This window comes from Benincasa hispida, chromosome 3, assembly GCF_027475165.1.
Source record: "Benincasa hispida cultivar pf3 chromosome 3, pf3_genome.v1.1, whole genome shotgun sequence".
Taxonomy (NCBI): domain Eukaryota; kingdom Viridiplantae; phylum Streptophyta; class Magnoliopsida; order Cucurbitales; family Cucurbitaceae; genus Benincasa; species Benincasa hispida.
In genome coordinates this window covers 22,924,047-22,995,840 of record NC_143480.1, presented here as the reverse complement: position 1 = coordinate 22,995,840, position 71,794 = coordinate 22,924,047, and the positions used below count along the sequence as shown (strand labels likewise).

Genomic DNA, 71,794 nt, shown 5'->3' with positions numbered 1-71,794 from the left:
TGGATTCCATTTTCAAGTGACAGCTGAGCCTCTCTCGCGCACGCTGCCTTTGCTTTCCACATCCTCTTTCTGTCGTATCTCAGCCTTTTTCCAGTTGCCACTGCCATATCAGAGCAGAATTACAGGTGGATGCACACCCATTGTTTACGACTAAACTACCTCCCCCGCCTCGTCCGACGGACCTCTTTCAACCATCTTTTCAATTTCAATCTCGTATGTATCTCATATCTACTGGTTTCTTGTTCTTGTATATTCCTGTAGGTTCGTGAGCTAGGCTTTAGGAGGAGTTTCGAATCTCTCTTTGAAAGTACTATTCTGTGTTTCCTGATTCATCTTTCTGCTTTTTGTTGATTTTTGGCATGTTGCTTCCTTCTTCAGTTCCGAGATGGTCACGTTGCAATCGGCGCGACCGCTGATTCGTATGTATGAATACCGATCTTTGGGGAGGTTGAAGCCGGCAAACGTTGCAGTGAACATTGCGATTGGACTGGAGCGGAGTTGTGGAGGTTGGGGGTTCTGTTGCGATGCTGCTGCTACTAGTTTCTTACAACCATTTAAAGCGGCGACGAGCAATTGCTCTGCGATTCACGGTACTTATTATTGTTATTATTATTATTATTTTACAAATCGCATTGGATTTTGTTTATGAAGACTGTTGCATCGAAGAATGTCAGTTTTTCTTTCCGGATAAATTTTTTGAACTTATCTTTAAAGAAATTGGTGTTGTTTGAACTTCTGGAAATTATGAAGGTAATCAATATCATGTAGATCTGGTCTATTTGATTTTTTTTGTAACTACCAACTGGACTGTGGACCAATCTTAGGTTTAAAGCTAAATGCATTTGGCACCTTTTATTCTCAATAAGCTTTAAAAATTTGTAGGCGTATGTGTCAAAGTTTTGCTGCTTCACCTAGCATTTTCACCCAATTTCTCCTTCTGTCCTTACAAAATATCCGATTAATTCACCATCTGGATCATTAGTGGCAATAGTTTGGTAATTATTCGTATTCAATAGATGCAGTACTTGTGCCTTAGAAGAAAGGTAAATCACAAATCACGAGTTTGGCCATGGTTCCGTACGCATTGAAAATTGCTCTAGCTTATCGTTTTTTCCCCCCTCTTGTTTTTGTGCACACTTCTAAGGCTGATGCATGCCAAATTAGCTTTATTGGTATATTGCTTCGAATATAGTTCTTAGATTGAATTTGTAAGATCATGGCCCATGACTCACCAGCCTTGCAGTTTACATAATTTTGAAACTACTTGAGTATCTCTAGTTTCGTCCAACCATCTAATGATTAGGTAAAAGTTGTCTCCTTTTCATCTATCAATGAAAATTTTGTTTCTCCTTAAAAAAAAATTAGGTAAAGGTTGCCATGAGACCTCAACTGGTGGGAAGTCAACAAATATCGTATGGCATGATTGTCCTATTGGGAAGCCTCAAAGAGAAAAGTTGACTCAGCAGAAAGGTTGTGTAATATGGATAACTGGTCTGAGTGGTTCAGGTTAGTTCTCGTTTTCCCAACAGGTGACTGGTGTTATTTTCTGTTGCATTTTTAGGACCATCATCACCATCACCATTATAATGGATATTATTTTTTCTACGATATTTTCACCTTTATCTTGCTCTGAAATTTTTATCCCAGATGACTGTCACTTAATAGTTTCAGTAGTGATTGAACTCTTTTCTTTCCATCCTCATTTGGTTTTCTTTGTTAGCCAGAAGTCTGTAAGACTTACTTCACTGACCAGATTTGCAGGACAGATCACCCGTTTCTTTATGATTGCACATCTGCAATTTGGATTGATATTATCCTTTTGATGTACGGAGTCTACAAGTTATTTACAATTACATGACTTAGCTGTTCCTTTCACAGATAATAGTTCCATTGAGCATGTACTTGGTTAAGAATCTAAATTATTGATCCAATGGACTAGACACAGTTGACTTTCTTGTTGTTTCAACTCTAAACCAATTTGGCATAGAGAGGTAGAGTAGTTTCCCAAGCAAAAAAAGGAAAGAAGTATGTTGTGAAAGAAGGAAATAAAAAATTGGAGCTGCTTGTCAGCAATGAGGCATGTTTATTGTTCATATTTCGTAAGGTATGAGTAAATTTATTGTTCCTAACTAACTTTCATGCTCATCATCCATCAAATTATCTTCTATCATATAAACTTTTCGTGAAAAAGAGGTTTTGGGGTCATAAAACTGGTTTTTCACATTGTACGGTGGTCTGGTACAATTAGAGGATTGTTGTTTAAAATGCTTGTGTAGGATGATCCTTTCACTGTAGTTACTCTCTCTCTCTCTCTCTCTCTCTCTCTCACCTAGGGCTCTAATTATAGGAAAAAGCACTTTGGCATGTGCATTAAGTCAAGGCTTACATTCAAGAAGAAAACTGACCTACATCCTTGATGGTGACAATATTAGGCATGGTCTAAACAGTGATCTTAGTTTTGAACCCGAAGATCGTACAGAAAACATACGGAGAATTGGTGGGTGTCCTTGTCCATCTGATGAAAATTTTTCATTGACGTTTTTTATGTCACCCAAATTTCGTGGATATTAAACCAGATGGTCTACAGGTGAGGTAGCAAGCCTCTTTGCAGATGCTGGGATTATTTGTATTGCTAGTTTAATATCTCCTTTTCGGAAGGATAGAGATGCCTGTCGTGCCTTACTGGCAGAAGGTGATTTTATTGAGGTATGTTATTGTAATTATTGTTGTGCATGTAATCAGAGCATAGTTTCATTTCTTCTCACGGAGTTTGCAACTAGGACAGGGCATTAGAGTTCTGGACGTGGATGGAGGGCAATATCTTCATTGTTGGCATTATGCTTCTGTCATTCTTTTACAGGTTTTCCTTGATGTACCACTAAATGTATGTGAAGCCCGGGATCCAAAGGGTCTGTATAAACTGTCTAGAGCAGGGAAGATACAAGGTACTATTTTGGTTTTTTCCCAATATTTGGCTTCACATGATTCAACCTTTATTGATTTGGTATTTCGAAAAATTTTCTCCATTTTGAATGAAATCTTTCTGCCAATCTTGTCTGTAATTATGTGGTTGACATTGATAAGCAATCATCGCTCATCAAGATTCAACACTACTTGACAGGAATTCTTGTTGCCAATTTTCATGGACCCAATTGAAGAGATTGTAGCTTTAGTTGTATTATAAATTTAAATTTCTGTAATAGATAGAGTTATCGTGCTTCTATTTTTCCACTGATACCTATTTTCAGTTCTTGCGTTGATATTTGCATTCTGTTTTCAGGATTCACAGGGATAGATGATCCATATGAAGAACCATTAAATTCCGAGGTGTGTACTTAAGTTAGAACGACACACATTTTTCCTTTTTGTTTTCATACGGTCAAAGGATTACATATATTCCAACGCTAACACTTAGTTTGAAGGTTTCAATTTATTGCCTCTACCGTTGAAATGAATGACTTTTGTGTTCTTCAAACATCAAACTTAAACTGGTGAAGTGATTTATCATTGATCCAAAGTAACGTAAGCTTTGTCAAATGTTCCTTGTCAATATGGATAACAAATCTATCACACTGTCTTCCTGTTCAAACCCGTAAAGCTCAACTGTTCCTGTGATTTTAATTAATTGTTTCATTCACTGTTTCTTTCTAAGTTTGTTTTTTCAATTTATTTGGTCAGTGAATTATTTGATTTTTCCCTTGCTTTTGTTATTGTCTTAAGACTTGATCTTAAAAAGTTCGAATAACACTTCTCTTTTTGGCAGATTGTATTGCAATACAAAGAAGGGATCTGCTCGTCCCCTAAAGACATGGCGGAAAGAGTGATTTCATATCTAGAAGAGAGAGGATACCTGCAAGCCTAACATGAGGAAATGTGGGACTTCCTTGTTATCAATTTGAAACATACAGAAACTCGGTTTAGTCTAATGCAAGAGGAGATGGAATTACTCCCCTTATTTCTCACTGCTAGGAAACATCTCGTTTCCTTCAGTCTCTGCTTCCCAATTCTTGGGTCATTTAGCATTCTTCGTACAAATAAGGTTAGAAGCATGAGAAAGAGGATATGCGTGTGCTTATTATTTTGTAAGTACTTTGTAACTTTTAATTTTTTTTTGTCAAGTTCACACTAATCTTATTTAAATTCATCTCAAGTTTATTATGTATTTCGGTCCAATTTGATGATACTGATTTATTTTTCAGTAATTTATTTTACAAATTTTGCCTATAATAATTTTATGAAGGGTCCGCTTAGATTAATTTTCTAAGGTGTGAAAGGTCAATTGGATGCTGCGCTACAGCTTCTCCTAAATTAATGGATGATGGTATCCAAATCGGACTAAAGCTTTCCCTTGAAGCATGTATTGAAGCTTATCTTGTTCTTAAAGTTTCTACATCAATGGCCTCGTTGATGTAGAAACTTTTAAGAACAAGATAAGCCATACAGAACTTGGCTGCCCCGTGGCAAGACAAGGAGATCCTCTCTCTCCCTTCTTGTTTATTTTAGTTGCTAATTGTCTAAGTCGTCTTATTGACCATAGCTCGGCATTGAGTCATATTGGTGCTCATCCTATTGGTCATTCAGATTTTACTCCAACTCATTTATAGTTTGTCGATGACACTTTATTGTTCTCTACTGCTGAGAGATCTGCTATACAGAACTTGTTTGACATTGTCCATATTTTTTAATGTGCTTCAGGCCTTAAAATCAATCTTGCTAAGAGTGAGTTTCTTGGGATACATGTCTCTTACTCTGATTTTAACTGGTTATTGTGTTCCTTTTGGTTGCAAACAAGGTTATTGGCCAGGTTCTTATTTAGGGCTTCCTTTGGGTGGTAACTCTAAATCTATTTTGTTTTGGCAGCCCGTGATTGAGAGGTTTCAGGATAAACTCTATAATTGGAAGTATTCATATATTTCAAAGGGGGTGTCACACTCTCATTCAAGCTACACTTTCTAGCCTCCTAACTTATTATTTATCTTTGTTTAAGGCTCCTTCCTCTGTTATTAATTGCCTGGATAAATTGGTCCGAGATTTCTTTTAGGAGGACTCTTGTGGTAATGGTGGTGTGCATAATGTGAATTGGATGGTTTCTCAGCGTCCCCAATTATTGGGTGGCCTTGGCATAGGCAATTTTAAACTTTGAAATTCTGCTCTTCTTGCGGAATGGACTTGGCATCTTTTATCTGAGCATGATGCTTTATGGAGGAACCTAATTGTTGCTAAGTATTATTCCTCTTATTGTGTTTGGCCCTATCTTATCTTTAGTGTTTCTTCTAAGGCACTTTGGAGGTACATCTGTCATTTTACTGAGTTGACTGCTAATGGGGTTAGTCGTCATAGTGGTGATGGTTCATCTACATCCTTCTGGAACGACTCTTGACTTAGTTGTGGAGTCCTTGTCACCACTTATCCACGACTTTTTGGTCTTGTGCAACATCCTGAGGTTACAATTGCTAATGCTTGGAACTCTTCCATGTCTGCTTTGAATTTGAACCTACATCGTAATCTTACTGAGTTGGAGATTGTTGAATGGGCGTCATTATCCCTTCATCTGACATCTGTCTGATTGCGTTCCTCCCCTGATACTTGGTTGTGGCCGCTTGATCTTTCTTTGGGCTTTACTATTAAGTCTCTTATGACTGATCTAGTGGGCGATCTGGTTTCGGGTTTGACTAATCTTTACTCGGTGATTTGGAATGATAGATATCCTAAGAAGATTAAAATCTTTCTTTGGGAACTTAGCTGGGGTGCCATTAATACTGTTGATCGTTTGCAGCGCCGTATGCCTTATATGTCTCTTCCTCCATCTTGGTGTCATATGTCACAAACAAGTTGAATTGTCAGTTCATTTATTTTTTCACTGTTCTTTTGCTACAGGCATTTGGAACCTTCTATTGCCTCTTTTTGGTTGGTCTTTCACTTGTCCTAATGACATTTTCAATGTTTTGGCCGTAGTGTTAGTGGGTCATCCTTTTGGTGGAACTAAGAAGGGTATTTGCTTGGTCTTTATCCGTGCTTTCCTTTGGTGCTTATGGAGTGGAAGGAACAGGCGACTTTTTCGTGATACACGTTTTTCTACTGCTTGTTTTTTTTTGTTAGTTTTGTCTACTGCTTTTTTTTTTTTTTTTTTTTTGTTGTAAATTAAAGCACCTTTTCACTCATTTCAACTTATCTTTTTTAGTTAGTAATTGGCAATCCCTATTGTAGTTTCATTCATCAGGGTTTTCTCCTTATATGTATCAATAAACAGTTTCTTTTACCAAAAAGAAATTGTGCATGTATGTTCCTAGAGAGAAGAATATTGAAATTTAAGGTGCATTGAATAAGAAATTACCTAACGCAAATGTTAGAGGTGTTTAGTCTAAAGTAATTCAAGGATTCTAACTCTGATCATTTCTAGAAATTCTTCTTTGGGTTGATGAATTTTTCCTATGGTGCCTTCAAAGTAAATGTTAGATGTTGTATGTTTATGTGAAGGACAAATCATTGGAGGAGGTTGTCACAATTGGCTAGTAGTTCTACAATGTTGGAGGCATGGGAGAGAAACTCTAGTAGTATTTTGAATCTAATAGTTATTAAAGGAACATATATATATATATATATATATATATATATTTTAGAATCTCTATTTAATGTAACTGGGGATAATTTCATTATGGTTGTCCCATTCAATAATTTTGGAATAGGCATTGGATAAAGAAAGTATGATGAATTTGTTCTATAGTAGCTTCATGAAGTCTCATAATGTTCCATATGTTTCTTTAACTTTGGAAGGAATAAGGATGTGATGAAACTTGGGCAATTGTCTTTTGAGGAATGATATCATGAATAGATGACTCTAAGCTTGTTAGTGGGATCTTAATTGTTAAAGTCTCGTTTGGTAACCATTTGGTCTATAGTTTTTAGTTTTTGAAAATTAGGTCTATAAATACTTGTTTTGAATCTAAATTTCTTGATTTATTATCTATCTTTTACCAAAGTTTTTAAAAACCAAGCCAAATTTTGAAAACTAAAAAAATAATTTTTAAAAATTGTGTGTATTTTTTGAATTTGGTTAAGAATTCTACGGTTGTACTTAAGATTATTGCAAACATTCTTGCAAACCATTATAGGAGAATGGGAGGAAATAGGTTTGATTTTCTAAAAACCAGAAACAAAAAATGAAGGGCTTCGTTTGATAATTTTTTTTTTTTTAAGTTAAGCATATTATCTGTATCTTTCTTAAATACAATGGTTGAATCCTTAACAAAATTTCAAAAATAAAAACAAGTTTTTAGAAACCACTTTTTTAATTTTCAAATTTTGGCTTGTTTCTTAGACCAGTTGTAAAAATTAGATATCAAAGGAAGAAATTTGAATATGAAAGTTGTATTTATAGGCTTAATTTAAAAAAAAAAATTAAAATAAATCAAATGATTACCAAATGGGACCAAAATGTTCACTAAACCAGAGCTAAATTGGTATGTTATCATCCATTTTTTAGTTACTATAAATTTTGTATTTAATAGATTCCTAAAATTTTAAATTTTGTATCAAGCATGTCAATAACCTATTTGACATATATATATATATATATGTATATGTATATGTATATATATGTATATGTATATGTATATGTATATCCACTAACCTATAAAATTGAAACTTTAGAGTTTTATTAGACCTAAAATTTAGGAAAAATATCGTTTTAGTCCTTAAATTTTAAGAATTGATTTAAAAGATCCTCTTTAAATTTAAAATTAAAAAATTTATAAATGCTTACATGTCATGAAAAAAAAATATTTTTCTTAATATTTCTCTTGCTTTCTCCCTCATCCCTCTTATTCTCTCTTCTCTTTTCATCATCTCTCTCCTCCATCCCCATTAATAGGCACACATCATCTTTGTAATATCTAATTTATTTTGTAATTAAGTTTTTTTTTATTGGCTACTTGGATAAATTATATGAGATTTATATTTTTGGCTAAGCTAAAATATAATTTAATTATTTGGAATTAATTAAGTTTTATTTTGGCTTGCATTTGGAGATTTGATTATCTATGGAGATAATTAAATGTGTTTATTGGAGTTTTTAAAAGAAAAATATATATATAAGTATATATATTTTGGAAAATGATTAGAGAATTTGTTTTTTAAAGGAAAAAGGAAAAAGTTTAGTCTTTTATATATACTTGTAGAAAGGCTAAAAAAAAGAAAAGGAAAAAGAAAAAGAAATAAGTTTTCTCTCTCCTCAAGTGCACACGCCTTTCCTTTTTTTTTTTTTTTTTTTTTGTTCTTCTTCTTCCGTTCCTTTCCAAACCCTAGCCGTCGCTGCCGCTAACTGCCACTTTGCCAGCAATAGGGCCGCTGTTCGTCCGCCGCTGTCTAAACCGTCGGGTTGACTGCGAGCCGCCACGCCCAGCCATCTAGCTCCACTTCTGCCGCTGCACCCAACCACAAGTCAACGCATTCGATCGCCACTGCCTATTTGAGTTGGGTAAAAGTTGGTTTGTTTTGGGCAAGGGTTGGTTTTCAAGATTTTGGAGTGTCACTTTGTGTTGGAAACAATTTTGGTTATTACCCATTGTGTCAACTTTCAGGATCAGGATTTTGGAAGATTTTGGGGTGTTGCTATCAAAGAAGAGACCATTCTTTTCGACAGAAAATTTTTGGAGTTGGGTAAGTTTTGTGTAAGTTGGTTGATTATCCTTTGGACTTGGACCCCGAGGATTTATTTAATTTTTGACTCATTTCCTAGGCCATAGTTGCTAAACTAAACTTGTGGTTAATATCTTAGGGTTGATTTGAGTTTTATCCAAGGGCTATTAAGAAAATATTTGTGCAGACTTTTGAGACCAAGTTGAGGTAAGTGGTACTATACTGGTGCCTTCGTGCCAGGCGGCCTAGATTAGACCTATAAAGTTATTTAGTGGACTCTTGAGCATGATTTTTATCATTATGTTTTGCTTGTTGCATAATAGTTATAAGTATTATGAGCATGTTCGAATTTTCTAATCAATACTGATATTATGTATGTAATGCATGAATAGACCAGTAGAACGGTTTACTGTCTCGCATTGATGCATGTTTTATTTCAGATGACCTATAGGTCTAGTTTCACGTTTGACGATGTGCCTACAGGCTGCAAGACATGCGTGAGTCGACAGGTTCACGTTCATGTTATTTTTCCATATTTGACGGTGTGCCTACGAGCCACTAGACATACGTGAGCCGGCAAGTTCACGTTCATGTTATTTTTTCATGTTTGACGGTGTGTCTACGGGCCGCTAGACATGCATGAGCCGACAGGTTTACGTTCATGTTACATTTTTTCATGTTTCATATTTGACAAGGTGTCTACGGGCAGCTAGACATGCGTGAGCCGACAGGTTTACGTTCATGTTATTTCCATGTTTGATGGTGTGCCTATGGGTCGCTAGACATGCGTGAGTCAACGGGTTCACGTTCATGTTATTTTCATGTTTGACGGTGTGCTTACGGGCCGCTAAACATGTGTTTCAAGGCAAGATAGTACGTCTTTTGGTTTTCCTTTCATCATAAAAAAAAAAAAAAAAAACCAATGTAGCTGTATAAGCCATGGGCTATCTTTCTTTGCTCGTGGATGCATAGTCTGATCCCGGTAATGGGATCACTTACTAAGTATTTTATACTCAACCTTTATCTTTATATTTTTTTCAAGTAAGGGCAAGGACACTCGGGCGACTGACAAGAGGTAAGTTGTGCTATTCAGTCCTCGGCTCGGGGGGACTCCACCAAGAGGTTCTCGCGACAGTGCCAAAGGAACCAGATTTCGATTTCGCATTTGACCCTTTATATTTTCTCATGTTTTGTTTTTATTACATTTATGGTTTTATTATAATTTTTTTATATATATAATTTATTTCATGTTAAAAAGATTGCCCGGGTTGAACAATTTAAGATCTTGAGATAATGGCAGAACATTTTCTTATATACCTAAAGCAGTTCAAAATCATGATTATTCTAGTTTATTTTTACTTTATTTACCTCAATGTGAATATTTATACATGCATGCAGTAACGATCCCCTTTTTAGTAGTCCTAGGAGATGGGGTTGTTACAGTTGGTATCAGAGCCCGTGTTTTGGGGTTCTGTAGATTGACTTACTAGGTAAGTCCAGGTTGTTCCTTTTGGCCTATAACGGATTCTTCGTCGTCGCCAGGTATGTCCTTTATGAAAAGTATTTAGGATAATATGCACTCAAGTTAATAGCATTTATGATTGCATTTGATTTTTTTTTTTTTTTTTTTTTTTTTTTTTTTTTTTTTGCTAGTAAGAAAAGTAGCTAAGGAGTGGTTGCGAACAACTGTCATGAAAATGGTTCGTGTTAGGAGAAGAGGAAGTCATAGGGTTACGGAAGGTGGCACGTTCCCAAAGAGCAAAATCCGTCAGTTTAGGATCAATATCCTATTGCCGCTTAGGGACCCCTCAGGGTCAGGGTGGCAGCGAACCCAGACACGAAGTAGAGCCTAGCATACGGCCACGCCACCACAAACGCAGGCCACCCCAGTCGCTCCATTAGAGGTTACCGATTGGGCAACCAGTATTGGGGAAGTAGTTACATCAGTTGTGTTGAGTAAGGTGAAGGACATGCTGGATGAACGACTGGCCCAGTTTGCCCAATCCCATCAGACACCACCACCACAGGATTAGATGCCGCAAGTCCAGACTTAGAACATGATCCAAAACCAAAGCATGTCAGGCCTTTCGGTGGAGGCCAAGCATTTGCGAGATTTCAGGAAGTACAACCCCAGCACCTTCAATGGGTCACTAAAAGACCCTACCAATGCAGAATTATGGATATCCAAGATTGAAACGATCTTTCGTTATATGAAATGCCCATAAGATCAGAAGGTGCAGTGTGCCGTTTTCATGCTTACCGACAAAGCACGGATCTGGTGACAGTTGATAGAAAGGATGTTGGGTGTAGGAGGGGATCCAGTGACATGGGAGCAGTACAAGGAGCGTTTTTACGTGAAGTACTTCTCTGCCAACCTGAGGTACAATAAGCAGAAAAAGTTCTTGGAGCTGAGGCAGAGACACGGGTCAATGAAGAAGTATGACCAGGAGTTTGACACCTTGTCCCATTTCGCCTCGGAGTTGGTCGCCACGGAAGCTATAAGGGCAGAAAGGTTCGTTCAAGGCCTAAAAGACAGTATACGAGGTATCGTGCGAGCATTCAAACCAACCACTCATGCTGAGGCATTTCGCTTGGCAGCCGAGGTGGACCTACAATATTCACGAGCGTTTGGGGCGGGACCTTCCTCAGGTCAAAAGAAGAAGGTAGATCAGAAGGCTTTCGAGCCTCACCCCCATCAGAAGGTTCAAAGCTCAGACAGATCGACTCGACATTTTAAGCAGCAGGCTGCCGAGGCGGGTATGGTGGAAAGAATGCGACCGGTGTGTAGCTCGTGTGGAAGACGTCACTAAGGTCGATGTTTGGCAGGCATCGGGGTTTGTTTTCATTGCAAGTAGGAGGGAAACTCGATAGATAGATGTCCTGCTAGAAGCACGTTCGATTATGGGAACCAGTTTGTAGGCCATGAACAGAGGAGTTCGGGTAGGCTTCAACATCAGCAAGGTCGTGTTTACTCTACCACCCGGTAGGAGGCTGAGAAAGCAGGCACTGTTGTGACAGGTACGCTCCTAATCTTGGGACATTTTGCACTGGTATTGTTTGATTCTGGTTCATCCCATTCGTTTATATCGTCGTTATTTGTTAAGCATGCCATGTTAGAACTAAATCCTTTGCACTATGTGTTGTCGGTTTCCACTCAGTCTGGAGAAATTATGTTAGCAAAGGATAAGATAAAAACATGTCAGATTGAAGTAGCGAGTCATACCTTGGATGTGACTTTAATAGTCTTGGACATGCGGGATTTTGATGTGATTTTGGGCATGGATTGGCTAGCTGCTAATCATGCCAGTATAGACTACTATCGCAAGAGGTGATCTTTAACCCTCCTACGAGAGTCAGCTTTAAATTTAAAAAGGGGGGGACCGTGGTCCTGCCCAAAGTGATTTTCTGCCATGAAAGCCCAGAGGTTGCTTAACCAGGGTACTTGGAGTATCTTGGCTAGTGTCATTGACACTAGAGAGCCTGAGGTCTCCTTGACTTCAGAGTCAGTGGTACGTGACTACCCGGATGCTTTCCAGAAGAACTCCCAGGTCTGCCGCCGCATCGAGAGATAGACTTTACTATCGAGTTGGAGCCAGGCACAACTCCTACAAAAGCTCTGCACATAATGGCCCCAGCAGAATTGAAGGAACTTAAGGTTCAGTTGCAAGAGTTGTTGGATAAGGGTTTCATACGCCCTAGTGTGTCCCCTTGGGGTGCGCCGGTTTTGTTTGTGAAAAAGAAAGATGGGTCATTACGCTCTGCATTGACTATAGGGAACTAAACAAGGTGACTATAAAAAATAAGTATCTACTTCCCAGGATTGACAACTTGTTTGACCAGTTGTAGGGAGCTACAGTGTTTTCTAAGATTGATCTTCGGTCGGGGTATCATCAGTTCGAGGTATGGGCATTATGAGTTCATCGTGATGTCATTTGGGTTGACGAATGCTCTTGCAGTATTCATGGACCTGATGAATAGAGTGTTTAAGGAATTTCTTGACACCTTTGTGATAGTCTTCATAGATGACATTTTGGTTTATTTCAAGACAGAGGCGGAACACGAAGAACATTTACGTAAGGTTCTAGAGACCTTGAGAGCGCAAAAGTTATATGTTAAGCTTTCCAAGTACGAGTTCTGGTTAAAGCAGGTGTCCTTTCTAGGGCATGTGGTTCCAAGAAAGGTGTATCTGTTGACCCTGTAAAGATCGAGGCAGTCACGAGTTGGTCTCGTCCTACCACAGTCGAAGAGGTACGCAATTTCTTGGGGTTGGTAGGCTATTATCGTCGTTATGTGAAGGACTTTTCCTGTATAGCCACCCCTCTGACCCAGTTGACCAGAAAAGGAGCTTCCTTCATTTAGAGTAAGGCTTGTGAGGATAGTTTCCAAGATCTCAAGCAAAGGTTGGTTATTGCCCCAGTTCTTATCGTACCGAATGGAACGGGTGGTTTCGTTATTTACAGTGATGCCTTCAAGAGAGGGTTGGGGTGCGTGTCGATGCAACAAGGTAAGGTAGTTGCTTATGCCTCTCGCCAGCTAAAGAACCATGAATTGAACTATCCCACACATGATTTGGAGTTGGCAACTGTTGTCTTTACTTTAAAAATCTGGAGGCACTACTTGTATGGCGAGAAGATATAAATTTTCACCGACCACAAGAGTTTAAAATACTTCTTCACTCAAAAAGAGTTAAACATGAGGCAGCGTAGGTGGTTGGAGCTAGTGGAGGATTATGATTGTGAGATTCTGTACCACCTAGGAAAGGTAAATGTTGTGGCAGATGCTCTAAGTAGGAAGGTAGCCCATTCAACAACCCTTATCACCAGGCAGACCTGTTTATGTAAGGACCTTGAGCGGGTTGAGATAGCGTTGGTGGTAGGGGAGGTCTCTGCGCAGTTAGCACAATTGTCTATACAACCAAGTTTAAGGCAGAGGATCATTGTTGCTCAACGCAGTGATCCTTACTTAGTTGAAGTAGCGCAACAGGTGAAGACAAGACAGGGTGGTGAGTTCTCCTTGTCCGCAGACAATGGTCTTACTATTCGAAGATGTTTATGTGTACCAGCAGACAGTGACCTCAAGAACGATCTGTTATGGGAAGCTCATAACTCCCTATTTTCAATACATCCTGGCAGTACCAAAATGTACCAGGACCTAAAACGTTGTTACTGGTGGAATAACATGAAAGTTGAGATAGCAGAGTTTGTCAGTAAATGCTTGGTGTGTCAGCAGGTAAAGGCTCCAAGACAAAAGCCAGCAGGTTTGTTGCAACCTTTGAGCATACCGGAATGGAAAAGGAAGAATGTCTCGATGGATTTCATTGTAGGTTTGCCGCGAACCGCAAAGGGTTTTACAGTAATTTGGGTTATAGTGGATAGACTCACTAAGCTGGCACATTTCATCCCAGGGAAGCCTACATATTCAGTGAATAGGTGGGCTCAGTTGTATATGAAAAAGTGGTAAGATTGCACAGGGTACCAGCATCCCCGTGTCTGATAGAGACCCTTGATTTACCTCCAACTTTTGGTAGAGCCTTCAGGCAACATTGGGTACACGTTTGGATTTTAGTACGGCTTTTTACCCACAAACTGACAGTCAAACTGAGCGTTTAAACCAGACACTGGAGGATATGTTGCGTGCTTGTGTGCTAGAATTTGCCTATAATAATAGTTACCAGATAACCATTGGCATGTCACCGTTTGAGGCCCTTTATGGGAAGAGTTGTAGGTCACCCGTATGTTGGGATGAGGTTGGTAAGTGAAAATTACTAGGACCTAAGTTAGTACAAACCACGAACGAGGCAATACAGAAGATTAGGGCTCGAAAGTTGACGGCTCAAAGTAGGCAGAAGAGTTACGCTGATGTTAGGCGTAAGGATCTGGAGTTTGAGGTAGGTGGAAAGGTGTTTCTGAAAGTGGCACCTATGAAGGGGGTGTTGAGGTTTGGCATGAGGGGTAAGTTGAACTCTCGGTTCATCGGGCCATTTGAGATCTTAAAGTGAGTTGGCCCTGTAGCCTACCAGCTGGCCTTGCCCCTATCTCTTTCTGCAGTTCACAATGTTTTTCATATTTCCATGTTGAGGAAGTACTTAGCAAACTCATCTCATGTTGTAGATTATGAGCCTTTGCATTTAAATGAGAACCTAAGCTACGAAGAGGAGCCCATTCGAAACTAGGCCAGGGAAGTGAAAGTTTTGCGCAACAAGGAGATAGCTTTGGTGAAGGTTCTTTCGCAGAATCATCAGTTCGAGGAAGCAACGTGGGAACGTGAGGACGTCATGAGAGCGCTTTATCCCAAGCTTTTTCAGGATTAAAAATTTCGAGGACGAAAGTTTCTTAAGGGGGTTAGAATGTAACATCCTGATTTATTTTGTAATTAAGTTTTTTTTATGTTGGCTACTTAGATAAATTATATGAGATTTATGTTTTTGGCTAAGCTAAAATATAATTTAATTATTTAGAATTAATTGAGTTTTATTTTGGCTTGCATTTGGAGATTTGATTATCTATGGAGATAATTAAATGTGTTTATTAGATTTTTCAAAAGAAATATATATATAAGTATATATATTTTGGAAAATGATTAGGGAATTTGTTTTTTTAAAGGAAAAAGGAAAAAGTTTAGTTTTTTATATATACTTGTGGAAAGGTTAAAGAAAAGAAAAGGAAAAAGAAAAAGAAATAAGTTTTCTCTCTCTCAACTCAAGCCCACACGCCTTTCTCTTTTTTTTCATCTTCTTCTTCCGTTCCTTTCCAAACCCTAGCCGTCACCGCTAACTGCCGCTTCGCCGCATTGTTGCTTTGTCAACGCCAGCGTCGCCTCGCCATCGCCACCACCATCCCCATCGAAAAATATATATAAGTATATATATTTTGGAAAATGATTATCTTTGGGGCGTTACTATCAAAAAAGAGACCATTCTTTTCGACGGAATATTTTTAGAGTTGGGTAAGTCTTGTGTAAGTTGGTTGGTTATCCTTTGAACTTGGACCCTGAGGATTTATTTAATTTTTGACTCACTTCCTAGGCCATAGTTGCTAAACTAAACTTGTGGTTAATGTCTTAGGGTTGATTTGAGTTTTATCCAAGGGCTATTAAGAAAATATTTGTGCAGACTTTTGAGACCAAGTTGAGGTAAGTGGTACTATACTGGTGCCTTCGTGCCAGACGACCTAGATTAGACCTATAAAGTTACTTAGTGGACTCTTGAGCATGATTTTTATCATTATGTTTTGCTTGTTGCATGATAGTTATAAGTATTATGAGCATGTTCGAATTTTCTAATCAGTACTAATATTATGTATATAATGCATGAATAGACTAGTAGAGCGGTTTACTGTCTCGCCTTGTCGCATGTTTTATTTCAGATGACCTACGGATCTAGTTTCATGTTTGACGGTATGCCTACGGGCCCCTATACATGCGTGAGCCGACAGGTTCACGTTCATGTTATTTTTTCATGTTTGACGGTGTGCCTATGGGCCGCTAGACATGCGTGAGCCGACAGGTTCATGTTCATGTTATTTTTCCATGTTTGACGGTGTGCCTATGGGCCGCTAGACATGCGTGAGCCGACAGGTTTACGTTCATGTTACTTTTTTTCATGTTTCATGTTTGACGGCGTTCCTACAAGCCGTTAGACATGTGTGAGCCGACAGGTTTACGTTCATGTTATTTCCATGTTTGACAGCGAGCCTACGGGCTGCTAGACATGCGTGAATCGACAAGTTTACGTTCATGTTATTTCCATATTTGACGGTGTGCCTAAGGGCCACTAGACATGCATGAGTCGATGGGTTCACGTTCATGTTATTTTCGTATTTGATGGTGTGCCTACGGGCCGGTAGACATGCGTTTCAAGGCAAGATAATACGTCTTTTGGTTTTTCTTTCATCATAAAAAAAACCGATGTAGCTGTATGAACCACGGGCTATCTTTCTTTGCTCGTGGATGCATAGTCTGATCCCGATAATGGGATCACTTATTGAGTATTTTATACTCAACCTTTATCTTTATATATTTTTTCAGGTAAGGGCAAGGATACTCGGGCGACTGACAAGAGGAATCCGTGACAGTGCTAAAGGAACCAGATTTCACTTCCGCATTTGACCCTTTATATTTTCTCATGTTTTGTTTTTATTACATTCATGGTTTTATTATAATTTTTTTATATATATAATTTATTTCATGTTAAAAGATTGCCCGAGTTGAACGATTTAAGATCTTGAGATAATGGCAGAACATTTTCTTATATACCTAAAGCAGTTCAAAATCATGATTATTCTAGTTTATTTTTACTTTATTTGCCTCAATGTGAATATTTATGCATGCATGCAGTAACGATCCCCTTTTTAGTAGTCCTAGGAGGTGGGATTGTTACACTCTTCATTACTAAATGTCACCACTTCCAAATTGGAGATAAATTTTGGCATTGATAATGGTAGAATAGTCAGGAGGAGAGAAAAATTGGAAAATATTAAAAAATAATTTTTTTTTCCATGTCATCTTGCTATGTAATCATTTATAACTTTTTTTAATTTCAAATTTAAAGATTTTATTTAGAGAGGGACATTCTTTTTCTGGGTTATTGCATCCTTAACGATTTCATCATTCGAGTTCAATCGTTTGTTCTTGTTCGAGTTCCTTCGATATTAGTCCTTCATTCTATGCTCTGTGCGTATGTAAGCATCGACCTCACATAGCATCATCCAATAATTTAGATAGCTCGAGTTTGGTTACTGCAGAACTAACTAGCACAAACCTCGAGTGAAGAAAGACGGGAGCCACTTGTCTGTGACCTTTTCAAATGGTCCATACAAAAGGGATCTCGTCCGATTCCACTACATCAAATACCACAACACCTAACTCAAGGGCAAAATCGGTAGGCAAGTTTATACAGTCTCCTCAGGTTTCTCATTTAGTGGCTGATAAATGTATTTTGAGATATAAGCTTGACTATTTTGGTGGCAAAAAAAAAAACAAGAAAAAAAAAAGACCAAAATAGGGTCAAAAAGCCAAATGCGAGATAGCATCCGCCATCTTCAATTTCAATCTAACTTATTCTTTAAAACTCAAGAATCAAACTGGCCAATTTAGAACATCTTAAATGCACATATTCTTCATAACTCAGGGACCAAAAGATATTTTTCCCCTAAAATTTAATTTTTTATCTAATAGATCAATATATCATGATCTATTAGATATACAATAGAAAATTTTAGAACTAATTAGATACAAAATTTAAAATTCATGAATCTATTAAACATTAGTGAAAATACTACTATTATACTCCCAATTAGAGATGTCCACGAAGCGGGGTGGGGTCGGGGATATCATTCCCCATCCTCCTTTCATTCCTCATCCTCGTGAAATTTTCCACGGGGATCAGGACGAGATTCCTAACAAGGAATTCGCGGGGATCGGGTTCTCTGCGGAGAATTTTTCCCCATTACTTTTTTTTTTGTAAAAAAACCAATTAATTTAAATCGCAAATTGTAATTAAATAATTAACTTTATCACTAAGTTGTTTATTATGGTTAGTTTTACATGACAATTTGAATTTAAAGATAAATTGCTCAAATTTTGACCTAAAAAAACTAATTAATTTTTTTAGTAGAAAGAAATAAATATAAATCAAATTATTCACATATATAATCTAAATTTAAATATTCAATTTAAACATACTCATTATCTTTTCCAATAAATAATCAAATTTGAAATTTAAATATAATATTTATATAATAACAATAATAACATGACATTAGGAAATTATACTAAATAAATATGTATAAGCTAATCGGGACGGAGCGGGGTCGGAGAATGCATTCCCCGTACCATCACGTAAAACTTTTTTCATACTCCCTTCCCCCTAATCGGGGAATTCTCACCCCATTCGAGGCTCGTCTTTGTGAAAAAATTGGACATCTCTACTCCCTGTACTAAACTTTTTTTTGGAAATCTACACTTTTTTAAATTCAAAAGACTTGAGAATCAGATAAGACACGACAGACGAGACTTGAAATTTATCTTGCAATGCATCCTAGAGAGACCAAACCGATAAGTCGATTTGAATTGTAGGCCGCCTTGTTGTCGTATATTAGGATTAGGAAGACGACATGTCGGCTAAAAGTCAGCTTCGGTAACCTCGTCTGGATTTTGAATCGGTGTGGAAGTAGGAGCCCTAATTGCAGAGATTCGCCAGCTTCCGAGTTCGAAGCTCAAAGGGCCAAAGGAAGATGGGGAAAAAACAGCACAGTAAAGACCGTCTGTTTATTACGAAAACTGAATGGGCCACCGAATGGGGTGGCGCCAAACCCAAGGACTCTCAAACCCCTTTCAAACGCCTTCCTTTCTATTGCTGCGCGTAATTCCTCATTTTTCTCTAATCTCCTCTTACTTATCATTCTTTTCCTGTACAGAATTGTTATTTACTTCTTGTTCGTGCATCTCTCCTGAATTAACAGTTGCAGTTTAATTGCAGGCTTACATTTACACCTTTCGAGGACCCTGTATGTACCGCTGATGGCAGCGTGTTCGAGATCATGTAAGTTTTTCAAGATTCACAGTAATTTGCTGTGTTGGTTTTCTTTTCTTTTCTTTTCTTTTTTTTTTTAATCTTTATGTGCCTGAAATAAGTAAATTGATTGTTCTTCAATTCAATATTGGAACTCGGGTTCAGGAATATCATCCCTTATATTCGAAAGTATGGTAAAAATCCTGTTACTGGAGCTCCCTTGAAGCAGGAGGAACTAATTCCGCTGACTTTCCACAAGAATTCTGAAGGTTGGTTTAGTTTTGAAACCTAAGCATTATGTTGCCTTGAGAAATCATATGAATGCATAATATTCCTGGTTATCAAATAATTCTTTGTTTTGGCTCTGGTATAGGTTTTTACCAATGTGATTAGAGTTCAGTGATGTGTTTTAAAGTTCAATATTTCTATAATTCAGAATGTGTATATTTTCATAATTCAAAATTATATGCTTTGGAAGGTCACATTTTTTGTTGTGGATAATCCTACTGCATTATCGCTTTGATATAGGCGAGTTCCAATGTCCTGTACTAAACAAAGTTTTTACCGAGTTCACTCACATAGTTGCTATAAAGACCACTGGAAATGTCTTCTGCTACGAGGTACGTCGTATTTTGCGGTGCTCTCATTCTCAGTGATCTTTTCTTGCTTCTTCTTGAAGTACTTGGTGCTTCATGCTCGATTTTCTGATATTTCCACCTTATAGGCAGTTAAAGAATTAAATATCAAGACAAAAAACTGGAAGGAGCTTCTCACTGATGAACCATTTAGTAGGGGAGATATTATAACCATTCAGGTAAAAGGGTTCCAGAGTTTGTCCATTGTCAACTATTTCTAGACCTGATAGTAAAAATTTCATTTTTATGCACTTCCTCAAACTCAGTGCTGATTTGCAGAATCCTACTGCGCTTGATAGTAAGGTTCTCCTGGATTTTGATCATGTGAAAAATAGCCTGAAAGTTGATGATGAAGGTGAGCTACAGATCATTTTCCTTTTTTTTTTTTTTTTGTGTGTGTGTGTGTGTGTGTTAATTCCATCCTGCCTGTGCACCATGACTCACTTTACCAACTTCCATTTTTCCCAGAACTTCAGAAAATGAAATCAGATCCAACATATAACATAAATGTGTCGGGGGACATCAAGCAGATGCTGCAGGAACTTGGAACCGAAGAGGGAAGGCAAACTGCACTTCATGGGGGAGGTGGAGGCAAGGCACAAAAAGAAAGGGCGGCTGCACTTGCTGCAATTTTAGCTGCTAGGTCACGCATTAAAGAGGATTCCAAGGAGAATGCAAAAGGAGAGGATAAACCTACGCAGGCATTTAGTATTGTGGATGCTGCATCTGCCTCAGTGCATGGAAGAAGTGCAGCTGCTGCGAAAGCTGCACCAAGTGAAAAAACTGCTGCTCGAATTGCAATGCACATGGCCGGTGAGAGGGCACCAGTGAATGTTAAAATGGTCAGTTGTTATCTACTATTTATTTCTAGATCCATCCCTTCATATTCATAATTCATTTATATGCTTTTTCGATGAGCAAATTGGATCTTTTTGTCCAAAAAATTTGATTAAATTAGAATTCAGGTACTTATATTAAAGAGAAGACCAGTGCTCTCGGTACAATGGATTTTGTAATATTTTTTGGCATCGAAATGATATATTAACACAAGTTGTTATTACAGATGAAGAGTCGTTACACTACTGGTGCTGCATCCAGGTCCTTCACATCTACATCTTACGACCCTGTTACAAAGAATGAATATGAATATATCAAGGTCGAGAAAAACCCAAAGAAGAAAGGATATGTACAGTTGCATACAACACATGGAGATTTGAATATTGAACTACATTGTGATATTACTCCAAGGACATGTGAGAATTTCATCACACTGTGTGAAAATGGCTACTACAATGGAGTTGCTTTTCATAGAAGTATTAGGTAAGATGGTACTGCCCACTGCAGTTTAATAATGATAATCTGATTATCTGGCGTATTTACCCGTTGAAGATGTGATAATGTAGGAATTTTATGATTCAAGGTGGTGATCCAACTGGTACTGGGAGAGGGGGTGAATCTATATGGGGAAAGCCCTTCAAAGATGAACTTAACTCAAAGTTGCTTCATTCTGGAAGGGGTATTGTCAGTATGGCGAATAGTGGTCCACACACTAATGGCTCTCAGTTCTTTATTCTTTACAAATCTGCCAATCACTTGAACTTCAAGCATACTGTATTTGGCAGTGTTGTCGGTGGGCTGACTGCTTTGGCAGCAATGGAAAAGGTTCCTGTTGATGACAACGATCGGCCGCTGGTCAGTTCAATATTATCTTTGTAATTACTAATTATGAACCTTCATTTTTAGCGTCAATGTGATTTCCAGTACCTGCTTCTGTCGTTGGATGTGTTTATATGCATTTCCCTATTTTCACTTCGAAAATATTTAAGAATCCTCCAATTTAAAGTTCAATTAAGTCAGTTCTGTGTGCGTGGGTGATTGAGCATGTTATTGAGATTACATCGACATCTCTATGGAATGATAGCCAAAAATTAATTTGTTTCTTTCCAATGTTTGGACATTAATATCCCCCTAGATGTTTCAAAGTTACATCCTACCGTGATTAACCCAACACCCAACACATCTCATCTTTCTTGTGCAGGAGGAGATCAAGATAACAAGCGTCACAGTTTTTGTGAATCCATACTCAGAACCCGACGAAGAGGAAGAAAAGCAAAAAGACGAGAAGTATGTGGAGGATGCAGAAAACGTTTGTCTCCACAACCCAATGACCCTTATTGAAGCTTATTATAGTATTTACTTCATTATTTGAAAAACTCATTTGATGAGCTCAGATGAGTATGTTTGCTTTCATTTCAGGATAAGGTTGGATCATGGTATAGCAACCCAGGCTCCGGAGTAGCTGAAGACGGAGCTGCCGGTGGTGGTGTAGGGAAATATCTGAAAGCAAGAAATGCCCAATCCAAACCCCCTGCTGTTGATGCTAGTCTAAGACAAACTATCTCGGCGAAGAAAAGAACAGCTGCAGGAGAATTCAAAGACTTCTCTTCGTGGTAAGAGTCCCATAATTGCCAATTTAGAAAAGGGCATCGGTTTTCCAATCTAGCCTAAGTCACTGTTTTCTTGTGGTGTTAAAATCACAGAAGTTATTGAATAGGGGAGCTTGTAAAAAAAGGATGTCTTTGACCTATTGAGTATTGGAATCCATTACTGACGACAAAAGATCATTTCACAAACTCTTGAGTTTGTAGATTATGGCCTAGAAACCCCCACCTCTTCCAAAACCCAAAGAGAGAGAGAGAGAGAGGGAAAAAGGGAGTAAAGCACAATTCAGATATGAATCCTCTTTATCCGACAGTGTGCTGTAAAAATAAACTGCCAGATGCAAGAACTGCTCCTCTTCTTGCAATATTATTTGTTTTCCAAAGCTGTTTTTCTTGTTCAACGTATTGGCCTGGAAGTAAAAGAGGGCACTGCCAAAAAAATAGTGTCTGTTGTGAGTTAGTGAACGAGGAGCACTCTAAAACTTCCCCCAATAAGTCATGTTTGGATGGATACTTTTCTAAGTAGAGGTCTATTTCCATCGTATCCAACACTGCTAAATTATCTTGTGATTCCGTGGAATCTTACTTTGGTCATTTTCTGTCGTTGATTGATCTCAAGTCTCAAACTGATCCCACTTATTTTACCACACAGAGGGACATATTTTGAAGTCATTTGTAGTTCTTATCTTACACTGTTCTTCGCTGGTTGCAGCAGACGACTATTCTTTAGGTCAAATTATTTGTTATGTTGAGTTTTGGTAATTTATATAGTTCCATATAGTTATTAAGTTTCAAAATTTTACATTTTTATTATGAGATTGAGCTTATTTTTCATTTGGCCCCTATATTTTATATAGTTTTCAAGTTTCAAAATTTTACATTTTTTATTCATGAGATTTGAGCTTAATCTCTATACGATGGATTCAAAATATAACATTTTTACTTGAGTTTTGATTCTTTTGAATTTATTTTCAATTTGGTAAGTTGGTTTCCTGATTTTTACAATTTTACCCTTAGTTTTGACTAAGGTTTGTTTTTACGTTTGGTGTTAACTTTCAATTTATTAATTTAAAATAATTATCTTGTGAGAGTTTAATTTAATCTTGATATTGTCAAAAATTAATGAAAATTCATTTAATTATAGTTGAATTACTTTTTAAAATTAATAATCTATACTATATACAGAAGGGGATATGAGGAGGTTCCTTACACCTTTACATAATTCCTATTTTGTCTTGTCACAACTATTTGGGTCGAGGTAGTTATATGCAAAGTGGTTTCTTGTACGGATGTAGTCTAGACCATAAAATATCACAATCTAATGGTGGAGATGTATTTGCGTAGATGGTCCAATAGTGGAGATATGTTTGAAGGACAATAATTCCTTTATAAATTTATGTTTTTTCTCTCTTTTCAAATAGTTAAAAATATTTAGGTCAAACTCTATAAAAAATTATTTGATATATTAATTATAATCTTCTATTTTTTTTCCATATCTGAATAAACTATAAATTTAACATACATTGTATGTGTTAACACAAGATGTTACAAATGAAATATAAAATCTTTAAATTTAGGACCAAATGGAAAATCAAACTTTAAAATGTGATATTTTTAAATCTAACCAGTGAAAACTATGTACAAAATTCAAAAGTAAAAATATAATATTTTGAAATCTAAGTATTAAATATAAAAATGGTAATGAATCCAAAAAAAAAAAAACTTTAAAACAGTTTTTCTCTTTGGAATTCTTAGGTAATGGAAAGTAAAAGAGAAGGATGTTGGTTACTTTTGACTTCTATTGGGTTGTCACTGGGACGTGTTATAGATGAAATTTGTACTTTAATTTATTATAGAAATTAAAAGTTGAAGGTAAGGATAAAATGGCTTTTGACCAAGGTCCAATGTTGCTACCCTTAAAAACGTATTATCTTACGCACGTAATTACAAAATATTATAAAATTTGGAATATGATAACTGGAAACTGACAAAGTTATGATGTGTTAAAGATGTTAGTCAAATATGTTAGTTCACCAATGGAGTAAGCAAAATGCTAATAATTAACTAACAATAGCAATTAATTATTAGCTAAATATTGATCGAGCTGCTTTTAGATTTGATAGAACGAAACTAATCAGACCTTTTGTTTTTAGTTTTTTTTTCGGTAACATTTAAGGGTCCAATATTTTAACATTTGGATAAGGTGAAGGTGAAGGCTTAATTTTTAAATTTAAAAATTTAAGGATATAATTATAAATATTATAAACTTTGGTTAATACTTTAGGGTGGCTAATAACGTGGTATAATTGAAAATTATTGATCCAAGATGATAGTCGTATACCAAGGATATAACGTGGTAAACTAAAAAGGTATTTTACTATTTAACTCATTAGATGATTGATTAAAAAAATCGTCCGTACTATCGACCTCTCAACTGGTATAAAGTTTTGTACTATCGATCCAAACCCATATCCTATGTATTGTGAGAATATTATTTTATCATATTTTGGAAACATGATATTAGTGATAAGAAGCGCCTAAAATTTCATCGAAGTAACTCCTAAATTTAATAAGAAGTATTTTCATACTTAAATATATTATATCGTGTAAGTAACATTGAGCTTATTTTGACAAACGTATATATGTAAGACTTCATTTAGTTCAATTAAAAATTAAAAACTATATATATATTTAGAATGGCCTGCTACATATTGTAATTGTCACATCGATATTCAACTATTTCTTCTTAATCTAACATCTTTTATATTTAAATAAAAATACCATTAACATCTTAGGATTATGTAATTAAAATTACATGGAAGCTGACGAAATTAGGGTTGGTCGTCACTTTTAAGAAAAATAATAAATTGCAATGCTTTCCATACTTTTAAGACAAAGTTTCTATCATGAGCGATGCAGTGAGATTATTTTATTTTATTTTATTGAGAAAATGGAGTGAGATTTTGTGTTCATTGTGGTTTAATGATTTTAATGTAATGTATAGTAGTGTTTTAGGTGACATCCAAACCATATGCAATTTCAAATTAATTTCAAGAAATTTGTTTATTTCCCTTTTATATGTTTCTGTTGAAGAGCTGTCGTCAGCATGAGAGTCATCCATTTCCCCTTCAACTAATGCAATTCCACGATTTTCCACACACAATAATTACTTTTGCACCCATTTATCTTCGGTCTTAAATTTTAAAATTTATTAAGATTACATTTAAAAATTATTCATGCATTCAATTTTTATATGTTTGTAGATTTTTTCAAATGTCGAATTAATAAATTTGATGATTAGAATTAATGTGTTGACAATTTTCAAAGAAAATCTTGGAAATCTAAGATAATTTTTTTATAAAAGTTTAGAATTTTAATTAATAAAATTATAAGTCTAACACAAAATGAGGATGGCCTCACGATGCGGGAATTGTCGTTTAGGCTGGGTATGGGGGAGGGAGTGGGAGAAAAAATAATTTAACTTTTGGACTCTCAATTTAATGTTATGTTATTTATTTTATTATATAAATATTATATTTAACTTTCAAACTTTATTGTTTAATAATCAAAATAATGAATATGTTTGAATAAGTTTAAAAAAAGGGGATATGTTTGAATTATAATCAATTTAAATTATGTATATGAATGATTTGACAGATAATATTTCCTTCAACCTGAAAATGTTGAGTAATTTCTCTTTAAATTCTAATTGTCCATGTGGAACTAATTATATCAATGTTAACCATTTAATAAAAATATTTTCATAATAGTGATTTGTGTTAATTGTTTTTTTAAATTAAATGGTGAAAATTCTCCACAAGGAACCCGATCCCTGCAAATTTTTCATGGGAATTCCCGCCCCAATCTCCGTGGAAAATTTGAAGGGGACGGGAAGTGGGAAAGCCATTTTTTAACCCACCTTGTCCCGTGGATATCTCTACACACGATATTTATCTAAGTAGCACATAATGGATGGTGTAAATTCATACACTAACAAAAGTTTTAAACTTCTAAGAACTATATTTGTTTCAAAATTTGAAAATAGTAATTTATTTTTGTTAAAAATCACTTTTGGTCTAGTAACAATTCAATCTCTAAATTTTAATTTTGTAAATCTTAATAATATTTTTCACAATAAAGACTAAACATGACACATTATAAAGTACGAAAAAATTATCTTTATTAAAGTTCAAGCACTAAATTATTAAAAGTTCAAAAGTAGATAGATTACATTGTAACAAATTTGGAAATACCGTGACTTGTTACAAACTAAAATTTATAAACTAAATTGTTGTTACTTCCATGAATGGCCTTTATTTATTATTTATGGTTTTATTGTTATTTTTTTATATATATGAGTGTAAGCCAGTTTTTGTGCATCTTGACTAATCTCATGAGACAGTTCACCTAACCCTACTACTCATGTTCCTATTTTACCATTAGACAACTAATTATTGTTATTATTATTATACTAACGATCATCATCATTATATTTTGGACTTGGTTTTTCAACCTATATATTAATTGGTCCTTATGGTTTGAATAGGGTAATATTTGGGTACATTCCAAGTAGTACCTATCATTATGCATCTCACTCTCATCACTCACATAAAAAAGTCATTCAAATATTAAAAAAAAAAAAAGAAATAAGAAGAAATTATGATTGGACAATTGGGTAAAATGCACAAAGATAGATACGATGCACCTAAATATTTTTTGTTTGAATATAATAATACTTGTGTGCATTCGAGGTAATCTTTATGCATCACACTCTCATCACTCACGTAAAAAAAAAAAAAAAAAAAAAAAAAAAAAAAATATTTCAAAAAATAAATAAGAATGAATTTGTTTCTATTAAGTCATTCATAATTTATTGTTTTAAAAAAGACACCGTTAGTCTTCACGCATCAAAAACGACATCTTAATTACCAGTTAGCGTGCTAAGGAAAGTTTTTAAGAGAATTGAGAGAATGTTAAGAGGGAAAGAAAGAATAATATTCATCTTGGCACAAGAACCCCATCAACCTCTTCACTTGGACATCTTCAACTTATTTAACAACAACAACAATGTACCTAACAACCAGCGACTAGGCTCAATAATAATCCATATAATTATAATCAACATGTTACGTTAACTATCCCATCATTTCTTTTTTTTTTCTATGATTTGAACCAAATACAACTCGATTATATCAAAACTTTAGAAACAAATTGAAGCATAAAATTCAAACCTTTTAAAATTATAGGGACCAAATAGAAACAAAATTTGAACTTTTATCTTTATTTGGTTTTGAAACTTTTAAACTATGTGACATGATTCTCATTTGTAAAAGTTTTCTAATGGTTTTATGCAAATTCTCTGTCGTCTCACAATACGCTTTAAGAAATTATTCATTTTTCTTAAAGAATAAAAAAAGAAAGTAAAATTATTCAAGTAAAACATATAAAGCATTTTTAGTGAGCCACTTTAGTCTCAAACAGAATAATTATGGAACTAAAAAAAAAACCGTGTGAGCATTAAAATAAATTCAACAGAGAATTGATATAAAGAAAGAAAATTACAAAAAAAAAAAGAAAAAGAAAAATATAATGGAAAGGAAGAAAAAAAGGGGGTGGGAGATGAGTAATATGAGAATGAAGGTTGTTTTAATTTGTGTGCGTGTGAAATAAGACGGAAATGGGGTTCTGTTAGCAATGATGATATCCTGGAAAAAAGAACATATTTCTAAAAATGAAGGACAACAGACACCAAAAATGGAGTTGACCTAATCATTCATGCAGAGAATAACAATACATATTCTCACATAGATTTTCGATCACTACTACACACGAATCATTCACAACAATACATAATCTCTAGTGCACATTCATATCTAAAAATGGAGATTCCAATATAAAAACAAAATGTCCTATAACCTAGAGAGAGAGAGAGAGAGAGAGAAGACAATATTATTTCTAGATAAATGTGGTGGACTGGGAAGTGGTGAAGAAGGACAGAATAGTTGAAGATGGGGAAGGAATGAATGTTTGTGGAGTTGGGATATTGGGGCCAAAGACAAAAAAGAAGAAGAAGAAGAAGAAGAAGAAGAATGGTTGGGGCTATTTGGAGGAAGGGCCTAAGATAAAGAAAGAAGAAGAATGGTAAATATATCAATATAAAATGAGAAAAAAAAAGTGGTAAAACTAAAAGCATGGCATGGAAATTGGGGAAGAGGAATGGTGTATTGGTAATAGAGTAACATCATTATTTATACGACAATATAATGTATGGGTTAATGAAAAGTGGAAGTTAGAATAATAATGGGCAGAGTTTGGAGAGGGATTAGGAGGCAGAGAAATGTGAGTGTGGGTTTGGTAAAATGATGGTGGGTTTGATGATGCTCATGCACGCCGGCAGCTTTACTCTTATTATTATTATTGTTATTGTTATTGTTATTTTCTTTTTTTTTTTTTCTCACTACCCAAATTCCAATTGGCACGCCTGCCTCCACTCAAAAATTCCAATTCCAACTTGTAATTTTAACTCTCTCTCTCTCTCTCTCTATTTCTCAAAAACAATGAAAAGCTAATTCCACTAACACCATTAATGATCTAGACGTGGTTAACTTTTTCTCACACTTTATCATCTTTTTGTCAGACCCAACAATTCTATTTCTTTTCTTTTTTTTTTTTTCTTTTCTTTTCTTTCTTTCTTTCTTTCTTTCTTTTTAAGCTTAGCTAGAGACACAACAGAATCCCCAAACAATCAATGGTCAATATGGGTATTAACATTTGAGATTAGCCCATAAAAAGAATACCACTTACCATAGCTTTGCTTTGAGAAGCATTCGGCATTGTTTCTCATTTTCTTCTCTCATCGATTACACCAAAAGGGGTTTCACAAATAACATTAAAAAAACCCAAAGGGATTCCTTGCTTCCATCTTTCTTACAAGTTAATAATTCACACACCACACCTTAATTTCCTGCCCTGGAGAAACATATCCCCCCCTCCCTTCACTTTCCGTCCTTTCTCATCCTTTCTCCCATAACAATTTGTTGTTCTTGTTCTATGTCCAAAAAACTAAAGAGATTCCCAGTTTTTTTATGTGGGTCTTAAATGGATACCTTGTTTCGGCTTGTCAATCTTCAATCTGAACAATCTTACAATTCCAGTAGAACTAATTCTAGCAGTTCTAGATCTTCTAGACAAAACCAATATCATTACCATCAACACGAAGACGAAGAATGCTACAATCTTCTCATGGATGACGAAGATTTCTCATCGTCTAGTAATTCTAGACAATATTATAACCCATATCATCCTCACCCACCTTCTACCGCTACCCCCACCACCGCCACCGCCTCCACCACTCCAACTCCGATCGATCAATTCTCATTCGCTTCCCCTTCTCCGGATTTCAACTTTGAATTTTCCGGCAGGTGGGCCCCTGATATCCTGCTTGAAACCGCTAGGGCTATTTCTGACAGGAACAGCGCCCGCGTTCAGCAGCTCATGTGGATGCTAAACGAACTTAGCTCTCCCTATGGAGATACGGATCAAAAGCTGGCTGCCTATTTCCTGCAGGCCTTGTTTAGCCGTATGACAGATTCCGGCGACCGTAATTACCGCGCTTTGGCCTCCGCTTCAGAGAAAACATGCTCATTCGAATCAACTAGGAAAGTCATGCTCAAGTTTCAGGAGGTTAGCCCATGGACCACTTTTGGCCATGTTTCTTGCAATGGCGCATTAATTGAGGCTTTAGAAGGCGAATCCAAGCTACATATAATCGATATCAGTAATACATATTGCACTCAATGGCCTACTTTGCTTGAAGCTCTTGCAACACGCACCGACGATACGCCGCACCTCCGTCTCACCACGGTGGTTACCTCTAAACCAAGCGGTGGGACCGGAGTTGCCGCATCTCAAAAAGTAATGAAAGAAATAGGTACAAGAATGGAAAAGTTCGCAAGGCTTATGGGCGTACCTTTTAAATTCAATGCGCTTTACCATTCAGGCGACCTTTCGGAATTGGACTTTGCCAAATTAGACATTAAAGAAGACGAAGCACTTGCCGTTAACTGCGTCGGAGCTTTACGTTCCGTGGCGGCGATTAATAACCGTCGAGATTTCTTGATTTCGTCTTTCCGAAGTTTACGGCCGCGGATAATTACGGTGATAGAAGAGGAAGCTGATCTCGACGTTGGCGTCGATGGTATTGAATTTATGAGAGGGTTTCAAGAATGTTTGCGGTGGTTTAGGGTTTATTTCGAGACATTGGACGAGAGTTTCTCGAGGACAAGCAACGAGCGGTTGATGCTCGAGAGAGCGGCCGGTAGGGCAATCGTGGACCTAGTGGCTTGCTCGGCGGCGGACTCGGTTGAGAGGCGGGAATCGGCAGCGCGGTGGACTCAGCGGCTGCATGGAAACGGATTCAGTCCGGTGACGTTCAGCGACGAAGTGTGCGACGACGTTAGGGCGCTGTTGAGGAGATACAAGGAAGGATGGGCAATGACACAGAGCTCGGACGTCGCCGGAATATTCTTGACGTGGAAAGAGCAGCCGGTGGTGTGGGCCAGTGCATGGAGACCTTGACCTTCAATACTTGGATCATGAAAATGGTCCGGTCCGGTTCGATTCGGTTCGGTTCAATGACTTTTTGCACGTGTCTGAAGGATGGGGGAGTTTTTCGGTAAGGCCGTGTTTGATGGGAAAAAAGGTGGCAAGATAAATTAAATTATCTAATTTGAGTGATTTTAATAGAATTGAGGTACATTTAAATTCTTGATTGATTTGTCATCATTTCCCCTCTTTTATGAACTTTTTCTTTTTCTTTTTTTTTTTTTTTTTACATAATTGCCATTTCAAATTGTAGAAGCATCTTCGTGGATACAACGCATCTCATGTAGAAGGAAAGTTAATGGTAATTTTTTAAATGATATATGTAAAGTTAATGGTAGGAGCAAAATGTTAATGAATATTTTGGTTTGAGGAAAAATAACTTCAAGAAATCAGTAATATTCCCAATGTACGTATCTTAAATTCTTAATCATATTATCCCTATTGCATTCTACATGAGAATTGAAAGAAATGGCTTTAAATTTGATATCTCCTTATAAATATAAATTTTTAGAGAATAATTCTTTCCTTCAATAGGTAAGCATGTTAACCAATCCATTTTCCTTCTTATTCAACCACGAGGCTTAGGGAACTAAGTTTTAAGATGTTTTTAATGCATCCAAAACTTGAACTTATATGAATCTGCATAATAATATAACTCACAATTTTAGTTATTTTCATTTGTTGCCTAAAAAATGCCTAATTATGATTCACCCGTGAATAAATCCAATAAAAAATCAAATATAATTATTTTGTAGATGAGAGATTGAATCTTCAAATTAAAATTGAGTTGATTTAGGCTAAGGGTATTTTATTTCTCTACAAAATTGCAATATATTTGGGAAATCAATTTAAATAATATCTTAGAAAAGGTGGAGATAAGAAATCAAATCATTTTAAATAATATCTTATCCATTAAAATATGCTAGAATTGATTCGGCAAGGTTACATTTTTGTTCTAAAAAAGTGTAAGATACTTGGACTGCATCGGAAATGGACCACTTATATAGAATCATATTATTAAAACGAAAAGTTTCCCCACAATCGTCTCAATAGGAAGAGAAGAGAGGTCCAATTTTACAAGTGGAGTTGGTGGAGAAAGATTATATAGTAAGATGATAACAGGAAGCAAAATGGCATTAAGAAACAAGCTAAATGGTATTAAATTGGAAAGTAATAAAAAGAAGAGGAAAAGAAGGTATGGGGTTTAGGGAACTTTAAGCTTTGAGGAAGAGGGCTTGGAATCTTAGGACGGCCGCTGAGTTGAGCTGTCTCTGGAGGAATCTCTTGCAAAGGTGTTCGCCCATTAGTGGCACAAATGGGTTGTAGTGGCCCTCATGTTGTCTTTCATTTGCCTCTCTATCAATATATCTATTCTCCTTTGCTACAAAACTTTTGAAAAGTCTAGGATCTTTCATATTGGAATTGACAGAGGAAGGGAGGAGGGTGGTTCTGTTCTGGTGTGTGTATTTTTATTTTTAATTCCTCAGTTTTCTTGCTTTTTACATTATGGCCCCCACTAATGAAGGGGAGAGGGGAAGAAAAAAAAAAGGAAGCTCTTCCACCGGTGATGCTGATGCTGCTTTTGGCCCACAGAAGATGGGGGGGTTCGCTTTTAAATTACAAAAATACGGAAATAGAAAGATGAGGGCGTATTTGATGAACTACGTTTATATATAAATAATACCTGAGCCTCACTTTCAAGCTTTCAACCATTTTCTGACTAGTCTTTTCTCAATTGAATAGCCAGCCGTTTATGAAGCGCGAGGCAAGGATTAGGAGCCACAGAAAACTACATGCAAACTTCTATTTCATCGTTGACACTTTAAAGTCTTCGCTTCACATCGCATCTTCTCTTCCAACACATTCTATAAAAGTTGATGTGGGCTGGTCCATATCGTGGCCTTAAAGCTGCTGCTGGCTCTTTCCTTTAGATGCCTAATTGTGTTACTTTTCAGTTTTCACTTCATGGGACCGAACCAATAACCTCCTCACCACGACGTTGAAAACTGGCTCTCAGTTTTCTTTTCCTTTTCCTACTTTTGTTATCAACTGTGGAATAACCCCCACCCATATGAATAGTCTGTCGACTGTCAAAGGGCACGAGTCACCTCATGGGCTGTGCAGGCTGTGCTTCCTTTTTGGTCCCAATATCCTCAACTTCAATTCAATCAAATTAACCAATTTAAACCCCTACTGATTTAGCCAATCTCAGCTTCACCATTGAAGAATAACTTTCTTGCAGGAAAAGTAAAAGATAAAAAGTAACATAAGGTTTGTCTACTCATTCATCATTGAAAGCTTACCAGTTTCGAAAATGTGATACAACCATATAGGTTCAAGCAAAGCCTTTGCCTTCTCTAATTGATAAAGTCCATCTCCATTACATTCTTCTATTTCTCTCTCTATCTGAGGGTAGCAACGTCGTAATGAAGCCAACATTATGTCACCCCACTCTCTGTCGTCAGCACTGTATAGGCTTCGGCACACAAACTGTAGAAGTCCAAGTACCAGCCCAAAATCCTTTCTTTCCAACCCAACTTCTGAACCAACCATAAAAATCACTCCAACTGCATCCAAAATGTGGTGATCTCTTTTCAAAAATGTGACAATCATCTTCAGAAATTTCTTAAATGTGGAAGAATTATGTTTGTTGGAGGATCCATCGTCGTCCCCCTCCTCGGCAGAATCTTCACTCGTATTAGAAAGTTCAATCTTTCCAACGATTGAAAACCATGAGGGAAAATAGAATTTGGTCTGCTCAAAAAGGTTGATGTACGCCTCCTCTCCTTCAACAGGTCTCATTGTGCAACTGGCTCCCAACGCCAAAATCAGATCAGGAAGCCAAGCCTTTGCCACTGCAACAAGACGTGATGCATAAGCAGACCCCAAGTGTACTTCAGTTAAGGCAATCAAATCAAGCAAATAATGACCAAGAATTGAAGTCTCTGTCAACAGGGAATCTTCCACACGTCTTGATATTTCACCCAATAACTTGGCAGCATAGGTCCACGAGCTCTTTAGACACAGAAAAATTTCTTTCATTTCCGCATCGATTTGAATATCTTTGTAAACATGTTGGCCTAAAATCGACGTGATGGATTGCATATACTCTGACGCGAATTTCAAGCACAATTCATACTTTTGTGAAAGAAACCCCATGGAAATAGCATCAACAATGAACTTGAGGACTGCTATAAGGTTCTTCACCTGCTTCAACGTCTTTTCTGAAGCATCAACACATCCTACATGAATAACTACAAATGTCAAAAACAATTTATGCCATTCATGTTTAGAGTAATAGTCTACATGCTAAAAAGCATCTCAAAAAATCCAAGATTTTACTTCAAACTTGAATCCCAAAACAATTAGATGCATGGCTCTTTTTCATTGTCTCCATCAACTAAGTAGATACTATCATCTGACCTAACTTCAAGAATAAGGAAACCTATAAGTCTTAATATTTTGAGTTTATCCCTGTGATTACTGAAGAATTCAAAATCAGAATGATATTACCAGGATTAATACAATAATCATAATCATATTAACTGGAACTGTTTAAAAAATTAAATTATGGAGTATCAAGGCATCTCAACCTGTCGGCTCAATTTAAAAAATTAAGTTATGGAGCATCAGGACATCTCAACCTGTCAGCTCAATGCTAACAAAACAAATACTTTGACGTTCAGGTATCATTTTAGATTGAAGTATTAGTTGAAAAAGTTTTACACTCTCAAGAGTAGAATTTACAGGAGAATTGCTTACCTCCCCGAAGGGAGTGAGATCGATTTGTTCCAGATTCCTTCAGCTTTTGATCTACATGTTGAGTCGATTTTCCATTATCTTGCTTGGCTTCATCAGGGGAATCATCTGACACGTACAGTTTCTTAACACATTCAAGCAAGTGATCAAGCGTCGTCTCCAATTTTTCCTACAGAAGAATGACAGGAATTGAGAGTCCGTTAATATAGAATTATACTGTAAAGCTAAAAAAGTGGAACAGACAGTTCAATTGAAATGCCCCGGCCCACTTAATCAAAAAGAAACTTTGCATTAAACACTTCCCTCAACTAGAATAAGATCTAAATTATAAAACTTCCAATTTTCATCAAACAGGAGTTATTAACTAAACAGCTAAGCAATTTAAGGTGGAAGGAAAAGAGATCTGGATTGGAATATATATCTATTGCAATTTAAGGCACCACATACATTTCATTCTATTATCCAACGGAAAAGGGGCTATTACTTAAGCATGGTTTTATAGACTAACATTAAATAAGCACTTGCCTCTGAACTACAAGAATCTGGAATTTTGTTCTTGGTTCCACTATTACTCGGGATATATTGGCCGGCCTTCTGAAGAGTCATGTGCAAAGCAAGAGATGCATATGCTAGAACGGGAGATACATCCATAAAGTCATAATTGACGCATTGCACAATACTAACTTCGCAGATGACCTTTAAACTAAGAAATATAGTCTCTATAGTCTGGCAACTCAATAAAGCATTCTTTGTTTTTTCATCTGAAAGCAAATCTTTAACTTGCCACGACATTCCTACTGCAACAAAGTAGTCTTCTTCAAAGCTCAGAGACTTTTTTCCACCAAAATGCTTTAATCTAGATAGTATTTTTCCTGATAATTTGCATTTCTTTCTCTTTCCAGAGGAAACACTGAGCTTTGGAATTTCAGTTCCAAATTTAATATGGCAACGATATGCAGATTTCTGCAGTATCAATGTCATGGCTTCAAACATAACGTCCAATGCATCACAAGCCTGAAAAAACTTATGGCCAGACCTCACTTCAGCTTGCTTTTCTATGTCTCCTGATAATCCATGACAGTTTGTAAGTAATTGCATGCACTCATCAAGAAGATCCGTAAAATCATCAGGAGAGAATGAGGAAAAGATGTTGAATAAAGAAGATCGAGCACACCTAGATTGTGCTACCAAGAGCAAGCTCTTCAATTTTTTAGCGGTGAACAAATCTTTGAGATCGATCTTGTAACATGGCTCCTTCGAAATGCAGCTGCAAAGGTATTTAGCTGAAAGAAGTAAACCATCAATGTAATTTTCATCTAGCTTGGCAGAGGACGAAACCAAATCAATTAGCGCTCGAACAAGTTCCACAATGGACTTAAGTGATGCCCCTTCTGATGCAGCAAATTCACAAAATCTTGCTCCAGCCATGGGAGATCTTTTTATAAGTGTAATGCAACGGCTGCATGCCTCTTTAGTTGACACTTTGGTGGGGAAATACGATGGCATCAGCAATCTAGTAATTTTCTGACTAATAATGGGTTGATCGTGTGCAAGTACAGTTAACAATACATCTAAACTGACAACCTGCAGAGAGATTCGGGAATACATTATGGACAAAAACACACCTTTGCAGCATTTTTACTAGAAAAAATAGTTATAGACTTATAGGATACCCTTACCTTATTAAACTGGAAATCACGAACATCCCTGATAAGGAGGAGGAGATCTGCTAGAGCTACTCTTACCAAAAGAGCATTGTCCAGCATCAAATGTCCCAACCTTGGCAAGATCACTTTTAAAATCTCATGAGATTGGGGGTTCCCAAACAAATAGATTACGCCATTCAATGTTGAAAGCCTGACTTCATTGGATATATCACGTGACATTTCATCAAAAATCTTGGTAATGATCTTTGTGATGGTTGAAGAAGGGATAATTTCCCAAAATAAATAAAGAATGCGACAACAACCTTCAACTGCTACAACTCTCACATCTGGACTTTCATCCGTGAGAAGTTTCTCTATTAAAAAGAACTGTCTATCAAGCAATGTGTCTTTCAGCTCTTTTGTAGCATCAGGATTTTCAAGAGGAAACACATCCAAAAGTAGATGCAATGAATTTTGACGAACATTTGAATTTGCAACCTACAAAAAATTCAGCAGGATGATAAGAATCACATACTGACCAAAGCTTAATGTTTATATACTTCCAACTATAAGCAGAATCCCTTGAGTAAACTACACAATAGAAGCTGCACTATATTAACTCATTGTTGTCAGAGTTTCACGAACAAGGTTACAACATGCTGATATCTCTTTTATCCCTCCAAGAATCATAAACATTGGACATTTAAATTTCAAAGAAAATGATTTTACTTTCAACTTGTGAGAAAGACGGTGAATTAAATCAATTAGAACATTAAAAAGCTTAAGCTATTAAATTAGGACAATAGGCTATGAACATAAAACCTGCTACAACTGAGACCTCACTACAAAGCCTAAAACACTTACAAATTTAAAACCAAAACCTTAAAGCTCAACACTTTAGTTCATCTTCTAAAATGTTTACTGAAAACAAGATGATGAATGCAGACTACTGAATCTCAGAATGTTACAACTCACAAGAACATATTAAAAAGAGAGAAATACCTGCAGTGATCGAAATATCACAGGCTCAGTTAGACTGAAGAGAAGCTTCTCAACACCATCAACCGTTCGCTGGTTTATAAACCCTCCTAAAACCCTTCTAATTGAAGCAGCAAATACGCTTGTGCTCGCGTGAATGGCACCCTCCACCAAACCCTGCAAAAATCCATTTTCGATTTCATCCCTTGTATTTTCTTCAGAATTTCGCCAAGCACGAAACACAATGTCTCCATACCCCTCCAACATAGATTTTCTCCCAAACGGAATTTGGGATCGAATAACTGCCAATGCTTCCTTCAATAGCTGTCGACTTAAGCCAAAAGTATATGCAACAAATCGACGACCATCCTCGGTTTTCAAATACAAAGGAGCAATAACGCAACGAATTAGCAAAAATTTCAGATCTTCAATACTCTCGTCTTCAAAATCAAACAAAGAAAATGCCTCCCGAAGCATATAAACCTTGTGCACATCCACCTTCTTCTTTAGCGTCAACGATCTGGAGAGCAGGAAAGGGAGTGACTGAGAGATCAGAGATTCTCGCCCCGGCAAGTCCTCCTTCCACCATTCCTCGCACAAATTAGCAATCTCCGTAGATAATACTGAATCCGACTCAAATATAATCAAATTATCATGCAAGTCCCGAGCACACGGCAGTAAATCAGTCAGAGAAAATACTCTTTTAGGGTGCGAAATGCATAAGAGTACAAGGTACGACAGAATTTCAAGCTCTCCCAGAACTTTCTCCTTTCGTGAGTTCGCATTTGACCCATTACTCTCTAAACCTTCAAATTCCCGAGTTCTGGAGTGTCGCAAAGATCGTCGCAGACGTTTAGTGGAAGGAGGCTGGGGGGAGTTGGAGGGGCTAGGGATGCGTTGTGGATTAGGGTTAGTGCAATTGGAGCCAGTAAGATTCTGAAAAGTTGCGATGGCGCGAGAAATAGGAGGTTGTAGGGCAAGAGGAATAGAGGAGGTGTAGCCAGAAGAAGATTTTACGCCATGAATTAGGGTTTTGAGTGTGTGCTTTGACGACTTGAGGCTAAGTTTTACAGCAGAGGAGACGAATTCTTCCGCCGAGGATTCAAGAGAAGAACGCAACCTCTTCTCCATTGAGAACAGACTATTACGATATCTGTTTCGATATCCCTTTCTGCTATATTTGGAGTTGAAGTTCTTCCTTTGTCTTCAAACAGAATAACCGGAAACTGAAACTGAGGGAAAGCTGTTACTTACTTCCGTCCGGCACCAGAGGAGCATCACTTCATTCTGCTTCAGAATTCAACGGCGTGAACGGAGAAACGATGGCCACGACGGTCCATCTCTGTTCGACTCTGATCTGCGGTTGCGCGTTCTTCTTACAAATCGTAACGGACACGTGCGTCTAGTCTCGTCTAAATTTAAATTGAACTTTTTCGCGCGCTTTTTAAAGTGATGGACCAGAATCAGTCCCAAAATTGACTCGTTCTCAACGTCCTTACACTTGGCCCGGCCCAGTTTCGAGGTTATTTAAATATTTAAATTTAGGTATAATTACAAATATAGCGAAATCTATCGGTAACTCCAATAAACAAGTCTATTAGTAATAGCTAATTAGATCTAACTTTTGCTATATCTTTAAATTATTTTATACTATATTATATCTATTAATACTTTAGGACTAAATATACAATTGCCCCTTAAATTTTTATTAATATATTTATTAAGAAGTTGCCAGCAAATATAATTATAAAATTAAGATAAAAACAATGTTTTTGCTCCTTACATTACTATGAATGATGGGAAGATCTAAATCCCGGAAGAAAAGAAGTGAACTTTAATAATTAATCTATCCTGTTGAGATCTTAATATCCTTTCCTTTCTAATTTACATCATACATATCCTAATTAAATAAGTTCATTGAAATTTCTTTAATATACTTTTTCCTTTTTCTTTCTACAATAGTAATTAGAGCAAGACTTGAATGAACTCTTAACATTGCCATTATTCATCAATATTAAATATAAAATTAACTCTTTATTTGTTTTGATATCAATAGGTTTCTAAAAAAATGTACACAATTTATTACAAGCATTAGTTAACTTACATGATGGATTGAAGAAAATTGACGAGTCAATTAAATTATTTAGTTCTTCTTTAGACATAATTTTGGTTTACTTACCAAAATTCAGTTCCATATATAATAACTTTGAACAAATTGAACTAAGATCAAAAACAAAGTTGAACTCAACGGAATACATTAAAAGAAAGCAGTTATTTATTTTGTCCTAAAAAAACTGTTCTTTATTACTTTTTCTTAATACTAAAAATATATTTTAACAAAAGTTAATGAAGGGATGTTTGCCCACGGACTTCTTAAGTTAGTGTTGAATAACTGAACTACACATGTTTTTAATAATATTCACTATTGAAGTTTGCATATTTATCAAAAAATTCTATATTCTCCTCCTCTCTTTTGCACATTTATCAAGAAACTTCATCGTTTCCTCTTTCTCTGTCTCTCCCTCTAACTCCAACCAAATAAGTACGCATTCCAAACTGATACTAAATAGCTCTAGACTTAAAAACAACTCGGCACCATGTTAGTTTTCTCCAATGTTAATGTGGATGGGTTAAAAACACAAGAAAAGCAATCCACTTAGGAGTGGAAATGGTATTGATGGAATCTTAACACTGAAGTTTGGCTCTCTGACTTTTGTGGATACTTAATTTCCTCTATTGCCTGTGCCTGTGTTTTCATTCCCATGGGGGAAAAACAGTACACTCTGTAGTCATCAAGCACTGTCAGTGTTTCCATTACAAACCATAACTAAAAGAGGGATCATATGTGGAGCCTCTGACACCATTTTGTCAGAAATCTCATTGGCTAACTTCTCCCACCATATCCCAACCAAAACAAATCTCTCACAGTCCCATCTTCATTATCATAATGCATCTCCCAAAGGATGCATCACAACACCAACTTTCAACCAAAATAATACAATCCTGCCCTTCTCCACACTCAAAATAGCTAACAAACCTTTTCTTCCTCCCCCTCTATAATTTCTCAACTAAAGCATATTCTCTACAGATCATATAACCAGACAGACGATAACGTCACATTCGGCAAGTAGGACGAGACATTCCTGAACTTCCCTTTTATCAGAAAACTCTTTTCCTGTTTCTGAATTGAAGGAATTTGAGAACCCTCATAAGGATCATCTTCAGAAACTTCTAATTCAACTTCCATGACAATAAGGAAGAGACCAGGACAGACTAATGACCATAAAATAGGAGAATAGAGTCAGCCAAGCCATATTAAACTCGGACTGTCTTTCAATAGATGAACTAGATATGGTGTCTGTCTAAACAAAGCTAGCTTCAACTTTCAGAGTCATCAAGTGATGAAAGAGTAAGGAGGAATCTAACAGTGGATCAAAAGGTATTCCAAAATTCTTATTAATGTTAGCTGTACTCTACCAAATGGCTCAAATGTTACACAGGAAAGCACAACTTTTCAGCTCCAGTGTATTGAAAGAGAAGGGGAAAGCATCCCAAGCCTCCCATCAAAAGGTAGGGTGGCAACAGATACTTAACAATAAAATTCATGATCATGATGACAAAAATAATGGAAGGAATTAAAACAAAAATAAATAAATATAATGAAAGAGCAAGTGACAACAACAAGTGATCATGAAGACAAAACATTAGCAATAACCACAACCTTCAGTCACCTTCAAGCATTCTCTTGGAATTTGATGGTTTTCTTGCACTAGGTCAGCTTCTTCTTCATCTTCTTCTTCTTTCTCTCCCTTCTCCAGGCTATAGCTATCCCTTTCTCTCATATTTACTTCTCCCTTATTTCTATTTTTCTTGTCTGTCACTGCTGGATCCTTTATTGGGTATTGGAAAAATGGAGCCCCAATCATTCGATCAACAAAATTTTATCTCGAACAACAATGTTGGAGTGAAAAACATCCTAGATTCTCATTATTAATACCAAACTACGTTTTGCTATGGCCGATGAATCTTCTTCTCTGGACAATCTGGATTGGAGTCCTCAAATGTGAGTCGTCTCTTACTCTTAGTACCAGACGCGGAGGTAGCAGAACGGTTGTCAACAATATTAGGTGTGGTGGTGCAGATTGAAGACGATGGAGTGCCAGTTAACTCTTCTTTCACGTTTTCTTTCTCTGTTTTTAGCATCAGATTATAGCAAAAGAAGACATCTTCCTGTTGCATTTTTCAACAATGCAGGAAGAAAATAAGCAAACTAACAAGAAATGCGAGATATGCACATCAAATCTGATTTATGCATTACGAACTATCTGAAAGTAGCATAACTCACATATTCTAAAGACCCAAATGAAGTTATCGCTTTCAATTTAAGCTCCAGTTGTTCTCTTGTCATCTGAGCATCAGATGAAGCTAATAATGAAGCAGCTGCTATAATAGATGGTCTATGATCCACCAAGTTAATCTCTGTAGCGTAAGTCTCAGTTTAATGAACAGATCAATTGAAGTTGCAAACGAAGAAGCAATTAATCATGAAATGGGGGATCGGATGGTACCTTTCACTGTCGCCATTACAAACTTCGCAGCTTTAGAGAGTAATCCTTGTGAATTGGAATCGACAAAGATCGTTCTTATTAAATACTGCAAATAAGAAAAGGGAGTAACTGAGCTCATTCTCCATCCCAAAGTATTGAGAATGTACAGTTCCATTCTTTGAATTGCCTTGCTTTCCATATCAAATCCCTCTACTTGAAGGCTCGATAACTTAGGGGTTTTAGATTCCTCCATCTTAGCAGCCAGTGACAAGCACCCTACAGCCAACAATCGGAAAATCCACGACCTCTTTTGCTGTTCGTCAATTACAGACAGTCAATCAATTAATCAAACACTTGATCGGCAAAACCCAACATTCAGATTGACGGATTAGATTGCTTACTAGGTTACGGATTGATAAAACTCGATCGAAGTAGCTGATGGATAGATACGCAGTATGAAATTGAAATCCAAAAAGTACCCGACTCTGAATCAGAAGACACACAGAAAACCCAGCTATAAAATCCCCAAAAAAAACACAGAAAATGAAAAACAACCCATAAACACAAATCGATTAAAGAGGGGAAGTTCAATTATAGGTTAAAAATAAAAGACGAACTTTAAGAATCCACTCAACAGCATCCCATCGGACACTCCTCAACCAGCTCTGAATTGCAGCCGGGGAATCGTTAACGGGCAAAGGGGTCCTAGATTCAGTCTCAGTCTCTCTTGCAACTAAGATCTCAAAATACTCATCATCATCATCGGCAAAAAAGAAGGGAAGAGGGTCGGAAGGGGAAGTGGGTTGGTCAGTATGGTCATCGTCAGTCAAGAAAGAAGCATCTTCTTGGCACAAAAGACTGGAAAGAGAGAAAGAAGAAGCACGGTCAGTAGTGTACCCCATATCTGGGCGTCGGCTGCTCTGTACATTCGAACAAGAAGAAAAATCTAAGAAAGGGGAATGTGGGTAATTATGTAGAGAAGCTTAACTGGTAAACCCACGAAAGCCCAAGTTGAGTTTAGGGGCAAAAAAAGGAAATAGAGAGAGAGGAGAAGGGGGGGGGGGAGAAAGAAGGGGAAGGTAAGGGAAAAAAGAGGGAAAAGAGTGGACTTTGGGGAGTGGGGAGGCGGGCGAAAATAGCGGTTTCGTTGCCGCCAAAATAAGCGGATGAGATATAGAGTTCTTTTGGATCTTCAATCGCATACCATTTTTCTCTTCATATCATATCAACAATTCTCTCATTCAATCCCTCAATTTCTGTTTTCTTCTTTGTTGTTTTCATATCAATACAGAACCTCTCCATTTTTCATTTTCCTTATAAATAAACTCTGTTTTCTTTACTCTGTACTACACTAAAAAAATTATTTACTATATAACATTTACATGTTTTTTATATTTTTTTCCTTTAAAAAAATACAAATTGTATACGTTTTTAAACATAGCATGTGACTTGTTCTTCTTTTTTTTTAATTTTTATTTTACCCCATTGTTTTTTTTTTTTTTTTTTTTTAAGTGGAAAAGAATGAAAGAAAGGCACTATTATATGGTAATTTTGGATTTTTGTTGAGATAACTTTTTAGAAAATTATAAGATGTTTTTTTATCTTCTCGTTCTTCACTGCTCTCTTTTTCTTAAAGGCAAATTCAAATTCAAGTTTAAAATCACAGCATCTGCAGAATAACTTCACCTGAATTACAAAACGTATATTTAGAAATAATTTTGTGTTGAGTAAAATTTGAACATTAACCTCTATCTCATTCACAAACTTTTTACAGTTAAAAATTCAGTTAGGTGTGGTTTTTTTTTTTTTTTTTCCTTTTTTTCATGAAAACTATTAAAGAGAACAAATTTGAAATCACGGTCAAATTTTAAAATCAATTTCATAAGAAAAACTTAAGGCTGGATTAGTTTTTTTTTTTTTTTTTTTTACATCACTAAGGTTGGATTAGATTATTGTTGCAGTGGGTTTCAGGTATTAGGTCAAATTCATGGCTAAACAAGAAAATTCATCCTTAAATTCAAGAGATCTTTTGAAAACAATTGATGATAAGTGATTAGTATATTAGTTAGTATTTAATTTAATTTATAATTTAGATTAATTGGTGTTTAAATAGTATGTTAGAATTAATTAATTAATTGTTTGATTTCTTTGCAATTGTAGCATGAGACTTTGATTATTTTTATAATAGAACTTTTGTTCTTTTGGAGAGTATTATCGTCTAAGTGATTTATTTCCCTTTTCTTGTTATGGATTGAGTCTAATATCTTTTTCTGTTGCATCAACGATGTTCTATATTCTAATAGGATTTCAAAAGCTTACCATTATAGCCTTAAAATGGCTGTTTAAAAACTCAAACTAACAATTACACTAACATTACTTAGGTTAAAATATTATATTGTTTCGTTCAATTTTTGTTCAAGCACTTTCTATAAATTCTAAATTTAGTCCTCAAAAGTTATTTTTTTTCAAAATTAGTTAAATAAGAATAAGAATTTTCATGCAAGAAATACAATAAACTAATCGTATGAGCTAAGATTAAGACTTTTTAAAAGTACATTGATTATAATTGGACATTTGAAAGTACATGGCCGAAAAATTTTCAAAGTATATAACCAGAATCATATCTTAACAAATTCACTAAATTATACAAATAATTTAACTATTTACCTCATCAATTATTACAGATAATATCATAAATGTAAACAAGTATAAATCTGAAAAAAAAAAAAATTGAAGAGATACTGAACTAAACTATTATTGGCCCAGTCCTAAATAATTCGTACAGCATTGCTAGTTGCAAAAAAAATAAAATAAAATAAAATAAATAAAATAAAATAAAAAAATGATAAGCTGTATAATACAATTTGAATCTTAACAGAAAAAAAAGGTTATATGGTTCACTTAATATTTGGATAGTTGTTTTTTAAAATATATATATTGCTTTCCATAATTAATTATATTATGATGTTAACATATATCTACATTGTTTTTACATATTAAATAAAAATAAAATTTAGGTGACAATTGATGACCTTTGCTGACTTTGAATTGAAGATGAAATTTGGAGTGTAAAATGTTAATGATAAGTAATCATAACGTTAAAGACTGAAAAACTCTTAGAGATCATTAATGTTAAAGTTAAATTAATTGGTAATTGAACTCTAAAAACCTCATATAGAATAAAATTTTGTACACACAAAAATAGTAGGGGAGAGGGGTGATCTGTAAAAACAACAATAATTATAATAAATGAAGAATAATTGAAGTTGGAGTAAATAGTAACTTAAAAAAAAATTAAAAATGGAGGAAAAAAGAAACAAAAAAAAAAATAAAAAAAATAGGTTGGAGGAATTAGGTAAATATAAATAGGGCCAGCTGTGGGGAGTGGAAGTATAAATATTTGTTACTGCTGAAATTTGATTGTTGGATTGTGGGGCTCACTAATTAGTCCTATGATGCATTGTCGTTTTGGTCAATGTCTTATGTAGAAGCAGCTGGCCGATCGATGTGTTTTTTCACCTTTATTTCTTTTATTTTTATTTTTATTTTCCCCATTAATTGCCTCGTATTCTATTTCTCACACCAAGGGATTTAACTTTTCATAATTTCACCCACTACTTCAATGTGTATAAAGGATTTACATTTCATCTCTATTTTTCTTTAAATTCTCGAGATGTGTTTATATATATATATATTTGTTGTTATTTCGTCACGTAATTATCTACTCGCCTAATACAGTTTTCGTTTTAGTCATTCTACGTGGTTTCAATTTAAATATATTCTCGTGTTATTTTCTAGTTACAATATTTATATATTGAGCAATTGACAATTATTAGGAAGAACTAAAATGATTATTGTTCTTTTTTTAGGAAAAAAATAGTTTAGATAAACACTAGACATTTAATGGTTGGAAATTAAAATGAAATAAATAGGGGAAACTCAAACACCAAAATTGAATGACCTTAAGCATTGACATTTGGGATTGAGTGTTCATACCTCTTCCAAAATAGTTTTTATTTATGATAAAATATAGGGATTTTTTTTATAGATTGAAAAAATATTAAACTATTTATAAAAGTACTAAAAAAACATTAATAAAATTTTAGCAATGATAAATTTCTATCACTGATAAAGAAGATTAAAATTTTGTTATTTTGTGTGAATAGTTTTTCTTATTTTTCTATTTTTGAAAATTCTCAAAAGATAAATAAAAATATGTTCGAATGGTGAAATTTGAGGGAAAAAAACAATCGATTTGGAATAAATTTGTTGACTCTAAACTAAGTTCATTATATTGAATTATAAATTTAAATAACAACTTATATATTCGGTTCAATTTTTGTTAATTTACCAACTAATTTTAACAAGGGGCAACATAAAAAAAATCCGTAAGCTTTGCAGCTTTGATCTATGCACTATTTCTTCTCTCTTTTTTTTTTTTTTTTTTCTTTTCTTTTTTTAAGATCAACGTACAAATTAATCGCATATATAATAATTTTGTCAAATTTCAACGATTAAAATATTTATTTATAATGTTGTTTTCTCTGTAATTTTATAGATTTTATAGATTTAGTGTACAAATTAATTTTATAAATTTTCTTGTTAGTTATTTAAATTGCAATACTTTTTAAATCAAAAGGTTAAGATTGTAATGTTTATCTATATCTGATATGCAATTTGAAGAAATTGGAAGTTTTAACGTTAAAATTGAAGGTCAAAATTGATTTTCTTTTTTTTTTTTTTCCTTCCAAGAATTTAAAATTTTATACTTTTATGCACATCTTTCCCACAAATGATCATCATATTCAAACATTTTTTATATATATCTTGTTTATCTGTCACACTTTGAAATTTTGCCTAGTAAAAATCCCCTTATGCGATAAAGTAAAAGTTCATACTTACCGGTGATAGTGAATAAGTAAATTCCGTTATTTAAGAACCACGATTTTAATGCACACAATAACTTTTTAGAAATTATTCAACAATAATTTTAAAAAACAAAATCGATTTACTGAAATATTAGCAACGGTTGTGTTTTTTCCTCTATAATTCTGTCTAATATCTTTATTGAATTGAAATTCATAAAGGAAAAAATAGACTAACCCATGCACACTTCTTTTACTTTTTGAAAGTTTGTGTGTTTGGTCCAACAACTAAGAGGTACATCTTTTTCAGAAAACTTAGCATAAATATGCCCGTTGGAATAGAAACAAAAACCATATTTTTTATAACTATTTTAAAATAAATTTCACAATTCATCCACATTGAGAGAGGAAATCTTCAAATAGAACATGGGGGCTTTCATTTAAATAAATGAAATATATTTTTGTCATTTATATAATCTGCAAAAAAAAAAAAAAGGTAAAAAAGTATATAAATTAAAATTAAAAGGAACAAGAATTAAAATTAACTCCCAACGTTACTTTTCTGAATTTGTATTTTTTATATCCTCGGCAAGGAGAGCATATAGCATATTGAAATATAAAGAAGAAGGAAAAAATAATAATAATTGAAAAGAAGCAACGGACACAAGATCCAAAATCTGGGTTCCCAATCAAAGTGTTTGTTGGATGTCTTGGTTTTATTTTTCCTTTTTTTTTTAATTTATTTTTCTTTTTTCTTTTCCAGCTATTAATAACTTGCAAATAAGATAATATATCACAGTGGAAGGTCTTGGACTTGAAATGATGCATTCTCATGTAGGGTTGAATATTTAAATGTAAATGGATATATAAGGTGTAAACATGCTCCTATATTTATAGCCATTATTATGATGTAATATACTATTTATATGCATACACATTAATTCAAGTTTGAAATATTTTTAGAACACGGACAAAAAGAAAATCAATCTATACCTCTAAACTTTTGTAAATTGGTCAATTCACACTATCCTTGAATTTTTGAAAAATATCATGAAACTATAATTATATCAATTAAACTATGAAATTACAAAAGTGAACTTAATTTAGACCTTGGTTTAGAACTAAATTTAAAATATTCAATGCATTAATTTTTTACACGTGTGTAGTCTTTTTAAAATTGTTGAATTAAACCGATACATGAATAATTTAAAAAAATATATATTAAAGAGAGTCCAAATTGATTAGATTATTAAGTAAATTAATTTAATTGAAAAAATATATTATTTTCGTATATGTTTATCCAAACAAAATATAATTAAAGATATAAATTGATATAATTACAAAAGTTTATAGTTTAAAATGCTAAAATTATTAGTTTATGATTTAAATTTATACTGAGGTCTATATATATTTATATTACTTTCCATACCTGAATTTCTTTTCTATCTTTTGCGTGTAAAGTTATGTTGTTGGGCATGGCTAGGGTGGAAGGGAAAGAAATTTAATAGGCAATGATTTTTATTTTTGGATTTTTCCTTTTGATTTATTCTTTTGAAGTTGGGAGGTTTTGTTTATTTTGTTAATTGCTTTTTTTATTTTCCAGTTTCCTGTTTTGTTCTGTGTTTGAGGGATTAAATAATTGAAAGGTAGGAAAGGTTTGTTTGATAGTTAAGGTTGTGTTTCTAATAAAAAAGAAAACAAAAGTTTGATTGGCATCTTGTTATTTAAGTTCTAAGAAGCATCTCGAGAAACAATTTTTTTACAAATAGTATTTGAAACTTTTAAAATAGTCATACATTAAATAAAGAGATAATTAAGATAAAGGAAAATGAGAATAATCGAAAATCATTTCTGTTCATAGTAAAACGAGAAAGTATTTTATTTATACTTACCTTTTAAAAATGAGATAAAAGAATATATTTTTACGGAGTTAAAAATATGAATTTCTTTCTTTAGTAAAAAATAATTAAAAAAAATAATCATATAATCCTAAACTTGTGAAATCAAGGATATGATGGTGTAGGGTTGGGGAAAGAGGGGCATCCCTGAGCCCATCTTATCCAATGTCATCCCTACCTTTGATGCTAAAGGATGGGCAAATGGATAAATAATGAGATGATGATGTTCATTCCATGGAGTTCTCTATTTCCAAGCACAACTACTTTCTTTTTTTCTTTCTTTGTTGTACATTTTTCCAACTAAAAACTGATTTAACCTCAACTAATTTCAATTCACCCCCTTGAAAGATTTGGATTTTATTGAAAGTTCAATTTAATGTAGAAGTGAAATAATTAAAATTATATACATTATTATTTAATCGAAAGTATTTTTTTTTTTTTTAAGGAAAACAAAAAACCAAACTAAACTATAAAAATAATTATGGGATTCACTAACAGGATAAACCAATCAAAATAAAAAGATGGAAGAAAATAAGATATTTGCTCCTCCAAGGTCTTATGCGCTACACAATACGTCAACTCATCTTGACTTTGACTAATACGAGAAAAGGAGACAACTTGCAGTTTATAACCCATACTCTTAACATATTCGATATAGAACAAGAAACCTCGTAAATGTCCAACACCACATCATTTAGTAGAAGAACAACCTCAAAACTGTCAGAGTGCATCAGTAAGTTTGAAATGTGGAGAGAAGAGATGCTCTCTAGTCTATGGCAAATGGTCATTGCCTAGAGTTGCATCAAAGGATAAATTTCATATTAGAAAGATAGACAAGACTCATATCAACTCGAAGCATTCATCTAAGACCATCTAACTTCTAAACATGACTCCAGACAACATCGATATTCAAATTCTAGAAAGGCATCATTTTTTTCTTGATTAAAATAGTACAATAGGTAAACTTAATGAGCAAAAAATTGACATTTCAATAAATAAAATAGGTAAACACAAATACACACCTCCTTCAAAATGAATGGGCATAAAAGGACATATATATAGGACTAGAGAGAGATTAGGATGGAAATGTTGGCTAGGAAAAAAGAAAAAGAAAAAGAAGCATCTCTAGGAGTAGAGAGAGATGATAAAGGCAAGAAGATTAAGCATGTAATGAGAGAAAGTATTGAAATGAAAATATCTAAACATAAAATAATTAATTGATTAAAGAAAGTATAAATAGACAAAAGTTAAGAATAGAAAACATGCCTAAAAAGAGAAGTTGAGTGATTGTCTAAAATTTTAATTATTCATTTATGTTGACTGTTGAAGTTAAAATATTGAAATTAGGGTTTGACTTTTAAGTTATGATAATTCAAATATGAAATTATCGCTAAAATAATAATTAAAACGATGTAGAAAATAAATGTAATTTAAAACATAAGAGTGAAAAAGTGAAATGAAGAAACATAGTCGTAACGTTTGGAACAGAAAGTGAAGAAAAAAATAGAAATAAAGTAGTAATTAAATGGTATTTATATAAAAAAATGTCAGTTATAAAGAGTTTGAGGGGAGAATGATTGTTTTAAGCGAAGTAAAAAAGAGGGAGGAGCCACATTGATGAATAAAGAAAGAAGGCCAATTTTGGGGGTGTAGTAGTTATAATGCAAATCATGCTTCTGTGCCAATGAATACTTCTCTATTTTTCTCTCTCATCGTCAACTCCAACCCGGTTCCAAACCGATTTTTGGGTTTTTTTTTAATTACAAAAAAAGGAAAATTGATTGGGGATGGCGGAAGGCACGTGACCATAAAAAATGATATAGAATGAGTGTAGGGAGGTTGGAGGAGCGGGTTCACGTGTGAGAGGATATGGACCACCCTCCCTTTGCTGTCACCAAAACGCTCCTCTTTCTTTCTATCCCCGTAAGGTGTCACTCATTTCCTTTATTTCATTAATTTTAATTTCCTTAATACTATACACCTGACCTTATAATATAATAATACTGCGTATTTTCATTTATAATATTTTGATTTATTGTATGGGTATTTGTGTTCGCCTCCTCAAATTTTGAAGCTTTTTCTTTTTTACTCTCAATATCCTCTCCTTTCTGTTTCCTTCCTTCTTTTAACTCAGTTGCACTCTTCTTCCCTTTCAGTTTCCCTCCATTCAATTTGATCACGACATCAAAGTTAAACTACAAATATTATATTATCTATTTAATTTTGTAGATATGTTTGAGTATTTTTCTGTCATGGTTGGTTGATTCTTGAATGGTTTTAATTTAGTTAAAAGTAAAATTCCACTCTGTTTATCAAACTTTTAAATGATTCCAGTAGATTTTTATAATTTCCATCGGTAATTATTTCATTTTTCATTTTCTATTTTTTTTTTAAATTAAGCATATTTCTTCTATCTTTTTATTTCTTAAGTATAAATGTTTAATTTTTACCCAAACAAAAACAAGTTTTTAAAAGTTATTCTTTTAGTTTTCAAATTTTCGTTTGAATTTTTAAATCATTAGTAAGAAGTAAATAACAATAGAATAAAAATTTCGATGTAGAAATATTGTCTATAGACTTAGTTTTTAAAAAAACAAAAATTTTAAAACCAAATTGTTATTAGATGGGACTTAAACTTTTCAATTTTGAATTTAATAGACATCTGAACTTAAAAAAAGTATCTAATATTTTTATAAACTTTCAACTTGAACTCTAATAAGTCATTGAACTTTCTTGACCTATTCAACATATTTAAAATTCAATAGAAAAATGAATGCTTGTGATTCTAAACAACATTGAATTTTATAAAATTTCATAAACCTATTAAACAATTTTAATGTTCAAGAATACCCAACAAACACAAAATCGAACGTTTAGAGACTTATTATATATACGTTGGGACCTTTTTGTCACGAATAAACAAAATTAGGACTAAACTTGTAATTTGACCTTTTAATTTATAATTCAATTTTTGATATGTACTAATTGTAAAGGACTAAAGACTAAATTAAGTCCAAAATCAAATAACAAGTAAAATGGGTTCCTTTTTTAGCCCCTAATATTATTGATTTGGTTTGAAAACCAAAGTGTTTTTAGGGGTACAGAATTGAATTTTCTTTCTTATGCTAGTTGAATTAACCGAGATGGACTAATATAGGAAGAAGTATTTGTATGCAAGAACCAATGAAAATCACTTATACAACCTTAGGCACAAGATCCAACCTATAGATATGCTCCGTATATATTCTAATTTCATTAACAAAGTCAAACTAAGAGAATCTTTTGCATTTAATCACATTAGTTTCTTGTTTCATTTAATTACACCCATCTTCATGTCCCCAAATTTATGAACTCCCATTATAAATTAAAATTCATCTTACTAACAATTTCATTCCATTATAGTGAGCTGGTGGACTTATATTTGAACAATATATGATGTATCGTTTTACTTATATATGAGTCAAACATCTTATAAACTAAATAAGATAAGTGAGTTACTCCTCTCGATATCAGTTTGAATATCTACCTCTTCATGTTTATTTATTGAGAAGAATACCTTTTTTGGTCATTAGAATTTTGTGTTTAGTTTTCTTTTGGTCCCTATATTTCAAAATGTTACGTATTTAGTTAATAAGTTTTGAGTTTAGTTTCAATTTAGCCAATAAATTTCAAAACATAACATTTTTAACCTCGATTTGTCAATAATAACTTTTCGTTTTTACTGTTAATGTCTATTAATTAAATCAAAAGAATTTAAAGATTTATATAATTAATTATTTTTATCACTATTAAATTTAAATTTAAAATTCCACTTCAAAACTATTTTAAATTAATTACTAAACATTAAGGCCAATGACCTAGGTGAGTATTTAATAAAAAAAATTGAGGTTAAAAGTGTAAGGCTTAATATCTATGGACTACATTAAAAAAAATATCGAAATTCAAGGATAAATTTGTAATTTAATGAAATTTATAGACTAAATTAAAACCAAACTCAAAATTTAATGATTAAATGTGTACCATTTTGAAACTTAAGGACCAAAAAGATAATTTTTCTAGTTTTTTAGTACAATAAATATGGGGTACAATGAATTTAAAGCTATTTTTTTAGTATAAATTGGAGGTGAGGAAATTTGAACATAGACTTTTTGGTCATCAGTTGCGAGTTAAGCTAATGTAACATCCCGAATTTTAGGAAAATTTAAGTTAATTATCTAAAATTATCGAGTTTAAATTTCCCTTTCATTTGGAAAATTGAGATTAAATTGAAATAATTGAAATAATTTTATTGATTAATTGAATTTAATTCATTAGATATTCGAACTGATTATCTTGAAAATATTGAATTTTGTTTCCCTTTGATTTTGGATTTTAGGGCCAATTAATAAAAAAAATTAAAGAGATAATTAATTTTATGTGGTTTAACTGATTTAAATATTTAAAAGAATTTAATTTGTATTAAATTGATTGATTTTATGCCTTTTAATTTTGGTTTTTGAAGCCTAAATTAAGATAATTTGAAAAGTTAATTGATTTATAATTTTAATAGAATCTTTAGAGATTTTGGAGATATTGTGATAAAATATTTTATTTATATTTTCAAAATTAAAAAAAAAAGAATTGAGATTTTTTTTCCGAAATCAAATGAGAGTGAAAAGATATAAAAAATTGGGGAGAAAGCAATTTGGTTTTTCAGCGACAACTTCCACAAAATTATTGATTTTTGGAGTTTGAACCGTTGATTGTGCTCAAATTTGGTCAGTCTGTTTGAGACATATGGAGTTTCATTTTGAACGGTTGGATCGTTGTTTGAAGGTATGGTTTGTTCGTAATTGCTGATGAATAAAATCTATAAAACTAGAAGTTCCCCTTCTCTCTCACTCTCGTAAACCCTCCTCATGCAAGACCCTCACTACTAATCGCAATCATAAAAAATTTATGCCGCCCGACAGCAACTCCCGCTGCCTATCTATGGTAGCCACAAGCCGACGCGCCATTAGCCACCATTGCCCGATCTTTGCCGGAATCTTGAGAAAAACCTTGGGTAAGACTTATTTTCCTTTAATTTGGGAGGTGAAATTCACTCATCTAATTTTGGGTTAAATCAGTAACCTCTTTTAAAAGTGAAACTTGGATTCAAGATTTAGAAGTTTTAAGGCATTAATCATCAAGCTAGAGACCATCTTTCGTTTTGCAAAAAAATGGTAAAGATCGTAAGTTGTTGGTTGGTTGTTCTTTTGGATTTAGAGTAATAGTGGAAAATTAAGTTATTGATTTTGGATTTAATTCTTAGTTAGATTGGCTAACTAAATCAAGTTTTGGAATTTTTCGTGGATCAAGCCACAACTTTAGGTTGATTCAAGTGTGCTAAAAAAGTTCTAAGGAGTTTTTGTTTTGCATTTTTTACCAAGTTGAGGTAAGTGATACTATTACCGGTGCCTTCATGCCAGGCGATCTAGATTAAACCTATAAAGTTACTTGGTGAACTATGGAGCATGATTTTGTTTGTCATTATATTTTGCTAGTTGCATAGCAGTTACAAGTATTATGAGCATGTTGAAGTTTTTAATCAGTACTGATATTATGTATGTGATGCATGAATAGACCAGTAGAGTGGTTTATTGTCTTGCCTTGACGCATGTTATTATTATGTTTGACGGTGTGCCTACGGGCCGCTAGACATGCGTGAATCGACAGGTTTACGTTCATGTTATTATCATGTTTGACGGTGTGCCTACGGGCCGCTAGACATGCGTGAGCCGACAGGTTTACGTTCATGTTACTTTTATTTTCATGTTTCATGTTTTGACGGCGAGCCTACGGGTCGCTAGACATGCGTGAACCGACAGGTTTGCATTCATGTTATTATCATGTTCGACGGTGTGCCTACGGGCCCCTAGACATGCGTGAGTCGATGAGTTCATGTTCATGTTATTATCAAGTTTGACGATGTGCCTACGGGCTATTAGATATGTGTGGGTCGACGGGTTCACGTTCATGTTATTATCATATTTGACGGTGTGCCTACGGGCCCCTAGATATGCGTTTCAAGGCAAGATAGTACGCCTTTTGATTTTCCTTTCATAATAAAAAATCGGTGTAGCTGTATGAGTCACATGCTATCTTTCTTTGCTCGTGGATGCATAGCCTGAACCTGGTAATGAGATCACTTACTGAGTATTTGATACTCAACCTTTCTTAATTTATGTTTTTTAGGTAATGATAGGAACGGACCGGTGGGTGACGAGAGGGACCTGTGATCGTGCCATATGGGACATGTAAATTGCTTCCGCTCAGTTTACATTTTTAAGCTATTTGAAAGTTTTGATTTGAAACTTAATGTTGGTCAAAATTTTATTGGTTTAAGTTATTTTTTTTCTTCATTATTTTAGAGGCCCCGAACAAAGGTTTTACTTATTTGTTATTTATTTTGGAAAACTGTTTTTATTATTTTAATGAAATTTATTTTCCTCAATAGGCAAAATGTTTTGAATGTAAGTGTGTAATGATGAGTAACAACTCTTATCAGAGTATTCAAAAGGTTGGGTCGTTACAACTAAGCTCTTGTTGGCTAGTGAATTTGAACCTCAAACTTTAGATAAAATAATATATATTAATTATCGTAGAGTTATGTTGATGTTTGTCACATTCAGATGTCATTTATGTGTGTAAACATATTAAATTGATATTAATTTTTGGAATTTTTAATTGGTCAACAATTGACCACATAATAGACTTGTAAATTATTAAACTACGAAATGTATTACGCCAGCATCATTTAATGTCTTTTTTGAACTTTTGGGGCACGTAGGTGCATATTAAGGGATCCATTATTGTAGCTTGAAAATCTCAAAAATTAGATGGCAATTTATTTTGATGGGTTATAAATACTAAAGAAAAAGTGTTGGGGTTCATAAATTAAAATATTGTACAGAGACTCCTATGAGGAGGATGAGGAGGGTGAAAAAGTAAATTAAAATATGAATAAATTCATCCTAACTTACCTACTTTCAAATTGTCAATTTTTTATTTTTTATTTTTTATAAACATATTCCAAAATCACTAGTAGTGTAAGAAATGTATATTAAAAACATATGGGTTAAAATAATTTCCTAACTTAATCACAAAATTAACTTACTTTGACAGGACAATCTCTAACTAAAATCTAAAATTGTTAAATTATTAACTACATGGCCGATAAAGTTATTTTGTATTATACCATACAAATTAGTGATTCTAGTATTTTATTTAAAATTTACGACGATTCACTTCAATTTCACAAAAGAAATCTTGAAAATAAAATTTTCGGAATTTTCTTTAATTAGCATTTGGGAGTCCTATATATGTGGATATAGTTTAGGTAAAGGAAGCATAATATTTGAATATGTATACCGTGTCCTATGATCTTAACTTATGTAAAACGAATATTTTTACTTTTATCTTTAATCATGTGATAAGGTGAAAGAAAAATATTGAAATGGAAATGTGTGGAGGGCCTTTATGTCATCAATTACAGCTTCTCCCCCTTTTTTTTTTTGCCCCATTATTATTATTGTTATTAATTTGTTTTGTGTGTCTGGTCAGTCCTTTTCTAATTGTTAGCAAAAGATTTGGCTGTCTTGTTAATGGGTTTGGTTTAGAAGTTTAGGAGATTTTAGTAATATTAGACACTAGTGAAGTTTAATGTGTGGATGATTGTGATTGAGTTTTTCCAATTTTCCAATCCAACTTGTCTTTTCCCTTCAGTACCCATCACCCCTCTTTTTTTACTTTTCTTTGTTTTGTTGTCTTCAATTAAGAGGATTTTTTTTGGGGTGCAGTTTAAAAAGCCATCTTCTTTGTAGTGGTGGTGTTGTGTTGTTGCATTGGAGACCCATTAACCAATGAGTGCTTGATGTGGCCATGTGGGTTAGCTTCAAGAGTAAGCCAATAATTTATGTTTCTTTTTTCTTTTTTCTTTTTTCTTAAAGATTTTGTTGTTTCAATGAAAAAAATCTTGAATCTGTTTCTTAACAAAATCTTACCCCCCCCCCCCCCCAAAAAAAAAAATAATAATAAATAAAATAAAATAACCATTAATTCATATCTAGAGATGATAAAAAAAAAGGTTTAATATTTGAAATTTTAGGTAGGCATAAACGATCAAATAAATGTAATTAACTAAGTAGTAGTAGATTTTCGTAGATAATTCTGTTTTTTTTTTTTAAAAAAAAAGAAATTAAACTACATTTGCAAACCATAAAGTTTCACCCTTTATAATTTTTTGGTTGAAGGGTCCCCAAAAAAGAAAGGGGCACTCAATCTGAATCATATTCGAGATTCGTTGAAATTGAAAGGTAATAACTTTGCTAAAAGTTCAAAATCTAAGAGAGAGAATCCACGAAGAAGGACAGGGTTTCCATTGGGCCTTTTGGGGCTTTCTATTGGGCCTTTGATTGGGCCCAAAACTTCTCAATAGTCCTTATCGCTAGCCTTCTTATAGCCCATTTCATTCTCCAAAATTCTCATTCCTTAGCCCACTATAGCCTTCAAAACCATACCTATAGACCAAAAATAGTGAACGTACCCTCCATGGGCCTGGTTTCTAAAAAATAAATTTTAGAGAAATTGTAAAATATGCCTAAAATGTGAGATTATTCTTAAAAATGTCTATTCTTAAGATTTTTTAAAAATGTCTTCCTACTTTGCCCTCAAACTAATTTATACGCTAGGCAGCTGTAGGTCATCCCTCGATTTACAAGGTATTTGTGTATTGGGTAAATTAAGCCTAATAGTTTTAATATAAAGTATTTGTATAAGAAAATATGGGTAAGGTTTTAACTTTGTTTTAATGCAAAGTACACGGAGTTCTAAAAGAAGAGTGAATAGCCCCCGATATTCAGGTTATTATATATATGGGGTGCTCGCTACATATAATATTGATTTAATTTTTATTAATCTCCATATCTCTACCTTTATTTACAAATTAGTTTGAATTATTGGATTATATTTCGTTGTTTTGAATTTATTTTTATTAGATTCTACATTTAAATATTGTGTAATTCCCTTGATTGCAGAAAGGGTATATTAGTCTACATTTTTAAACAATTACTATATATTTTAATAAATAAATTTATGTTTGGACTTTTTTGAGATAAAAATTGGATTTAGACATTTTTTTTAAGATTATCTTTTAAAATTAGATATTTGTCTGATCACCCCTAAATTTTAGTACAATGTGTCAATTTTATGACTATACAAGTTGGCTGTAATAATATATCTAAACCATGATCATGTTTGTGATAATGGCATCAATTCCAAATAACATTTGAAAAAAAGGGAAATATCCAACAAGCCTACTTTCTCAATATATATCAGTCATAAAAATACAAGTTAAAGTTTGTAGAGTCTCTCCAAATGCAATTTGTCAACAATTTGGAACTAGAATGTTGTGGTGTAGATGATCGGTGCCTTCAAAGCAACTTCAACACAACCTTATAGCGAATAGTGTAAGTTGGGTGTTTCGCATGGTTAACAGGACACCCACATCAAACATGCACTTGTTAGTGATGAGTTGGAACAAAAAAAAAACTTTGTTCACAACGACATAACGAAAAATAGAGAAATAAGATGATGAAAAAGATGGTTCTCAATTATAAAAGTTCAATGGTTAAAATTAATAGAAAATAAATTTAATTTATCCATATGTGGGAAGAGAGATTTTACTACTATTTTTTTAATTTTCGCAAGTGCCTTAAAGAGCTCTAATATACATGCTCATTTTTCAACTCATAACTTTTCAACGTGAGATAGGTAGAATCTTATGTGTCGGGTCTTGAAATAGGTCAAGGTCCAAACGATTATAAGTCGTTCTCGATCACAAATAGTCTACAAAATATGACGAGCTTGTAATCAAGTAGGATGTGGAAAATACTAGTTAATTGCAAACATATTGCTATTTGTTTCTAATAAATTTTTGGATACATCATACACGAGGGTCCATCATTAAAAAATAATAATGTTTTATTCTCTTATAATTGTTGCTGGTTTTACACAACTTTAAATATAGTGGTCGCACAAAAGACCTTTGGAATATTGTGATAAAGCTTTTTGAATGGTTTGATTTGATTTGACGAGAGAGTTGGTGAGCATGAAACATGTGCAAAATTATTCCCTATTTAAATCCAGATATTGCACCCCATTCACACCACATTCATACTGCTTTTATGATTGTTAATTAAGTTATTAGTTATGCTTTTTCTTTTTATCATTTTTAAAATAAAATACTTTTCTTAATATATAATTTAGATAAACAAGTATGATGGTCCATGTATTTAGTTTTATAATTACATGTAAGATGATAGTCGGTAAAGTACAAGGTCGTGTCTGTTTCCTTTGAACTAAACTCACTTTAGTTTTATAATTACATATAAGAATGATAATCGATTCGATTTTGTTAGTTTTGAGATTAAACAAAAACCGAACCAAACCAATCGGTTTTACAAATAAGAGATCCAAACCAATGTTCAATAAAGAACAAAACCATTGGATTTGTTTTATTTGGATCAATTTGATTCTCGCTTTTTAGCATTTTTATTTTTTCTTCCAATTTTTATTTTTACTACAACTTTATTTTGAATGGATCAATTTTGCTAATTTAAAATTAAAATTGGGTCTATTTCTTTTCTCATAAATTGAAATTTGACAATTTTTTTCTTGACACTTCTCTAAATAGAAAGCATAGAAGCTCCACAATCATCGAGTTTTTTTTTTTTGTTTGTTTGTTTTTTCTAGACAACAAATATATCTACCCATAATAATTGAAATACTAAAAGATGTTTTATTTTTAAGAGTATGTATATATCATTAGATCCGTTTGGTTTTTATTGGTTTTTCTAATAAAAAATCGATCCAAATCAATATTTGTTCGTTTTCTCCAAATACAAACTAAAATGTCCAATTTTATACTAAAAAACCAAATCAAACCATTAGATCGGTTTGGATTGGATTGATTTTTTTAGTTTTTTGATTTTTTGTTGCACTCCTGATTACATGATATTCATATTTTTCAATATAATAAATGAAGACAAAGAGATTTGAACCTCTGATATCCTTAAATGAGGTAATATATGTCAATTACTGTTAAATTATATTCACTTTCGTTGTTACATGATATAAGATTGACAATATATTAATATTAACGACGTTTGGTAAAACTATAATGTGTCTTGTAGATTAAAAAACTGTATAATAACATGTTCATGATGTATTTGGGTAAATAGAATTAGTTGAGTTATTAGTGAACAAGTTTCATGAAAAGAATTAAAGTGAGCCTACCTCAACAAAAAATTATGAAACTAACAAAGAATTAAACCCATAGTCACCACCTACGTACTTTTTATATTCTTATTTTAAAAAACTCTTAGGACTTATTTATATCATAATTTTCAGAGTATTTGTTCATTTTAAAATCTATTTTATTAAGCATTACGCATAGAAAATATGATCCTTAATTAAAATTTTGAAATTTATAATATAGTTCAATGAGATTATATTAGTGATACGAATAAAAAAAATTACAATTTTGTTTAATTGTAATATTTTATTTTGAATGAATATAATTATAATGTTAAATGTTGTCATTAAGTACCCTTTTAAATATGAATTATTACATCACCATCTCACATACAATACCACAATATTTTGTTCTTTCTTTTTTCTTTTAATTCTAGTAAAAAAAAGATTTAAATATACCTCAATAAACAGAAAAAAAAAATCCAGATAAAATTTAGTAAGTAATTGTTCACACGTGATTTCAATAGAAATTTATTTCGTGAAACTTGAACTTTGTTTTTGTATTAATTTTGTGGAAAGTAAGTACAATCTCTAACACGTAATATTTTGATGCTTTCGAAATAAACTATAGTCTTTAAGTTGGTTGATCTTTTTGGATGATCGGCCTTTAGGCTTGTTGATCTTTTGGATGATCGACCTTTGTGTTTGACGATCTTCTTGGATCTTCTTGGACGATCGGCCTTTGGACTTGTTGATCTTCTTGGACGATCGACCTTTGGGCTTAATGAGCTTCTTGGACGATCGATCTTTGGGCTTGATGATCTTCTTGGATGATTGACCTTTGGGCTTGATGATCTTTTTAGATGATCGACCTTTGAGCTTGTTGATCTTCTTGGATGATCGGCCTCCAGATTGTTGATCTTCTCGAAGGATTAGTGTTTGCTCGGCTTCCAGAGAAACTTGTTTCGTAAAGTTAACTATTCTATAACATCCCGAATTTCAGGAAAATTTAAATTAATTATCTAAAATTATTGAGTTTAAAATTTTCCTTTCATTTGAAAAATTGGGGTTAAATTGAAATAATTGAAAAAAACTTTTATTAATTAAATTGAATTTAATTGATTAGATATTCAAATGGATTATCTTGAAAATATTAAATTTTGTTTCCCTTTGATTTTGGATTTTAGGGCCAATTTAAAAAAAAATTAAAGAGATAATAATTTCATGTGGTTTAATTGATTTAAATATTTGGAAGGATTTCATTTGTATCAAATCGATGGATTTTATTCCTTTAATTTTGGTTTTTGAAGTCTAAATTAAGATAATTTGAAAAGTTAATTGATTTATGAATTTAATAGGATCTTTGTAGATTCTTTTAAAAATTTGAAAAAAAAAATAAAAGAGTTAGAGATTTTTTCGAAATCAAAGGGGAGTGAAAAGAGGTAAAAAAAAAAAGAAAGCAATTCGGTTTTTCAACGCTTTCACCAAAATTGTTGATTTTCATAGTTTGAACCGTTGGATCGTGCTCAAATTTGGTCAGTTTGTTCGAGACATATGAGGTTTCATTTTGAACGATTGGATCGTTGTTTAAAGCTATGATGTGTTCGTAATTGCTGCTGAATAAAATCTGTAAAACTAGAAATTCCTCTTCTCTCCCACTCTCGCAAACCCTCCTCATGCAAGACCCTCACTACCAGCCACTAGCCTAAATAATTTATGTCGTCCGACAGCAACACCCGCTTCCTATCTATAGTATCCACGAATTGACGCGCCATCTACCGCTACTGTCCGACCTTTGCCGGAATCTTAAGAAAAACCTTGGGTAAGACTTATTTTCCTTATAATTTGGGAGGTGAAATTCACCCATTTGATTTTGGGTTAAACCTTGATGTAAAACTTAGATTCAAGATTTGGAAGTTTTGAGGCATTGACCATCAAGCTAGAGACCATTCTGTTTTGCAGAAAATTGGTGAATATCGGTAAGTTTTGTAAGTTGTTGGATGATTATTCTTTTGGATTGAGAGTAATAGTGAAAAATTAAGTTATTGATTTTGGATTTAATTCTTGATCAGATTGGCTAATTGAATCAAGTTTTGGAATTTGTCTTGGACCAAGCCACAACTTTATGTTGATTCAAGTGTGCTAAAGAAGTTCTAAGGAGATTTTGATTGATGCCTTTGTGCCAGGCGACCTAGTCTAGAATTATAAAGTTAACTGATGGACACTTGAAGCATGATTTTGTCATTATATTTTACTTGTTGCATGACAGTTATGAGCATGTTCGAATTTATAATCAATACTGATATTATGTATGTGATGCATGAATAGACCAGTAGAGTGGTTTATTGTCTCGCCTTGACGCATGTTTTATTTCAGAAAACCTACGGGTCTAGTTTCATGTTTGACGGTGTGCCTAAGGGCCGCTAGACATGCATATCAAGGCAAGATAGTACGTCTTTTGATTTTCCTTTTATCATAAAAACCGATGTAGCTGTATGAGCCACGGGCTATTTTTTTTCTTCTTTGCTCGTGGATGCATAGCCTGATCCCGTAATGGGATCACTTACTGAGTATTTTATACTCAACCTTTCTTAATTTATATTTTTCAAGTAATGATAGGAACGGACCGACGGGTGATGAGAGAGACCTGTGATCGTGCCATATGGAACGTGTAAATTGCTTCCGCTTAGTTTATGTTTTCAAGCTATTTAAAAGTTTTGATTTGAAACTCAATGTTGGTCAAAATTTTATTTGTTTAAGTTATTTTTTTTCTTCATTATTTTAGGAGCCCCCAACAAAGATTTTACTTATTTATTATTTATTTTGGAAAACTATGTTTATTATTTTAATGAATTTTTATGTTCAAAATATTTGTGTTTTAAATGTATATTTAGTCGTAACGATCCTGTCAGTGTACTTGAAAGGCCGGGTCGTTACAGTTGGTATCAGAGCCTAAGTTTTAAGTTCTGTAGACTGGCTTACGATGTAAGTCTTGGTTTGTTTTATGGAAGATGTGTTTAAAAGCCTTCATGCCTAAGCTTTATGTATTGACTAATTGTTATTGTTAGTTTAACAAATTGAAAGAAGTTAGTATGAGATGACTATTTTGTTTTGGTGTTATGGAAAGAAAGAAATGGATGTATTTGGTTAAGCTATAGAATAAGTTAGGTGAATTGGAAATTCTTGACGAATAATGTTAAGTTTTGCATTACGAGAATAAAACTAGTGGTGCTACAAGGAACTTTATCACAAGGCACACGTTCTTAGTTTCGAGATTAAAGTTTCTTTACAAGATAAGAAAGAGGTGAAGAAGAGACTATAAATTCTATTAAGGATTACTAGATATTAAAGTCAAAATGTTCCAAGAAGAATTTTGAAAGGATTAATAGGTCATGATCACTTTCATGGTATCGAAGTTGGTGGACCGAGTAATGTATGGTGTTTTGGTTCTTTATGTAACGTGCCTAAAAGGAAGAAGAATTACTAGTTGGAGCATAAAGCGATGCATGAGGAACTGCTTACAAGACCTAGGTAAGATGAATTAGTCAAGGAATACCAAGATGGTTGAAATTATAGTTGCCTTTAGATGGGAGAAAACGAGTTATTGGATTGAAAATTCTTAAGGTGCTTGGGTTTGAACTATGTGTTTGTCGCAATGGAAAGGTTCAAGTTTAATTAACCATACCAATAGGAAGGATAAACGTTTTGAAGTTTAAAAGTAATGTTATCTTGTGGGGATACCCTACTAAAGTTCCAAGTTTGGAATGAAATTTTAGATTTCTGGAAAGATTATAAAGGGTCATATGCCTTGGTTTAGGGATTATGTTTCTCTCTTGAAGTGAAAATTGCACTTTCAAGTTGTTGGGTTAAGTAAGGATAAATATGAAGAAAAATAATAGTATTTAAGGAAAGGTTTTATTCATTTGGGGAGATAAATGGAAATTAATGTGTTCAAGATTCTAAAATAGTTAAGAAATGTTTGGATTTTAAGACATAATATGGGTGGATACAAGGCATGGTTTGGTATAAAATAGGAATCTCTCATTACCATTTAGAACTTTGTACTGCAGTATGCAGTGTTCGAAAAAAAAATATAGCTTGCTTAGGTTGTTGGATTGTAGACTGTGAAAAGGGATTCGAATAGTCACATGTTTTGGTACAGATATATTTTACTAGGAAAGTGAAATAGAGCATCTTGGATTTATTGGTCTTGGAAAAGATAAGGGAGATTAAAGGATTTGAGAAATATTTTGTTGTTTTGAGAAGGTAAGGTGAATTGATGTTTTGAGATTAAGAATAAAGGTTTGGTTTGGTTTCCAAGATAGGAAATATGTGTTTACGAACCTTTAGAGTTGGTATGAACAATCTCGTTACTATTTGGAACTATGGATCTTAGTATTTGTTGGTTGAATGGATATCATGCCTAAGCTATTGGTCATGGAACACAGTTTTAGCATGGGAATTTGATTAAGCTAGATTATCACGCGTTGGAAGAGTGCTTAGCAATCTTCTTCAAATTATAGTGGAGTCGGAGGAAATAACGTTTTATGAAAGGATGTTTAATAGCAATATTTGTTAGAAATTATGGAAATGGAATTAGTAAGGCCTCGTTAAAGAGGGGAAAGATGTTGAAAGGTAGGTTTTGAGGTTTTGATTGTGGACACAAATATCTAGAATAAGGAATTAATGAAGCCATCGATTTGATTCGAAGGTGAAAGTAATCTAGCTCCAAGTAAAAAACAAGTTATATGAGTATTAAGGTTGAGTAAATTTGATCTCTTAGAATGACCCCTAGCACTAGAGATGAACTTGAGTTGAGGGCAACTCCTATCCTTACGGCTCCTCATAGAAGGTCTCTAGTAGAGTTGGAATAGTCTAAGTCACTGATACAAGAATCATTTAGCAAAGTGTTTCATATGTGCCTTACTGTTTTACCTTGGAGCACATCAACTTTATTTATTAGGAAAGAACGATGATTCATGCGACTTTGTATCAACTATTACGGATTGAATATGATAACGTATCTCAATTGCAAGGGATTGTCAGGAAAATTAGGTGCCGACTCCGAATTTTGAATCCTGGACTTGAGATGCCATGAGAGATATGTTTTCTGTTACATGGATAGTGAGGTGATCCACTCTATGGAGTGTGAATATTCTCAATATAGATGTATGCAATCATGAAGGTCTATATCTTAGAAACTGACATCAGGTAATGGTTATAACTATTATGAGGTTATGGTGATGTATTTTGGAATGACAAATGCTCTACAGTATATGGAGACTTCAAGAGCTTCATTTAAATGAGATTTTCAGATTCGTGTATAGGAGGGTCTAAATGGTGATATGTGTTTGTTTTAAGATTAGAAAGTTACATGATATTGTTTCAGATAAGTTATACAATTCATGGTAGGAGGTGAAGACTTTATGAAATGTGGAGATAATGCTAATTAAAAGTTCTTTGGTAGAATTATCGATTTGAATAAGCAATTTGGAAACATGAGGTTGAGATAAGAACTAAGTATCACGAGCCTTTAAGGACTTGAACTTTTGAGGGTGAAAGTTTCTTAAGGAGGGAAGAATGTAATATCCCGAATTTCAGGAAAATTTAAGTTAATTATCTAAAATTATTGAGTTTAAAATTTTCCTTTCATTTGGAAAATTGGGGTTAAATTAAAATAATCTAAAAAAAACTTTTATTTATTAAATTGAATTTAATTGATTAAATATTCGAACTGATTATCTTGAAAACATTGAATTTTATTGATTTAAATATTTGGAAGGATTTAATTTGTATCAAATTGATGGATTTTATGTCCTTTAATTTTGGTTTTTGAAGTCTAAATTAAGATAATTTGAAAAGTTAATTGATTTATAAATTTAATAGAATCTTTGGAGATATTGTGATAAAATATTTTATTTATCTTTTAAAAATTTGAAAAAAAATAAAAGAGTTGAGATTTTTTTAGAAATCAAAGGAGAGTGAAAAGAGGAAAAAAATGGGGAGAAAGCAATTCAGTTTTTCAACGACAACTTTCACAAAATTGTTGATTTCCAGAGTTTGAACCGTTGGATTGTGCTCAAATTTGGTCAGTTTGTTCGAGACATATGGAGTTTTATTTTGAACGGTTGGATCGTTGTTTAGAGCTATGATTTGTTCGTAATTTCTACTGAATAAAATTTGTAAAACTAGAAATTTCCCTTCTCTCCCACTCTCACAAACCCTCCTCATGCAAGACCCTCACTACCAGCCGCTAGCCTAAATAATTTATGCCGTCTGACAGCAACACCCGCTTCCTATCTATAGTATCCACGAGCCGACGCGCCATCTACCGCCACTGCTCGATCTTTGCCGAAATCTTGAAAAAAACCTCAGGTAAGACTTATTTTCCTTATAATTTGGGAGGTGAAATTCACCCATTTGATTTTGGGTTAAATTAGTAACCTCTCTTTGGTGTGAAACTTAGATTCAAGATTTGGAAGTTTTGAGGCATTGACCATCAAGCTAGAGATCATTATGTTGTGCAAAAAATTGGTGAAGATCGATAAGTTTTGTAAGTTGTTGGATGATTATTCTTTTGGATTGAGAGTAATAGTGGAAAATTAAGTTATTGATTTTGGATTTAATTCTTGATCAGATTGACTAATTGAATCAAGTTTTGGAATTTGTCATGGACTAAGCCACAACTTTAGGTTGATTCAAGCGTGCTAAAGAAGTTCTAAGGAGATTTTGTTTTGCGTTTTTTTACCAAGTTGAGGTAAGTTGTACTATTATCGGTGTCTTTAGTCTAGAATTATAAAGTTAACTGATGGACTCTTGAAGTATTATTTTTTCATTATGTTTTACTTGTTGCATGACAGTTATAAGTATTATGAGCATGTTCAAATTTATAATCAGTACTGTTATTATGTATGTGATGCATGAATAGACCAGTAGAGCAGTTTATTGTCTCGTCTTGACGCATGTTTTATTTCAGAAAACCTACGGGTCTAGTTTCATGTTTGACGGTGTGCCTACGGGCCACTAGACATGCGTGAACCGACAGGTTTATGTTCAAGTTATTATCATGTTTAATGGTGTGCCTACAGGCCACTAGACATGCATGAATCGACAGGTTTACGTTCATGTTATTATCATGTTTGACGGTGTGCCTACTAGCCGCTAGACATGCGTGAGCCGACAGGTTTACGTTCATGTTACTTTTATTTTCATGTTTCATGTTTTGATGGCGAGCCTACGGGCCGCAAGACATGCGTGAATCAACAGGTTTACGTTCATGTTATTATCATGTTTGACGGTGTGCCTACGAGCCGCTAGACATGCGTATCAAGACAAGATAGTACGTCTTTTGGTTTTCCTTTCATCATAAAAAACTGATGTAGCTGTATGATCCATGGGCTATTTTTTTTTCTTTGCTCGTGGATGCATAGCCTGATCTCGTTAATGGGATCACTTACTAAGTATTTTATACTTAACCTTTCTTAATTTATGTTTTTCAAGTAATGATAGGAACGGACCGGCGGGTGACGAAAGGGACCTGTGATCGTGCCATATGGGACATGTAAATCGCTTCCGCTCAGTTTACATTTTCAAACTATTTAAAAGTTTTGATTTGAAACTCAATGTTGGTTAAATTTTTATTTGTTTAAGTTATTTTTTTTTCTTCATTATTTTAGGGGCCCCGAACAAAGGTTTTACTTATTTATTATTTATTTTGGAAAACTATGTTTATTATTTTAATGAATTTTTATGGTCAAAATTTTTGTGTTTTAAATTTGTATTTAGTCGTAACAGCCCTTGTTAGAGTACTCGAAAGGTCGAGTCATTACAAATTCTCTCGGTTGAATGCGTACTCTTGATGTATAAAAGCAGGGCATGTGGATGTTCTTGAGCTTCGAGTCTCGAAAGAATGCTTGTATCTTCAATGGACTTCAGTCTTCAAGCGTGTTCAGAATGCTTGTATCTTCAAAGGATTTTAGTCTTCAAGCGTGTTCAAAATGCTTGTATCTTCAAAGGACTTCATCTTTCAGAATGTTTGTATCTTCAAATGACTTCAGTCTTCAAAATGGTTGTATCTTCAAATGACTTCAGTCTTCAAAATGGTTGTATCTTCAAAGGACGTCAGTCTTCAAGCGTGGTCAGCTTCAGGAGTCAAGAAGTCTTCTGATTTTAGAGAATTCCCTCTAAACTCTCTGGAATCCATGAGCTTTGAAACGAGAAGAGTGCCTCTATTTATAGGGTTCTCTGATGGGCTTTATGAGCTTTGGCCTCGTTAGCCTATGGGTTTGGGCTTGATTGGTCCATGGGCCTGCCTTTTAGGTTAAATTAATTGGATTTAGGTCTGATTTGACATTTGGGTCAAATTCATCCTATTTCTAGACTGAGTTGGATTTTGACCCAAATAATAATATTAAATTGGGTTAAATTAATCTTATCTGATTCAACGGTCATGATAAAACCACGTGACATCATTAAAATTTGTCTTCAACTTCAATTTGGGAAATATGTCAACTCCTAATTGGGTCCAAATTGAATGATTTAGAATTTCGTCATTAATTTAGTAAATGACTGATGAAACACGAGACATATGCAGCGGAATTAGGATCTAATTACACTCTAATTGCTTTTAAACAAAAGGAAATAATCATGCAAATTGAAGTGGAAAGACAGTAAATTAATAGGATGGGATACAATCTTTGTAGCTCCCGAAAACCGCTTTTCCTCGCTGAATCTCGATCCGAACTCTTCCAGACCACCACTGGAGTTGACCTACTATCCTCTGGACTCAGAACTGGATTATGGGACCCGGTGGATGAAGAAAACGAGAGAGAGAAAAGAGATCGAAAATAAGATGGTTCTTTGGGTTGGGTTTTGGGTTATGAATTTTCCTCAAAGAAAATAGTTTTTTTTCAGCCCAAATTTGAAAAATAATTTTGGCAAAAATGGGCAAAATTCTTTTATCCAAATTCAAAAGCCCATTTTATAGAAAAAACCATGCAACATTTGCATAATCCAAATCCATAAAAATCCAACATCTTGAATCCACTATCTAAGTGGGCTTAATGTCTCCACTATAAGCCAACACCTAGCCCACTATTTTGTTAGTGAAATTATCCAACAAAAGTTTGGATTTTCCCACTAACTTTAGTCAAAGAGCAAAATAGTCATTTGGTCAAAGTCAAGCTTTGACCAAAAAGTCAACATTTTGACTTTTTATGATTTTTTCCGCATTGACTATTTTTGACCTCCCGAGCATGAATCCACGTTTATTTCTCGAAATTCAGATCATATTTGAATATAAGATTGGTCAAAGTTTAACTTTTCCAAGTCAAAAGTCAACTCTTTGACTTTTTACATCTTTGACCATTTCCATCATTTCCGAGCTTCCGAATATGAACGTATTCATATTCTTGATATTTAAATCACATTTAAATATTAAAGTTGTATCTCTAAACTGAAAAACCCGACCACTATATCACATATACTTGTCGGTTTCTCTCTCTTCACCTAATTCGAACAATTAGAATCATTCTATCATACTGTTCTAAGTTTATTCCATATGAGCTAGTGGGGAACCTAATGGACCTATAGATCATGGGCTCCAACGATCCGAGATTAGCTGGCTAAACTCTTTAGACAGAGCTAATCAACATTAGTTAACTAACGGGTCATTCCACTATAGTCCCGTAGTTGCACTCCCCTCACTATGATATATTTGTGTCCATTTGATATAACCATGATTAGTAAGCTAATCCTTCACAGGTTGTTCGTAATCTCGGCTGGGTCATAAAAACCGTTTTACCCCCAAGACTACATCTTATTTCCTTAAGTTCCACTGATCCACTATTATCACAATATAGGGTGATAGGCATATGCATATTTGGAACGACTTCCAAATCTGTCAAGAATTCCTCAACCATACTGCTTCTTTGCTGCTTCGCAAGCAGCTACGTATTCAGCTTCCATTGTGGAGTCAGTTATACAAGTTTGTTTTACGCTTCTCCACACTACTGCTCCTCCGTTAAGAGTGAACACTGATCCAGATGTAGACTTTCTAGCATCTTTATCGGTTTGAAAATCAGAGTCAGTGTATCCAGTAAGGATCAAATCCTTAGTACCATACACGAGCATGTAGTTCCTCGTTCTCCTAAGATACTTGAGGATATTTTTAAACGGCAGTCCAATGATCATATCCAGGATTGGACTGATACCTACTGACTATCCCTACTGCGTAGCATATGTCAGGTCTAGTACATAACATTGCATACATCAGGCTCCCTACTGCGGAAGCATAGGGAATGCGTCTCATATCCTCAACCTCTTGAGGTGTCTTAGGACATTGATCCTTTGACAAATGAATTCTATATCTGTAAGGTAACAGACCTCTTTTGGAATTCTGCATCTTATACCTAGACAACATTTTATCTATATAAGTTGCTTGAGACATGGCTAGTGTTCTGTTCTTGTGGTTCTGAATAATCTGAATCCTAAAGAACATACTGCACATTTCCCAAATCTTTCATTTGGAACTACGTTGCTAGCCATTTCTTGATGTCAGTTAGGTAACCTACTTCATTCCCAATGAGTAGAATATCATCAACATATAAAACTAAGAACGCTATAGTAGAATTGACGATCTTCTTGTAAACACAAGGCTCGTCAACATTTTGTTCAAAGCCATAAATTTGATCAAGTATCAAATCTTATATTCCAAGATCTAGACGCTTGTTTCAACCCATAAATGGATTTTTGAAGCTTACAAACATTTTGTTCTTGACTCTGTGCAATAAACCCCTCTGGTTGAGCCATATAGATACTCTCCTCAAGATCACCGTTTAGAAAGGCTGTCTTGACATCCATCTGCCAAATTTCATAGTCATAAAAGGTGGCAATGGATAAGAGTATTCTAATCGACTTAAGCATGGCAACGAGAGAGAAAGTTTCTTCATAGTCCACTCCCTCTCTCTGGGTATAACCCTTTGCCACAAGTCGAGCCTTAAAAGTCTGTACTTTACCGACTTGGTCTCGTTTTCTCTTGTAGATCCACTTACAACCAATTGGTTTTACATCATTTGGTTGATCTACAAGTTTCTAAACAGAATTGAAGTACATAGACTCCATTTCGAGGTCCATGGCTTTGACCCACTAATCACGGTCCACATCTTTCATCGTCTGTTTATAGGTCGATGGATCCTCTACGCCGTCATCAGGTATAACGACTTGCATTTCTGTTAAACCCAAGTAATGGTCAGACTGATGAACAACCCTCCCACTACGTCAAGGCATTCTCAACTCTTGAGAAGTAGGGGTGTACATAGTCCGGGTTGAGCTGGGTTGGAAGATTTTTATGGACCAACTAAAAAATTTGGGTTGGCTGATAATGAACCCTATTAGTTCTATTTTCGAGGGTCAACCCAACCCAATCCAAAATTTTCGGGTTGGGTCATCGGTTCTGCTTTTTTTTATTTTTATTTTTTAATTTGACTGTTTTTTTTTTTAACTTATATATATATATATATTATATATATATATATATATATATATATATATATATATATATATATATATATATATATATATATATATATATATATATTCGGGTCGAGTCGGGTTAACCCGACCCTGAAATGGGGTAACTCTAGACCCGACCTGAATTTAATATTTTTTTAACATTTTTAACCCAACCCAACCCAAAATAAAATCTAATCCAAGGGTTGGGTTGGGTAGTCTGGGTTGGTCGAGTTTCCGGATTTTTTGAACACCCCTATTGAGAAAGTTGTGACTGACCGGATGTACTAGTTTTATCTGCTACTTTAGTAGATGAACTAATTCTATCTGTAGTGTCTTTAGAAATTTCATTCAATGTTAGTCTACTGCGAGGTCGATGACTTCTTATGTGGTCTTACTCTAAGGATGTGGAATTTGTCGATACAAATACCTTATTCTCTTGAGGATCGTAAAATAGACTATCTTTTATTTCTTTTGGATAACCTACAAATA

The 71,794-nt window shown here is 34.1% G+C and overlaps 5 protein-coding genes across 6 annotated transcripts in view; 3 read left to right on the top strand and 2 right to left on the bottom strand.

Moving 5' to 3' along the window:
* Positions 1–4,162, top strand: part of APK4 (adenosine-5'-phosphosulfate (APS) kinase 4) — a 4,334-nt gene extending 172 nt beyond the window's left edge. Inside the window, exons 1-8 of the mRNA XM_039024856.2 lie at positions 1–213; positions 379–590; positions 1,366–1,506; positions 2,348–2,497; positions 2,588–2,706; positions 2,861–2,945; positions 3,281–3,327; positions 3,764–4,162. The exon at positions 1–213 is cut by the window's left edge and continues 172 nt beyond it. Of these exons, the coding sequence (XP_038880784.1) occupies positions 386–590; positions 1,366–1,506; positions 2,348–2,497; positions 2,588–2,706; positions 2,861–2,945; positions 3,281–3,327; positions 3,764–3,862 (846 nt within the window). The 5' untranslated portion in view covers positions 1–213; positions 379–385 and the 3' untranslated portion in view covers positions 3,863–4,162. The remainder of the gene's footprint in view (positions 214–378; positions 591–1,365; positions 1,507–2,347; positions 2,498–2,587; positions 2,707–2,860; positions 2,946–3,280; positions 3,328–3,763) is intronic.
* Positions 4,163–18,618: 14,456 nt separating this feature from the next.
* PUB49 (plant U-box 49) lies at positions 18,619–23,020 on the top strand. 2 transcript variants are annotated; one of them, XM_090311739.1, is made up of 11 exons: positions 18,619–18,997; positions 19,115–19,177; positions 19,313–19,416; positions 19,676–19,767; positions 19,872–19,961; positions 20,062–20,137; positions 20,251–20,624; positions 20,846–21,102; positions 21,186–21,474; positions 21,821–21,906; positions 22,039–23,020. In XM_090311739.1, exons 1-11 carry the CDS (start codon positions 18,870–18,872, stop codon positions 22,079–22,081), a joined length of 1,602 nt encoding a protein of 533 aa, XP_090167865.1. In that variant the 5' UTR covers positions 18,619–18,869; the 3' UTR covers positions 22,082–23,020. The 2 variants fall into 2 exon arrangements, with proteins under 2 accessions (XP_090167865.1, XP_038883358.1); XM_039027430.2 differs by having other exon boundaries at positions 21,821–21,928.
* Positions 23,021–28,962: 5,942 nt separating this feature from the next.
* HEB1 (ARM repeat superfamily protein) lies at positions 28,963–38,615 on the bottom strand. The gene is made up of 5 exons (XM_039025223.2): positions 37,235–38,615; positions 36,266–36,730; positions 35,112–36,170; positions 34,590–34,755; positions 28,963–34,069 (listed from the first exon to the last, which is right to left on the bottom strand). The coding sequence occupies exons 1-5, from the start codon at positions 38,339–38,341 to the stop codon at positions 33,105–33,107; spliced, it is 3,762 nt and encodes a 1,253-aa protein (XP_038881151.1). The 5' UTR covers positions 38,342–38,615; the 3' UTR covers positions 28,963–33,104.
* Positions 29,322–31,203, top strand: SHR (GRAS family transcription factor). The gene has a single exon (XM_039027653.2). The coding sequence runs from the start codon at positions 29,322–29,324 to the stop codon at positions 30,798–30,800; it is 1,479 nt and encodes a 492-aa protein (XP_038883581.1). The 3' UTR covers positions 30,801–31,203.
* A 2,023-nt stretch (positions 38,616–40,638) lies between the features above and the next one.
* Positions 40,639–43,052, bottom strand: LOC120072562 (cyclin-D5-1-like). Its single transcript, XM_039024953.2, has 5 exons — positions 42,375–43,052; positions 42,159–42,242; positions 41,779–42,070; positions 41,556–41,689; positions 40,639–41,440 (listed from the first exon to the last, which is right to left on the bottom strand). Exons 1-5 carry the CDS (start codon positions 42,657–42,659, stop codon positions 41,222–41,224), a joined length of 1,014 nt encoding a protein of 337 aa, XP_038880881.1. The 5' UTR covers positions 42,660–43,052; the 3' UTR covers positions 40,639–41,221.
* Positions 43,053–71,794: the final 28,742 nt, after the last annotated feature.

Excerpts from the sequence above, each read along its gene's own strand:
- PUB49 (XM_039027430.2), top strand. The coding sequence starts at position 18,870 with ATGGGGAAAAAACAGCACAGTAAAGACCGTCTGTTTATTACGAAAACT. Across the intron at positions 19,178-19,312 it reads GGCAGCGTGTTCGAGATCAT|GAATATCATCCCTTATATTC; the intron begins GTAAGTTTTTCA and ends ACTCGGGTTCAG. Across the intron at positions 20,138-20,250 it reads CCTGAAAGTTGATGATGAAG|AACTTCAGAAAATGAAATCA; the intron begins GTGAGCTACAGA and ends CATTTTTCCCAG.
- SHR (XM_039027653.2), top strand. The coding sequence starts at position 29,322 with ATGGATACCTTGTTTCGGCTTGTCAATCTTCAATCTGAACAATCTTAC.
- HEB1 (XM_039025223.2), bottom strand. The coding sequence starts at position 38,341 with ATGGAGAAGAGGTTGCGTTCTTCTCTTGAATCCTCGGCGGAAGAATTC. Across the intron at positions 36,731-37,234 it reads TGATATTTCGATCACTGCAG|GTTGCAAATTCAAATGTTCG; the intron begins GTATTTCTCTCT and ends AATTTTTTGTAG. Across the intron at positions 34,070-34,589 it reads ATCTCACTCCCTTCGGGGAG|GATGTGTTGATGCTTCAGAA; the intron begins GTAAGCAATTCT and ends TTATTCATGTAG.
- LOC120072562 (XM_039024953.2), bottom strand. The coding sequence starts at position 42,659 with ATGGGGTACACTACTGACCGTGCTTCTTCTTTCTCTCTTTCCAGTCTT. Across the intron at positions 42,243-42,374 it reads CTGTTGAGTGGATTCTTAAA|AGTCGGGTACTTTTTGGATT; the intron begins GTTCGTCTTTTA and ends CTTCTGATTCAG. Across the intron at positions 41,441-41,555 it reads CATTTGGGTCTTTAGAATAT|GAAGATGTCTTCTTTTGCTA; the intron begins GTGAGTTATGCT and ends AAAATGCAACAG.